At 45.6% G+C, this 72,089-nt stretch overlaps 1 protein-coding gene across 1 annotated transcript; it reads right to left on the bottom strand.

The window, feature by feature from the left end:
• Positions 1 to 17,433: 17,433 nt before the first annotated feature.
• On the bottom strand, positions 17,434 to 47,714 carry rtn4r (reticulon 4 receptor). The gene is made up of 2 exons (XM_057033440.1): positions 46,895 to 47,714; positions 17,434 to 19,483 (listed from the first exon to the last, which is right to left on the bottom strand). The coding sequence occupies exons 1-2, from the start codon at positions 46,914 to 46,916 to the stop codon at positions 18,102 to 18,104; spliced, it is 1,404 nt and encodes a 467-aa protein (XP_056889420.1). The 5' UTR covers positions 46,917 to 47,714; the 3' UTR covers positions 17,434 to 18,101.
• Positions 47,715 to 72,089: the final 24,375 nt, after the last annotated feature.

The following is a 72,089-nucleotide window of genomic DNA, read 5'->3' as shown; positions in this document are numbered from 1 at the left end:
TCTGAAGATGAATAGATAAAAAGAGATAGTTTGATGTTTAGAATTACGTTGGATCAGCTGCTGATGTTTATTTTATCAACATGAAATTAAGAGTTAGGAATGCATATTTTTCAGTGTTGTTTATTGGAATTAATATCAAGTACTAGAACGCTTCCGGAGCTCAGACCTCAGTAGCATAACAGGTTGCTTTATGATCAGAGTCTCCTTGGCATTTGATCTTGGGTTATCTTTGGATGAGATACAGTAGGTGGTTAAGAATATCACCAAAATGTATTCTTTTCTTCTCTGGCCCATTATCAACAGTTCCTGAACTTTTTGAGTTATTTTATTCCCAGACAGATAAACGCCAGCCGCCACGACCTCCTCCACGGAGGTAATCATGCTCCATGAAAGAAATATTCAAGCAAATGAGATTTCTTCAGTATTTGGAAATGGATTTGATTTTCTTCCCTATGTTTTTGTCATTGTGGAGATCAAAATACAGCAACGTTGCATGTCTTGGCTCAGGGTGACTCCTCTTAGACTCCTCTAAGCCGTGGTGTAGCTATGGGGTAGCAAAGTTTTGCACGAGTTTCAGATTAGCTCTCTCGCCAATGAGCTAAGAAGCTTATCTGCTTTGCAATTAAAGGGATTTTCTTTTTCATGGTCACAATATTTTAGGGAGTTAATAAGCAAAGTTGGAGTACCATTAGATGAGTAATTTGGGTGAATGGACATTGATAAATTGGCAATATGGACAACATTGTAGATGTCAGACTTTTTAATATTTCAGGAATTTCTTTTGTTTAAATCATCTCGCAGCAACCATCCTAAATCAATATTGCTCTCATTCAACAAGTGAAGCCCTTGTAAAGGGATTTCTGGGTAACGAAACTGGTAACTCCTGACAGTTCCGCCAGCGCGTTGCTGTGCCGTATAATGAAGCCTGGAGATCCAACAGAAGGCCAAGGTATTTACCCTATAGCTGCGAGCAGGCTGCCATCCTGTAAGCCACTTTTGCGCCACGGTGAAGCCTCCGTAATGAGCTGACAGGTGCGATGTTTACGCTCGGATTGCCACTCAAGTCTGAGGGGCTGCTTCCTTTGACGTTAACGATGGCAGCCAAAGTGGCTTACAGTCCCAGTGATTGTCACAAATTCTTGAGAAGGATCTCAATGCTGCCATTGGCCTTATCGTTGATGGATGCAAAAATCCCATTTTTTAGTGTTTGCAGGAAGCTTTCTAAAGGTCAGGGATGCATTGTTTATTCTTCTGGCCATAACTCCCGTCAGGGCCAAGACCAAAAGACAAGCCCGAATGATAAAACAACAGGTCTGACTTTGCCAGGAATCTCTCAGGAACACGAGTGTCTGCGGAGCCGGAAAATAATCTCTGAAAAATTCCTGCAAACGAGGACTGAATTTGTTTTTTCATCAAACACTTTGTGCTTCTGGCCCCCCCTCTTCGCCATCCTTATTGTGCACGCCGTTGTCAGATGTGGGCCTGTTAAAGTGTGGAAAAATCCCCCTGTGACTATTAAAAGCATGCTCCCCAGGAAGTGTGCATCATGGATAAGGGGTCTATAGGCAGCGCATGTATTAGCCTGCACCCATTGACTGTTTTAAATCCTCTCTCTCTTCCATGTTGCTGCCGCTATGAGGTCAACGAGAATATGGTTAACCCACAGAAAGTACCAGACAGTCACTTCCTGAAGGCCCTTTTGCTGCCGGCTTCCACTCCCCTGGATGCCACAAAATGGTTCCAAGTTCCTCTGCGGCTGGTGAGAGGTCTAATTCTCCTCATTAGAAAGGCCACCTTTCCGGAAATTGCCGTTGTGCTCTCCTCACCACCCTCTGATTAGCTCCATTACCGCGGCTGGAATCAAATCCTCTGGCCCTCCAAAGGAGTCGGGGAAAATGCATTTTCCTGAAGCTTTCCTTGATGGGACGACCACGAGGAGATTAATAATGGACTGGAAATCAAGACGGTGGCAGCGTTCTAAGACGAACTCGAAACACAAATTCAGGACTGACGCACGTCTATTTTATGTGCAACTTGCATTTCTCACGAAGAACCTGCTGCTGTTAAGCGACACTATCTACAACTGAGCAGAAATAAATTAAGTAAATATCTCCAGGAATCCAGCAGCACAGTTTATCTCGAGCCGAGCCACACGGACTCGCCATGTTACCCCCCCAACATGACTTTTATCTCAGCAAAATCCAGGGGAAGAAAACCTCTAATATCCTTCTGAGCGTCTTCAGTGTAGACAAACGGAATTGTTTTTTGAGTTATTTCAATAAATCATTTCTGACATTTCATTTGCCACGTCAAACCATCCAGAAAATACCCCCCAGCCCCCCCCCACCCCACCACCAAAATAAAAATTAATAAATAAACTCGGCACTGCAACGTGGAATTAAAATACGATTTAATAAGACGATCTCTTACTTGTCAGAAAGTCACGTTTTTGTCATTGTTGGATAAATCAGTGGCCGATCAAGGCCGCGCTGGCGTGCTGAGAGATGTCGGCCTTCCCTCGGTGGCACTCCTCCATGTGTTCTTCTCCAAAAGAGGTTGTGTGACGCGACTGCCTGGATGACCTCCCTCAGGAACACAACTACGCAACAAATACTGAAAAGTTATTTATTGATACATTTGACGGAAGCCTTATTTATTGTGGTTCCCTATATTGTGGGATGGAGAGCTGGGACAATGAAGTGACCTTCCTCAAGTGGAGTAACAGCCTGATGCTCGCGGGGCCACGGCCAGGTGCACCGCGGGCGCCTTCACATAATAAGAACTTTGATTTGTAGATAACTGCATAGCTTTGAACTTACATTTATATATATAATTCTTTAAATAGCCTTGTTGAGCATTTAATTTTTTTTAAACATATATAATTTAGCTCTGAATTCGTTTTACTTCTGTGACGAGAGATGGATAAATGCTCCCAGGAGGAAGCTGCTTATGTCTCAACATGTACCAATAGAGTCCTATAGAGATATATAGCATATAACGGGCGTAGGAGGCTGTGACAAGTGCAGTTTGAGCTATTGTTAGAAGCTGCAGACTGAAAAGAGCAAAATGATGGTTCCAGGAGACACGCATCAACTGGAAATGTTGGAAAAGTTATTCAAGACTGCAGTTAATAACGGACAGTTCAGGCCTACTCCGTTAACCGCAGAATGTTTCAGTGTGATGCTGCGACCATCCTTAGCATCGCTCGCCCAGGCTTTGATGGTGTGGGTCAGCGGTGGGCCAGTGGCCCAACAGGACTGGTCGCAGCATCCTTTGTTTTACTGCTGTAATCAGCTAATTAGTAGTTAGTCTAATAATACGTATGTGCTAAATTAGAGGTGGAAGCTGGGGGATAAAAACTTGATTTGGGACTATTCCTCAGCAATTATAACCCGGTAACCTTCGCCTGTAGTCTACGGGGAGTTTGCCTGGTCTCTCCGTATATGTGGCCTTTCTCCCAGTGCTCCAGTTTCCTCCCGTAGTCTAAAAACCTGCACTGACTGAAGAAACTGTAAATAATGTTTGTCATGCAGCGCTGCCCGAGCACTTTATTAGAAATGTTTCTCACTTCAGCAAAGAGAATCTACTGATCTCGCTGTGTTTTCCTGCCAAACAGTTGTGATCGGAGTCTGGCTTATTTTCCCCCAGCTGTCTGTGAGTAATAGCTCTGACTCAAACCGGAGTAATATATGCATGCTTCTGAAACAATCAGTCTTGTTTATCCAGAGCCCCTTGAACCTCCAGGATCAGAAAGTTTCTGCAATGAATTCTGATTTGCTAAATCCCCGTCCAATTTATTTCCTCAATTCTCAGCAAACATCAAAACAAACTCTCCCTTTTTGTGCCACGAGCTGTTAGATTTGGGCGAGGGTGTGCGAGGCAGGGGTTGAAGGGTGCAGGCACCGAGCATCCGCAATTTGTTTGTTAATGTCTCTTTCCTCCTCAGCCCCTTTCTCCCCTCCCCCTCAATTCCTCATTCCTAAAAAGATTCTCCCTTCTAATCTCTGCATCTGCACGCCAACGCTCGCTAACCAGTAAATGTTTGATCAAGACCTTGAATCCCGTCTGGGAAGGAAGACGCATTTGAAAGTTTCCACGCTTGAGACTCTGGTGCTCCGGATAAATTTAGTCTTAGAGCAAACAAAGTTTGCTTCCCGACTGTCTATTAATTTATTGCAGTGTTGTGAACACGGCCGCGCCTGAAGGCGCTCGTTACACCGAGGTTTATTCATTTCGGCTCAACTTTGTTTCACCTACCATCAAGGCTGTCTCTAGGTGCTCCACACAATCCCAAAGCCCCACAACGGCTGCAAGGAAAACCTCTCTTAGAGGAAGAAACCTTGACCGGGGCCCAAGCGTCGTCCGGGTGATGGACAGGCAGGAATCGGGCCGACTGGGCAGAAAGGAGAGGAAGAGAAACGTACAAACACATCAGATCTGCGGAACAACTGCAGTTCATGGAGCATCTCTTCAGATATTCTCCTGAAACTCAAGTTTTACCTTTGCTGCTTAAAGCCACATCCGTTGTCTGCTCGTATTCTATAATTAAGGCCATAAATAATTAGTGAATGCAAATGCATTGTTTTGCTGGATGATTGGCCAGGTTATAATCTCGATATGTTAAAGAACCTTTCTGATAGTGATTATTAATCATTTTTTCAACCTGTTGATTTATTTTTTTAATGATCTGGCACACAGGAGGGAACAAGCTGGAGGGCCCTGAGTCAGACTCCACATGTTTAAGTGCCAGTGGTTTTCCTAAATGCTCCCTCGGAGACTGCCAGAGTGATGCCGTGCAGCCGCCGTGCTTTTCCGCAATCACTATCATACTTTAGCATAAAAACAAACATGGAAAAAACCCCTAACAATGTTCTTCTGGGAAGGGTTTGAAAAATGTCACCTATGAGCAGGCGTTCACTATTAGACTGGTGCGTTTTTCAGTAAATAATGACTACATTTGGGGATTTTAGGGATCTCAAAAGCCTTTTTCCTTCGTAAAAAGGATAAACTGGTAAAACCTTTTTTTAAACAAGTGCCATACTCAACCATTCCTAAACAAATTTGCTGTGTTTATAGCGATATAATGCATTCTCCAGCCCCATTTTCCAAGCTTACCCTTACCACCAAGGCTTAACCTCTAAACAGCTCATTGAAACTATGAGGAAATGTTCCCTAATCCCTTAAATGTCCTTATGCATGTTCTGATCCTCACCATGTTGCACGTCAGAACACACGGATACAGAAAGATTCCCGAGGGTTTTTAGAAGATTTGGTACCAAAGGTGATGAGTTCAGCTGGAAATCAGCCTCTATTTATCTGCCGCACGGCCATTTCAACCATGTCTCTGTCTCGCCTGGGCGATATCAAATCACCTCTTTGACCTGCAAACAGACAAAATAGATTTTTTTCCACAGCGGGTCAGAGAGGTGAGTCGTCCTGTGGAAATCTGCACAACCAACCAACACGTTAAATGCTCACTGAAAGAAAGTCCTGAATGAAGGTTTTTATGCAAATAACCATGTGAAGTGGAGGCAATGTTTGCACCTATCAGACCCACAGGAAGATGTTGGGCCTTAATCAGCTCTTTCTGCTGTGAGTCTGCTCCTGTCAACTTGAATTAAGATTTCACCCCAGTGTAATTCCATGTCGCTTATCTCTGACCCGGCGTACTGCCGGTGGCTTCACTTTCCTTCCCGCAAAGCCTCTGACCATTAGACGGTCACAGATCTATGGACAGGAAAATGAATACTCCGTGCAGGCAGGAGGAACGCGCTAAGCGTGATACCAGTCACTGTTAATTAGATCAGCTCCTCTCGTGTGATACAAGATGCAGCGACCTGTTGTTGCTTTACTTCTCCCAATCAAGAGATAATCTCCAGTTTCTGAATGCCTGAATTGTGTACAGTCACGAACCGTATATGGGACTGTTAAATGCTACCACGCTCACAGAGCTGCACCATTCTGCTGAAAAGTTAGCTAGCAATTTTAACAAAAGTGTCCGGCTGTTTTTTATATATATAAATAACACCGCCGAGAGGAGGAGCTCTGGCTGTCAAGTGATATGCTGTATATTATTCCATATAACACCCTCAGATTACACTTTTTAATCCCAAATCCACACCAGCTGCCGTGCATGTCATTGCTGACGAAGCATTCCATTAGGACATCCAGCGTGTGTGCGTGTGTGTGTGTGTAATATTCTGCTAAATTTCCTGTTTTTTGTCCACAATCTGGTTCTGCTGCTGAGTTGATCATACCAGATTGAGTGTAGATGAACCGCCAGATGTTTGTAATCTCACACGAAGAAGCTTGTGACCGGGATTGCAATCAGATGAGAGGGGACAGGAAGGGATTATAAACGGTGACAGTGGCAACATTATAGATCCCACCGTAATTGCTGATAAATGTCCTCTTTTGCCCCCGCTCCTTCAGTGTAGTTGCCACTTTGAATCCCTTCCTTCATAATGGTGTTGTTGTATTTGTGAGTTCAGACTGGAGGCTCATTCCTTATTGCTAGTTTGTAAAGCCCCATTGAGGATGCACGCTTGTGTGGGCAGGTTAATGATAGCAGCTCTAGAGCAGTTTTTAATCAGGAACAGAGTTATGAGACACACCAGCAATAAGCAGCATCACCGGCCCCTTCATCCGTTTCCCACTTCCTCTGTTTTCTCTCCACTTTCTTCCACATCTAAATCGATTAACGAGGGGATTCGGAGCGAAGCGCTTTTGCTGATTCCAAAGTGAGTTGTGAGAACAGGATTGGAGAGAAGGGACCGATTCAAGGATGGTGAGAATCTTTTAGCAGTTGAGAAATACAACTGGAAGCCAGGGATGTTTGAAAGACTGGAGATTTGGAACTGAATCAAAAATGTATGTTATTCATTTAAAAGTATGCAGGGGCTCAATGGGCTCCATATTTTACTGCCAAGCATGTTTATAAGTTTACTTTTTTTTTTTTAAATGGGCAAATAAAGTTTATTCTTTTTCTCAGTAAAACAGGACATGTCCACTTTTAGAACCGTTACCCCCTAAAAATAATGACAACGTTATCTCGTAGATAAAAAAAACACCCAGTTGCATCGATGTAGTGGTTGCTAAGATAGCGGTGGACTCGGTCAGTTAGCATTTCGCTGGGAATATTGCATATAGCAAGTACCGAATATTACAGAATAACATACACGTAACCTTTAATAACAAATGTGTTTGGACATTTTCTCTGACCCTGGAAGGAAGCCAAGGGAAGGTTGATGAAGGGGAGCTGTCCAGCTTCCTTCCTTTCAGCAGTTCATCTCAGCAGCTCGTTCCTGACGCAGAGCCTCATTAATTTTGATGAGTTTCTTGACAGCTTCTAGCATATCTGTAGCTACTAGCGATGACATCTCGGGAAAGCCACCGAGGGGGCCGGATCCCCCCCGAATTTCGCAGTGTTGCACCTTCCTATCGGCTAAGTAGGCTGTTGCTGAATTCACGATGTATTGAAGCGCCCTCAATTATTAGCTTTGAGTGCTTTTTCTGTAGTCTTCAGAGAATCTTCGCCGACGATGAGCATATTCTTGACATCTGAACGGAAAAGGCATCCCCTCCCTTCCCTTTTCTCCAGTGCCCCCCTGAATTTTCCACCCCTGATTGTTATTTATTCATAGAATTATTAAAAGTGAATCAAAGAAGAAAATAAATCCATTTATGTTTTGCGACTCTGAAGCTCTGCGGTGCTGTAAGGAATAAAAACAAGGCCTCAGAACGTAAACATGTTTCACTCCATTAGAGAGTGGAAATTAGAGGCCTGGTGGTGTAAAGAATTGGACAACAGGCCCCCAGACATGTTAACCCTAAGAAGCTGACCACATTAACGCACACATTGCTCCACATCAGCCCATACCGCACACTTCATGCTGTTCCTGGTGTTTTTACTGCTTAGCTGGTCCGTTCTGGTCTGTAGCTTTAAATTAATCATGCTGGATGGATGGATGGATGGATGGATGGATGGATGGATGGATGGATGGATGGACGGACGGACGGACGGACGGACGGACGACGACGGACGGACGGACGGACGGACGGACGGACGGACGGACGGACGGACGGACGGACGGGCGGGCGGACGGATGGATGGATGGAGTCTTCGGTTAGGCCAAAGTCATCTGTGCCATAACATACTGGCCGCCTCTAGGGGCCAATTCTGGCTTCTCCCTGCGTATCTGCTCCACTCATTCTTTCATCTTCAGGGGTCCTTTTTGGACCGGCGGCCGCTGCAGGTGCTGACCTATCTGCTGTTTGTGTCGTCCCGTGATGAAAAGGACGGACCAGGCTTTGTTTAACAGCTTCTGCGGTTTGGAAATGATTGCAGGGAAGGTTTCAGGGAGGATGCAAGGCTCCATCGCCTCGATTACAGTCATCTCTGACCGTCGTCATGGTTGCTCAAACTGTCTAAACGTGACGGACGGTTTCAACGTTGCTTGCTTTGAGTGCATGCTCCTTTAGCTTCTGGGTGAGATGCGAGGAGCAGTTATGAAACTGAAATTTGAAGAGCGGAGAGTAAAAGCTGACTGTCCATAAGGAAACAGGAGCTAGCTATTACTACATTGTTCCCCGATATTCTCTGATATTTACTCTGCAACACCTGCAATATGAATCGAGGGCTAGCAGTTGGGCATCGCCCAACCTTGGCGCCCTGATTCCCAGACTTCTAGCATGTGCAAATAATTGTTTAAGCTTGCAAATTTATAGAGGAAGTAAATGCCAGGGTCAGTTTCATCTCTCGCTCTTGTGTCAGTGCAGCTGAATAATCAAAACAAACCCCAAAAAGATCATTTTCTTGCTTTTTTTCCAGGGATTGATTAAAGTGCACAGATGTTTCTGTGCACTATCTAGCCACTTACACATGCCCCTCTCTCGCTCTCTCTCGCTCTCTCTCTGTTGTCGCAGCCTGCATCTGTTACCATGAGCTGGTCTGTCTCTAGGGTGTTTTTGCTATTTGCATTCTGTCTGTTGTGGAGCATCTCTGCCTTTACAACATCTGGCGACCGTTCTTGTTCCGGACACACTTTCTTCCTTGTTGTCCATCAGACGGGATTCACCATCCACGTCTTCATTTCAGAATCCTCCATCCCTCCTCCCCATTAATCTCTGTCCTCAGATGCCTCTGATACAGTATTGGAAGTACTGCGTTGGAATTTGCTTTTTCGCTAAACGACCATGTTTGCCTGTTACGTCACAGCGGATTAGCCGGTGCAGCGGCTGCGGGGTGTGTTTCAGTAGGAGGTGCGAGTCCTTCTGCCGGATTGTGGACATTTGGTTCGGCTGAGATTATGAGACATGTTGTTGGCTTTGTGAGGATAACCACATATCAGGGCAAATTGCCGCACAAACCACCATGGAACTGGGTAACGTTAAAGGCCCTGGGTAAAACGGTGCACCAGTGTGCGTGTCCATGAGAGACCCAGCATCAGACCAGGAGAGGGGGAGCATGGGCAGCTTTATTCTCTTTTAATCATATTAGGTTGGACCCAGTTTTGCGGCGCTTTCATAAGGTGTACAGAACCAAATCCTATTGGATATCAGCCTAATCTACAGCAAACACCCTGCTGTCGGCACTCTCAGCCCTGCTGGGGGCTCCTGGAAATGCATCAGCATTAATTTGGCAAAATTGGGATTGAGAACAAATTGCCACTCTATATAACCAGATCCAGGCTTGATGGGGAAGTAATGAGCAGCTCAGCCTACGTAAATGGTTGAGAAAGATTATCTCTCTGAAATAAACAGCTCACCCCTTTTCACAGCCAGAAAGTCCGACAGTGTTACGACACACAGACCTCTTCCCGAAAGATGGCGGTGAAAGATTTGTTTTTTTCGCATCCGATGGGTCACATTTTGTCAAATCCCAAACGTGACAATGATGCAATGGCAGCCGTGACTTTGACCTGCTCCGCTCAGTCGTGTCAACAATGTTAAGAGATAATCCACTCAGCAGCATTTAATACTATGATAGTGCCAGGGGGCAAAAATAGAATCATGATCCTCATCATTTCAAAGAGGATCAGGATGTTGGTCCCGCTGCTATGACCTTTGACTCACCCCTGGGGGACAAAAAGTCAGTGTTGGCTCAAGGGACCGTCCCCAAACCCCCAAATAAAACAGCAGGCCTGAAATTCCTGGATGTTCCCTTTAACCTGTAAATAGTTTAAACTCGGGCTCCGTACTTGTGAGATGGTGAATTAACTGATGGTAATTTATCCAACTAAATTTTACAATGTGATGGAAAATGACGTCGACATTTTTTGCTTCTTGAAAGATCAGACATGATTCTATGTACTGGTTAATCATAGCAGGTCAAATTAAACCATTTTCCATCTTCACTGAAAGAGAAAGTAATAGACAAAGGTGAATTATTTCAAATTGAAACACCATGGCCTCAACTGCCTTTTTGAAATATTTTTTTCTTTTTTTTTGCTGTATCCCTTTCAGGGTCATTGGGAGGATGCTGGAGCCTATCCCAGGGCCATAAGGGCGAAGGCAGGGTACACCCCTGAATGATTCGCCAGCTCATCCAGGGCCCAACGTGAGCAGTTGGGGGTTTGGTTCCTTGCTCAACAGTATCTCAGCAGTGCTGGAATCTCCTCCTACAAGTTCTGTCCACCCCTGGGATTGCACTGACAACCCTTGGTTCCTCAGCCCAGTCCCCTACAGACTGAGCTCAGTAACAATAACAGTTAAATAATTAGTTAATTAAGAGAATCCAAACTACTGAGATTTTAATTGTTTGAGCATCATTGTGTGACACATGTGAGGTGGAATTAGCAACACTTCACAACCTGATCTTTGTTGTCACTCTGCTTGAAGACATTTCCATTAAAATGACTTGAAAAGCAGACAATCGGAGCAGGAGGTGCAAGTTAAGTGTAAACAGTGAAGCAGCCTGACGATATCGCAGTGTGGAAGAAGTCTAAATGTCATTTTAATGTGTTTTCCTCTCTTGGAATAAAATGCTGGCTGACGAATGTTCTTTGCTTTTCTGCAGACTTGAATCCTTCAAACTCAGACTTCTCTCATCATTTAAACGTAATAAGCCAAACTGTTAAGCGTGCGCTGTGCAGCTGCCGCACCCGCGCATTTGGATTCAGACTTTAGAGGGTTTCATTTTTCGCACCACACAATTTGACCAGCGCTTGCTCAAAGCCTTTATATGTTAATGCCGTCCCTTCTCTGTTTGGACCTCTTCGAATTCGATTTGCATACTGTGTTTACGATCTCCAAAAGCTGAACAGTCCCCAAAACACATCAAACACTTGATCCAGCGACTGATCCCAGAAGATATGATTCAAAGAGACTGTCTGAGCGCGACTAAAAAGTGTGTGTGTGCTGCAAAAGAACAGTGAGGAAGAGATGAGTGATGGAAATAAAGAGATGGGGAGGGAATAGCTGGGAGACTTGATGTGATCAGAACCTATGATATGCGGAGAGGAAGGCAAACGTTTTTAGCCCTCGTGCTGCAGTCTGGCAGCTCTTCACTCAGTGGTCTCAAATTTTTGTCCTCGACTAAGCCTTTGCCTGAAGCCACTCAAATCTTTCTTAAATATGGTGACAGTGGAACATCCTTGTTTTATATAACCAAAGGTTGGTGTTTTCTGATGCAGACACTGATCATCTTGATCAAGTTGCACTCCTCCGGACCTAATTTCTAAATTATCATGCATGCATAAATAAATAACATCAAATGACACCAAAATCACCTCCCCCAGAAAATGTTGGTATGGGATTTTGAAGCAAACCCCTTGTCCATTCAGTTGCAAAGCCCTCTGGCAGGAGTGAAGCGTAAAGGAATTCCAGCAAGGTTTGCTGTGAGGTCCTCATAATGAGGAGCCCAGGGAGTTGAACAGAACAAGGAACTAAAAGTGTTGTTTGGTTCCCACCTTTTTCTGCCACTCAAGCCTTGTCATAAGGACCAACTTGCATCCTTTTAACCAACAGTAAGCTGTCTTACCTTGGGTAAGTGCATATTTCTCATCCTCAGCTCCATAGAAACAAATAAACGCAGCAATTTGCTATGCTGAGAATTTCCCACTGGCCTACAGTTATTTTCAATTCTTGCCCAGGCATTAATACTTTTTCAATCTAGACCCTCGCTGCAGATGGAGAACCCTGTAATTAGCTCCATTTCTTTTCATCAGTGCCAGCGGAGGGCGAAGCTGTCACCGTGACATGAAATCGCACACGCTCACTGAGGGGTGTGTTTCGGTTTTTACACCGTTTGACGAGAAAGTTTCTGACACCAGGGACGGGCCGGCGGGCTCAGGTCATCATATTTGGAGGCGATGTTAAATAGAGCCTTGACCCCTGTGTGGCACTGCTGTCAGACTTCACAGCCTCGGTTGACATCTCGGGGGGCTCGTGTGCAATGATTGTAAATCAGACTCACGGTGCCAAAAAAAAAAAGAGTTTAAATGACCAACTGTTGTTTGTTTCAGTGCATACAGCTCATTTTAGTAGCTAAATAAGACCTCAAATCCGATTTATAACCCTAAAATCGATCCTAAAACTTTAGTTATTTAACTGATAATTGAAGATTAAGTAATCAGTAATTGATCAGCGACCTTTAAAGAAGTTTTTTATATTATTTGGCAGTAAGTTATAAGCTGCTTTGTCCATTATTTGTGCTGTTCAGAATTGAAGTATGTGAGTTTTAACAATTTTGAGTGTAAGAAAAGTGAGTGAGAACAGTCCAAATAACCAGCATTATGGATTTGCTGCATGATGAAAAATAAATAATAAAAAAATCCCCAAAATCTCCTTTAGCAAAAGGAAAACCCATTATACTGCACATTCTTTCTGACTCTGATATCTCTTATACGCTCGTGTGTAGGAATTACCGGTATGTACCAAGGCTCAGCCTTTCAGCCATTTAACAGATCCAGATTTTTATTTTTGGACCATTATCATCAGGACACTTGAAAGACATTGTGGCAAAAAGAAACCGCAGGCTGTGAAAGATTGAAATTATATTTGATTAAAAGGGAAAATGTATGCTTAAAGTGCAAAAGAAATGTGGAGTATTCATCTTTTTCTGTCTTGTCAAATGTGATTCAAGCCAAGGACAAAGTCTCAAAGACCACATGAGGCGGTATTAAGACACAGATGCTAATTCCAGGGTTATCATTTGATGTTGGTAAAATGTCTCTTTAATAACATTTAAATCTAAAGAACACAAGGGGTTCTTCTTGTCACATGCTTTCAAAATCAAATTCATTTTTACTAGGAGGGTAATTATGAAATGTCTCCCTTCTCTCCTCACAGCTCCCTGTTCTCCAGTCATAGTTTCTCCCATCTCCTCCTGCTTTTACACTGTTTTTGCTCACCTGAGCTCCATTTGACTCGACTTGATTTTGCTATTGGACATACTTTACTGCAAATAGCATTGAACATTGCTGACTTTACAGGAAACAACTGCATCCCGCACGGTTTCATCCGGGGTGAGGTTGTTTGCTGCTGTCAGGAGGCTCTATTTTTTTGAAGAGTAGCCAAGAATTCCATTTGGTGGTGAGTGAAAATACACTCTGAAGGTATAAAATATTGTTACAGTGGGAATTTCAGATAAAATTTGATAAGTCACTGTTGCTTGGCCACTGGCAATAGATGCCCATCCGAGAAGTTGGCCTAATCCAGCAATTATTGTACTGGATGGTTGTGAGTATATAATTACACATCCTTAGTGTTACCTCAGCTTGAAACCCCAAACATGGGGTATGAAACTATCAGTGTAAAACATAATGCAATATCATACACTATAGAACAGAGGTCATCATCATGTCACCTACCTTTCAGCCATCTTTGCCAGCCCCCTGTAGCACGTCTGGGAGCCTCTGAAGGGACCTTCATATCAAAGGGTTCCATCAACAAGATGAGATTTGTCTCCACTCCTCCCTCACCCCCCCACATTGCTGTCATCCTTGTCCACAGCCTTGTCACTTGAACTACTGTAACTCCTTTTCAGCCTCTCTCACAAATCCCTCCATAAGAGTCAACTGGTCCAGAATTCAGCTGCCTGTATCATTGCTCGCACCCCCTCCATCCGCCACATCACTCCTGTACTCCGACAGCTCCACCTGCCCCCAGCTCAGGTCCATAGTCAATTCAAAGACCTCTTGTTAACACTCATGGCCATCAAGAACCCTGTCCCCAATACCTGTCTGACTTCCAGCCTATTCCCGCTCCCTCACATGCTCTTCCTCCATCCACCTGTCTGCCCCCTCTGCCCCTCTCATTCCCACGGAGAGCTGAGCTTTCATCCGCTCTGCTTCCCATCTCTGGAATTCAAAAGCACCCCAACTGGACCCATCCCCCCCCTTTTCAATACATCACAACACCTCCAACAGTTAGCAGAAGGGTCGTGACCCTGCACACCTTTGTACTCAGAAGAGAAAGTGCTTCTTAAACAGAACTGAAACATCATCGATGGCAGATAACCTGCATGCACCTAAAGGCGGTTAGCTGTGCTCATGCATGTGGTCTGGGCAGCCGACCTCTAAGTGAATCTCTCAGCTCTTACATGTACTGTAAGAGCTTAAACTGTAGGTTTCTGGGAAAGGAAGAACAATTCCTGCTGTAAAGTGCATCACTGTGAGGCAACAGCAGACTTTAACCAGCAAAAAGCTGAACCACCGTCTTGGATGAAGTTGGTAAACAGCATAGCTGGGTTCAGTTTTCAAAAAGCAAAGAAAAGTGTTTCTGCGTATTATCATCATCTACACTGAAGGGGAACTACAATGGGCAGGTTCATCTCTGCCCCCAAATGTAGAGTGCATGAGAACTGACTTTTAGGTTTTAAGAACACCAAAACCACTAAAAATAAATGATGGACAGAAAGGGGGTGTGGCCATCTTCTCCTACAGTACTCTAAGGCTGTGAGAGCCGAGCACAGCCCAAAAGGCACTCTGTAGACAACAGTTCAGCTTGAGTCTCCCTCCAGACCACCACCGCATATTAGTGGCAATGAACTCATCACCTGGCTGCCCAAATTGGAGCAATTAGCTTATCTTTAAAGTACATTCTGTGACAAATTGTTCTTACCTTATGTAGGATTGGATGTAGGTCTTAAATATTCCCTTTTAGCACCAGGAAGCTCCTTTGTCCTGTGATACAGCAGATTTTTCTTCTCTGAGCTCTGCTGTATTCTTACTGTCAGACATTTCATTTTGAGAAGAGAAGCTATGAAGCAAAAGTGTGAGAATCATCACTGATGAGCTATCTCTGACACATAGTGGTCAGAGAAGAGACGGTAACCGTGAGGAAGCTAGATTGAGGTGAACTCTTCTCCTGGCCAGCATCACTTTCCTGTAAATCCATCAAAGGGAGGAAATCTGGTGTAAGATCAGAAAATTGTATCTCAATCTCTATCAGATGCAACTGTTCCGCACGTGTAATAATTCCTTTTGCAGCCTCCATCTCATGATGGCAGAATAGGCCCAGTTTCATTGGAAGGGCTGTAGTAGAGTATTCCAAGTTATCTGCAGCATGGAATACTCGGCTGGGCCAGTGGAAGCTGCGTGTGTAGGGAGATAGATGTAAATAGATGCTGCTGTTACACCAACACTAACTACTAACTACTACACTAACTGTAATGCTTTACCAGAAAGGTCACACGTGGGGGTTTCACCACAAAATCAACTCCTGCCTGAAGGCAGCTTGCAGCTGGGGAGATAAAAGGTAGGAGGTGGCAGCTATAGACCCAAGCAGCCTCTTCATAATTCCATCCGAACCAGGAACCCTGGGCACATCAAGGCTGGCACTGTGTCGCTGAGAGGGATTATTATGCTCTAGAGATGTCCACAGTTCAATAAAAGGGCATTTTAGCGGCGTCATGTGTGTACGCAGTCATCCCATTGTTGCTTTCCTCTCCAAGCCTGCTGAAATAAGCCCATCGCTGTTGCCATTTCATCAAAAGAAAGATTCCAGGACTGCTTATCAGCGGTCTCTGTGTGGTCCTGGCCAAGATATTCAAAGCAATATTCAAGGAGGAATCCCCAGAAGGATACGGGGGTGTTCAAATCTTCCAAGCAATCTTGCTGAACGCTGAAGAAAGAAGTTCCGGCGGCAGTTCTGACAGCCTTTGTTACACATACGCTTGTAATTGACTAGTTACCACTAGTGTATGTTCACGGGAGAGTAGCTCCCACATAGAAACAGCAAGAGAATGTAAGAAATGGACCCAAGAAAATAAATTTAGTGCATGTGTAGCAGTGTGTGAATGTCAGAAAGATCTTTAGATGACATTTTATTCCAAATAACCTTGTATAGTGCAATTGATTTACAGCTCACGGCATATAAATGAGCATTCATGTCAAAAAAGGAAAAATGGAATTTAAAGAAGAAACCCAGAATAAATGATGAGGTCCTTCCGATTTTCTCTGTAAATGTATGCAGATTTATTTATTTTTCATAAATATGATAAAACGGCTCCAGACAGCTGCAGTGAATGATGCTTCAAATATTTGAAGATCACAAAGTACAGAGCCTCAGCTGGGAGCCACTTGTGTGCCAGCAGATGGTTACTGGCCTCCGGTAGAAAAGGTGGTTGATGATGTTCCCCCGCTGGTTTCAGATCCCAGATCAATATTTTCTCAGGTCCCCTTCAGTTTTTTCGGGGTTATTCTGCGTCAGTGAAAAGCACCGGGGATTTGTGGAAACCCTGCCTTCTAATCCTTTCACCTTTTGAGATAAACAGACAGCATCACACAAGGTCCTGGCTGAATTTGACGGAGATTGAGCCGTCGTCTTTCTGTTATCCTGGACTGTCAACATGCACACACGCAGCTGTCACCCTGATTGATCTCACTCACTTCTGACATCTTGGAGATTAGATTATTGCATTTAAATGTCTCGCGGTGCCTTCAAGGCAACCCTGTATATTCCTCATTATCCTGCCTTCTCAGTCCAGGCTGTGACCTCTAAAGTAACTTTAGAATATGTCGCATAATTGTATCATAATAATCAATTCAAAAGATGAACACTTGTAGGTAATCTGCAAAACCAGGTGTGATTACATGCTGAATTTTGATGAGCTGCCTCTGGAAATCAGCATAATACATATGAACCGCTGATTTCAAACATAAATGTTGTGTTTGGACTGTTTATGTAGGATGTTTGATCTTTCATGAAGCCTCAGGAGCTTATAGGAGAAGGAAGAAAGAGGGGACATATAATCTCCATGTTATTTTTAGCTGGTATTCAATATAAAATAAAGTATAAAATGATTGAAGCTGTTATGTGAGATGAAAAGTTGAAAACCCACATCTTTAATAGAATAAGTTATCTATTTTTCCCCATTGAACTACTATGTAGTTATTGCTAAGATCAATGAAGTCAAAACAAGCATTTGGGTGTTACAATTGTGCCATTGTGTTATTTCATATCGGAAAAATACCACACCATATCCAAACATCTACGAAATAGGAATTTTATTCATAATATATTCATACTTGTACACAATTAAAATAAAATGCATATCTATGGTTCCATTGCAATCTCCATTGACAAATAAGACAGCATTTTCTTTTTTTTTGGTAAATGCAACCCAAATACCCTTTCTGTCATGAAAACAGAACTGAAAACCAGGAGAGGTAAAACATCTGTTTTTTTAACATAAAAATAAAATAACATTACCCAACAAATGCATCACTTTGAATAAATAATGGGGGTATTGGTTATTTTCAATGAACAGACTGGACATTCTTTCTGAGTGCTGTCTCTGGTTCCGCTTACCTTTCATTTTTGTTTTTTCCCTTCCCTAAAATCCCTCCGATGGTGGTACGTCTAAGCAGAAAAAAAGCTTTTGAGAGGGAAAATGGGCTCTCCAAAATGTAGCTTTGACACAGTACAGTTAGGTACATAGAGAACAAACAATTTGGGCACCAATTCATTATATACATTAGATCTGTAGTGTCTGTAAAGGCATCCTTTTTGTTAAATGTACTCAGCGTTTCTCCTCACCCACACCGGGTTGATAAAACTTTTCCGTCCTTTCCGTTGTAGATGTCACTGCATCTTGTGGAATCATTGTCAGGAGCATCAACAATCTTAAGTTCTGCGATCAGAGTGAAAGTAAAGTTCTAAGACATGGCTAGAGATATCCAGATCATGGGAATGAAGAGAAAGTGCAGCGCTTGCAAAGTGGAACCCTGACCTTTGATGCACTGGGTGTCAGATTTGGGCTTTTTGGAACACTTCTTTTTCTTTTTGTTGGATGCTGTAGATGATTCCAGGTTGTTAATCAGGTCAGGGTCGAGGTTTTCCAAAGTCTTTTCCAAAGTGTTGGACAAGGTTCCAAGCGGTCCATCATTTTGCTTGTTCTGAGTCTCATTTTTTGTTCTTTCCTGCTCCTTGTGTTTAGTCTTTGATATGTTCTCCTTTTCCTTTTGGGGATTGTTGGTAATTTGGCGGCTCTTGCCTGACAGAATAGAGGACTTGTCATTATCTCCGAGGCAACACCTGGGAATGTTGTCCCCCAGAGGAGTTTCAGTGGATGCAAATTTCCCCGACTGTGTTTTGGAGCTGAAGAGGTTGGTCTGGATTTGAGGCATCTCCACACATCCCTCCAAGTCTTCACTTTTCAGCCGTTTCAGGTCCTTTCCTGTTAGGAACTCGGGTACGCTGCACTCCAACTCGGAGCTGGAACCCTTGAAGCGTTTGAACCAGTCCCACAAGGTCCTGGCCCGGCAGTCACAGATCCACTGGTTCCCATTTAAACGCAAATACTGGAGCGACACCAAGGGGTCCATGGTCTCCCCTGTCAGGACGGTGAGATTATTGAAGAACAGGAACAGGGATTTCAACTTGCCAAGGTCACTGAAAGCTCTGGGTTGGACATAGATGACTCGGTTTTGGTGCAGCAGCAGCCGGTCCAGGCTGATTAGGCCTCGAAACATGTTGTCTGTTACGATCTTGATTTTGTTATTGTGCAAGTAAAGGTAGGTGAGGTTGGCAAGGTCTAGGAAAGTGTCGTCCTGTAGGGTGAGAATGTTATTGTCCTGCAGGTAAAGGTACTGTAGCGAGAACATTCCTCGGAAAACCCCAACAGGGAGCTCGGACAACCCGCACCTGTGCAGGTGCAGAGTGTGCAGTTTAGTTAATCCCCGCAAGGCTGTAGGGCTGATGGTGCGGAGGTTGCTATTGTCTCCAATGTCCAGCTCCTCCAGTTTCTCCAAGCCATAGAAGGCCCCTGCCTCGATGTAGCTGATGTTGTTGGAGTAGAGCCAGAGGACGGTGAGATTGTGGCAGGAGCTGAAGCTCGTGGACCTCACCACCGTCAGCTTATTGCTCTGCAGAAATATCCGCTGGCTCCGCACGGGGATCTCGGTAGGGATGGAAAACAGTCCTTGTTGTTGGCAGGCCACGGTGGGCCTCGGCTCACTGTAGCACACACACTTGGCAGGGCAGCTGTCAGTTTGAGGCACGAGGTTCAGCCACATCGCCACCAACAGGAGTCGCCCCCCTACAAAGACAAGAGGGGAAAAAATGATTAATAGAGACGCAACACAAAATGCAAGTTCAGGCTAATTAGTGCACACCGTTAAATGTAACCAATCACGCCTCAAACATCGAAAAAGACCTGGCGGCTATGTGAAATTAACTCTCTCTAACAGGACTCATGGAAATGATGGCGTTTCTCTGATCCCGAGGTTGACATTTAGCTCGACTCTGGGAGATAAACTTTCACACGAGGGTAAGAGATTGATGCCCGAGGCAAGAGGCGGGGTGCCGCATGAGGCCGAGCAGAAGAGTCCTCTGCACAGCCGTGAACGAAGCGTCGCTTCCTGAGTGCAGCATGACGATGAACTGCAGATTCCTAGAGGTGTGTTAGCGCTCCGGCTGAGCATGTGCGCTTGCTTTTTGCCCTGGAGGCATCCATGTTTAAAACCAGACACATTCTGCATTTGCTCACATTAATTATTTCTGCTTGTTGCCTCCATTGCTTCAGATCAGCTCATTACTACCATGACTAATACAACTAGTCGTCAGCTCTGAAGCCACTGGACTGCATGTTCAACTTGGTTAATACAAAAAAAACAGTCCATTTAAGGCAGCGCTCGTGTGCTGTCCGAGCTGAGTATTTCCAGTCTTTGCTCCTGTGCACATGTGAGGGATCCCAGGCTCACCGCCATGACAGGTAGTGAGACTAAAAAAACCCACTCCCCTTCCTTGCTCTCTTCCATTTCTTATTTTCCTGTAATGTGTTGTGGTGCAGCTCATCTCTGGACCTTGTTAAACGCAGCTCTGGTGTGGCCTGACAGCAGCCTTCTGCTGCACTTTCCCTCCAATCTCCCCGTTCAGCCGTCAGACTGCCACCGGAACGCTGTCAAGCCTTTCTATTCTTTCTGCATGGCAGCACTTTTCCCTCAGCACTGCCAATATTTGTGCATCTCTTCCAACAGTCCTTTTTTTATCATCCTCTCCTCTGTCTGTTCATTAACAGGCTATTTCCAACTGCGCATCGCATGTCAAATCTCGGCTTCCTGGGCTCCTGCTGTAATAAGTTTTGTCTTTGTTAGCGGCTGATGAATGACAGCACAATCCCCACGAGTTCATCAACACCTTCTCAATTACTTTCTGCTCACAGAAGGTGTCTTCGCCACTGCCTCGCTCTGATATCGTCGCCATGAATGTCAGGTCAAGGCTTGCTGACATGCTGGTCAAATTTGATCATTTTTCTCCATTTTTCTCATTAATTTCACTTCTCAGTTGTAACAGATTACTCAATAAGTGTTTGGAGGTACTAGCAGCCCTCCAAGGAAGAAGAAAAAAATCAATATCTTATCATATTTTGCCAGCTTTTGTTTCAACACTTAATCTTCCCTTATCTGATGTGTCAAAACAAACTCCTTGCACTGTCTTTTAGCTTTAGCCTTCTTTTCTAAGAGCAGCATTGCTGTTTGGTAACAATCATTTCTCCGTTTAGTTGCAGACAATCATCTTTGACTGACATCGGTGCTCCTTCAGCTTTCGGAGGACTTCCTCAGTTTACCCGCTTCTTCTTCTCCGACCCTCTTGTGTTGACAGCGTGGCCCTCAAAGCGCACCACACTGAAGCCGAGCGAGTGACTCCTTTCATCTTGAACGCCCTCTTTGTTTGCCTTATTAAACTGCCTGTCGAATGTTCCATAGAGTACTCTGTAGCTTAGCATTTTAAACTCATGTTTGTCTTTAATCACCATTGCCATGCTTTTATTCTTAGGTTTATTGTGTGCTGTTTACTGCAGGGGTAGACAACATTGACTAAAGGGACTAGAACCAAAGAAACTGATTAATCAAAGGGCCTCTAAATATGACTGGATTTTACTGCATATAGATATTAAAAGCATGAAATTTCAGGCTTTGTTCCATGAGACTGGAGATTACAGTGACAGTTGACCTTCTGGGATTTTCTCCCTTATGCATTCAGCCCGAGTGACCATTGGTGGTTCTTGGTCACCTCCCCAGAGACTATTTTTCCCAGATGTCTCAGTTCGAGTGGAAAGTAAGCTCTGGGAAGAGTCCTGGTTGTTTCAAGTATTGTCCATGTCAGAATGATGGAGGCAGCTGTGCTCTTGGGAACCTTCACAGAGGCATCTGTGGAGCTCATAGCTTGGTTTTCACGCCCAGTGAAATGAATTTACCACGGGTGGACCCCAATCAGGTTGAAGAAGCATCTCAAGAATGATCAAGTTTAAATGATCAAGAGCAATGGAAGACCTGATAACTCATGTTCATAATAATCGGTTTTCATGTATTACTTAGTCTGTCTAAAAGGGACTTTAAAGTGCATGGAGTCATTGGAAATAAAGCTTCAAAAGTGGAGCTAACACCACCAGAAACTGCCACTGAAAGTGGATCTTCTGCAGGTCTAGAGCCCGGAGTGGAAGTGTACCGCTAGGGTTCTGCACCAAATCCTTAACCAGAAGTGGAAAGAGTACCGTATGTAAAAAGATGAAGAGAGCAGCTATTTTTTATATTATGATAAAGTGATTCATTCCATGCTGTCTCTGTTGCTAACTTACTAGCTTGCTCTTGACTATTATTTGCGGTCGTTGAGGTCAAAGGTCAGCACCTGTTCACAACTCCACATGTAAAGATTTTTTTTTTCTTGTAATATGATGCAGATGTCATCACATGGACATGGTCTAAAACTGTATTTTCTGTCATTAAAAGCACAACTGAAGGTATTTTATGTGAAATAGTTTTGTGTCTGGTTGGAAGGAAAGTTGTTAAAAGTAAGTTAAAAACTAGACATTGGGCCAGAGGGATAATATTCAGTCGTGGAAGTACATGTATAAACCAGTGGTGATACTCAGCAAGTGAAAGATTCTTTATTCAGGAGCTAAACACTGGAGTGGTGAGTGGGAGCAGACAGATTTGTTTACTGTGGAGTGCATCACTTAGTCAGACTCCTGGCTGATTTGCATGTGTCCCGGGCGTGTTTATAGCACCACAAACACATTCAGAACACTCTTTTAGCTTATGAAAATACAGCAGGCTTAAACTGTACAGCTCACCTCATCCTCAGAAACCTGCAATGTACAGAGAGGGCACGTTGGGACAGGGCGCTGAGAGGGCCTCCAATTCATCACGGTGGCTTTGCTCTGAAGGGCCGGGGATTGGGAGCGGACGGCTAACATGACAGTCTCATCCCTATGGCTCGGAATGAAAGTGATGTCTATGTCAGAGATGAATCACGGTAGTTATCCAAAGGGACCCCCTGGCCTGTTTCTGAAATCATACATTATTTTGTTGCTCACAGGCAGCCCTGCATTTAATATAGTCATGATCTCTCCTGCTCGGGTCATGTGTCTTGTGTGAATCCAGCCATGCATACAAAAATTGTTTTTATATCTTGTCCACACGCTATAGAATGTGACAGTCGCATGAAGCCCAATTTCAGCTCCGTCCCTGACAGCTATAAATGGCTCCAAGAGCCGAGAGTAAGAAGCAATAAATAACTCGGCGCGGCACAGACTGTTACAAAACACAAAGTTCTTATGAGTTGTGACACTGAGAAAAATGGAGGGCTGTGTTCCTGCACTAAAAGAAAAGTTTTTCTTTAGAGAGACTATTTTTATGTTTAAGAAGCCCGTGTGATCAGGCGTCTGTGCTTTGAGATAAAATCTACAATGATGAAACAAATGTTGCCATATCCAGTCCAAAAAGATTATGAAATCATTTTGCATATCCACCACTGAAACTACACTTTAGCTGCGTGTTCTACAACTGTCTGTAGGATCTTTTTTCTATGCCAGGAAGGCAAATATCAGTCTGCATTTTATTGCGGGTAATTAATTCAAATGAAGAACCTCCCTGGGTTCTCTATCATCACAAAAAGGATGAAAACCTGAACAGCTGTAATCAAAAACTGTAAAACGACTCACTGAGAAACAAGTTCAATAAGGAGGAACCCATGAGCGGTGCACTCGTTCCTAAAGTGCTGATAGGCGGAGACGTACACCGTGGCTTACAGTTTCATAGCTGCAGCTTCATTTAAGACCGCTGTGATGTGACAACATACTCTTCACGTTCCAGAGGGTCATTAAGAGGTGACAAGGATATTGTCACGCAGGAAAAGGCTCCTATCAAGGTTACAGTGGTCCAGGAGTGGCACCAGTGTTTCCCTCACTGACACCTTTACCTTTCAGATCCATCCTCACCACCTCATTGTCAATTGGATTTAATTTCAGCTCGATATTTCTCAGTTTAGAAGTCCAACAAGGTCTGGGTTTTGCTTGGTGTTCCAACATTGATGAGCCAGATGCTCTGACCTTAAATAACAGATTAAACTGCCGGTTGAGGACACGTCGGACTGCGAAGTCGGAGCTGTTGTCCCCTCAGCGTGGGTTTTGTCTAAATTGTGTAGAAGAAGACACAATAAAAAGTTGAACAGTGGGGACAGACGAGGTCCTATTTGACACACATCTGACACAGCAGTAGCCCAAGCAGATGGTTCATGAATAACTGAGGGAACCGGAGCTCAGCAGGCAGAAGGCAAGGCAGCACTGCAGAGAATGTGTTCTGGGGGGGGGGTCCCCAAAGCACTTTACTCTGCATTCTCTGCGAGTGCATGTGCAAATACACAAGGAGTCTCTTCCTGTTTGTGAAGGGGGGAAATCAATAGCAATGCTCACTTAGTTAAAACTTCTGGCATAATTGGAGGAGGCAGGCTCGACATAGCCGAGTAGTGACAGCGGCTAACAACAGGCAGCCAGTCGGCAATATCCTGCCAGCCAACCAAGGCGCTTTGCAATCATAGGGCTGTCGGATCGAATCCCTGCTCGACTTGCCACCAGATGGATGATAAAGTGGAGGTGAACAGTTCCTGCAACTGTAGACTCTTGACTGATGCATTGACCTCCCATTAGTCCGAACCGGCTCCCAACAGCGAAAGGGTCTGCATCCCTGAGTTCGAACGTTTGTGATCGTTTCACGTTCAAAAACACTTAAACTTCAGCTTATGGTGAACGTGCAAACTTGTAAAAGTACTGCATATGATTTTCAGCCCCCAAATTAAGGGTATATCCTCCCCAATGACCATTTAAACACTGTAAATTGGGTTGAGCATCCCATTAAGTAGAAAATTAGGTCTTATTCTATCACAATGCGTATATATTGGCAGAACCCTTTGTACACTAAGTCACTTTAGAAGCTTTTAGAGATGCCTGAAGAAGAGTTAGGTTTGCTTTAAGGCCATTAAAGTGGATTAATTATGATGTGATGGCAGAGAGCCACTGCACTGGGGCAAAAAACTGGCACTTTCCTCATAACTCTGTAGCATAGTTGGCAGGAACCCAGCCCGCTCGCTCTGAGACATTCCAAGAAAAGCGTCGGGATTCGAGTCGCCCCGTGAGGTTTGGCAGGGTGGCTCAAATCCAGTTTTTTTTTTTTTTTTTGGTTTGTTTTTTTTTACCCGCCTCTGCATGTCTCAGACATGGGGGCTTTTCACACATGGAGCCATGCTAAATGCATAATTCAAGTCCTGTAAGCTTAAAATTATGCAGCTTCCGGCAGGTACACATTACGCGGGGGTTTCCAGATGCACCCTTCAAGCCACAGAAGAGTAGTGACATTTGGAGTGTCCTACTTTGGTTTTTGTGGACACACTGGTGCTGCTGGATGTGAACAGGGCAGGCAACTGTTGTTTCCCTTTCCTCCCTCTATTTTTCCTCCTGTTATTTTGCTTAGCAGAGCACATAGAGCTAATCTTATCTCCACACGGCTGAAGAGGAAATAAATACAAGTGGCTGATGCTGTGCATGACAAATAGGTCCTCCTGCCGCTGAAATCTCTGCCACAGGTGTTAACGTCTCGGTAGGCGTGCCCTTCTGTGGGAACACATGTCAACCTCGGCAGTGTAAACGCAATGACACCACATCTGCTGAGATGGAGGATGGAGGGAGATGTCACATGCCGGGCCTCCACGCTGCCATAAAATATGTGTGATGGGAGCTAATTCATTCTCTTGTCTTGTTTCAAATTAAAAATTCAACTTCTGTCACCGAGATCTGGCTTTGCCGCCAAGCACGCCAAAATTGTGACGCGTATGTGCAGCCAGGAGCCGTTGCCACGTTGGTTTTATTCCACCTACAATCATATTTGATTGTGTTTTGGTCATTTGAACACTGTTTTTATTGTTTGCAGCCATATTCAGTCTCTGTCGCTCCTCATATCAATGATCTTCAGGCTGAGGTCAACTCTAGACAGGGCTTCCTTCACACACTCTATACTCTTGGGAAGATGGTCACCCTCCCCAAGCTTTAGATGTCATCTATAAAATGGCCTTAAAACGTGTTCTGAACAGGGTTGACCTTCTCCATCCCTCAGCTATCTGTGTTGCTACCAGCGAGCCTGTCTCCACCCATCGTTGTGACCTTTATGAACCGGTGGGTCGGCACATCAGGCGCCGTTTTCACCGGATTTTATCGACCTATAAGACTTTACCAGGGAAGACAAAGAAGATTATTTCACATAGTTCAGCAGGAATTCCAGAGGGTCTCTTGCCAGGTCATCGTTACTCTTTTTCTGTGTGTTTGGTCCAAAAAGTGATGAAAAGTCTTAATGAAATGCTCCGGAAACATTGAAATTTCCGTAGTCCAGGCATTTTTTGTCATTTTTTGACACCGGAGCCTCTCTGTTAAGCTTACGGAACAATTTGGCTCCGATAAAACAATGACATGATGAACTTCCAGGTCATGAGGCGGTAACGTGATTTCTCATTCTCGTGGAAAAACCAATTAGTGATAGAGTGACAATGGCTGCCTGTGGAGAGAGGTGATGAACAATCCCACAACTGCTTCAGCAAAGAAAAAATAGAAGAAACTGATATAAATACACTGTAAATTGACGCCAGTTTGAGGCCCTCATGTGTCATCTAACCTTCCGCTGTCTTCTCCAGTTCCGCAGCGCTGCACTAGCTGACTGAGCAAGGTGTCTGGAAATGTATCATCCTCCATCACCTCAGACAGATCAGGTCACAACCGCCCCAAAAATATATATAACCAGAAGAGTTGGCATCGAAAAACTGCAACCGTCACCGAACTCACCTTTGCTGAGAAGCCAAAGAAAAACGATGATTTAAACTTAACGCTAAAAAAGATGCTCATAATAAAGGAACTGTATTTAATAAAAAAGGGACTTGGTAGAATAGGTACGCTTCTGGCGCATAAATCATCCCTCGCTCAGTGGGATCAGGATGGAATGACCTGGATCACCGTGAGGTCCCTGGTCATTGGCTGTCTGCACTCTCAACATACAACATATGGGAGGTAAGGCATGAAAGGAGGAAGCTCAAGGGATGAATGATCTGCGCTTTCCGGGAGGCCGAGGCATTTTAACGACGTGTGAATGGAGGACAGCTACTCGATTGATGCCTGAGGGAAGGCGATGAGACCTCAAGAGGATGAATAAAGCAGGCAACTGGAATGAAACGGGCAGATGGTGCCCAGTTTGCAGCCAACCGACGGGCTCTGCGGTTGGTCTCGGCAGGATCTGTCCCATCGAATCAGAATATATGCACACTTAAATCTCTTCAGCCGTATATGCATTCTGTCTCCGATGACACGCAGTCTAATGCACCATTTTGTAAGGTAGCCATTAGTTATCCATTATCTGAAATGGCTACTGTTTAATTCAGTTTTGCTCCCCGCCGATGCATGACTCATCAGACGCGCGGCTGAAGGAACGCACAATATGGCCTGGAGCATCACTAAGTAATGGCCAGAGGAGGAGAGAAATCCTGGGACTGGCAGGAAATGAAAGAAATGTAATGTTAGTTCAGTGTATAATTGCGTGCCTGTTAACTGGCTCTTGGCAGTTTCCTTGTAGATCTGTTTTGGATAGGCGGGCGGCCCTGGAGGTATGTTGACCTAAAAAGACGAGCGTCTCCCGTGCTTTTATCTTTGGACCGGGCTCCTGCTCGCAAATGTATCAGGGCCAATAACACAAGGCCCAACTTCTTCTCCTCTCCCCTAAAAAGTCTGCTCTAGGAGCCCTTTGCTCTCATCACGCCGGATTTCTTTCTTTCTTTCCCGTCTTTCCAAAATAGCACTGTCAAAGGGATGTGGTTGGATTTGTTGCAGGGCACAGAGAAATAAATATTTGTGGAGGTTGTGCTACTCTTTGTGAGCACGTGTAGGTGGATTTTTTGACATTAGTGAGATATAGGATCTTGTCTCTTCCCCTGCCTACACACACATCTGATTCATCCTCTGCCCAGGACCTTCCACTTACACCTAAAACATGTTAACTTTGAAACAAGATGGAATTGGCTCGGCAATCCGCCGTTTCTAAGATGTCCGCTTTGTGGTGATGTTAAGACCCAATTTGAGGACATAACCTTTTTAAAAAAAATATTTTTAGAGCCAACTGGATCAGCACAAAGATAAAATTAAGGGGGGGCTAACTCGTGCTGATAGGCAGAAGCCAAACAAAACACTGGCATGTCGAGGTAGATGGTGTCAAAGATGGTGAGCAGGCTTTTCAAACAAGACGTTCATGAAAAGCATTCCAAACTCTTCCTGGTTTCCTTTTTTCTGTCGTGACCAAGCAGAATCTTTTGGGTTTTTCTGTTGTTTTTTTCCCCAAATTCTGTCTGTCAGCAGAGATTCAAACAAAACCTGGCTGTGGATCTGTGCAGAGCCCGGCAGGAAATACGCACATAATCCCGTTGGAATCCCTCCGTTTCGATTTTCCTCTTCTACTAGAACATTATGGATGTTCTTTTAGCATTTTCCCTGCATGAGAAGGAGGAGAAGCAGTTGGGTCAGTTTAACTGGTTGACACACAGAGTGGGCCCTGTGGTGAAGTTCCCTTCTTTGCGAGAATACTTGTGAGCACTTGTGCATTATTTACCACGGATCCCAAACACTTTCCAGCACCCGCAGACAAAGCACAATGGATTTTTCTGTGCAGGAGTTAAGATGAGAACGACAGGGGGCACCTGGACAGAAAAAGAAGGCAGGTAGTCAGGAAGACATTAAGAACACGCCCAGAAGGCCGAGCAGAGGAACAGTTCATTTTCTTCACTGGAGCCCATCTGCTATCTCCTCCTCCTCCTCGTCCTCCTGATAAGGGCAGGTCTTTACATCACAGGCCTCCACAGATCAGTCACCTTTTGTACTCAAAAGGTCAAGCGTCAGGCTAAAGCTCGGCTCCAGCTGAGGAGCTATAATTCTGGCTCTTTATCTTCAGCGTGTGTTATGACCCAAGGTGGGGTGACACATTGGTCTGTCACCTGGAAGCCCTCCCGACCCCATTAGAGTTTCCTTCCCAGACCAAATGTAGACGGTGGGCTCACGACAGGCTGCAGAGCGGCCATCAGATTAGACCTGATTCCGGATCTGTCGTCCAGCCAAAGGCGGGTCTGAACCATGTGCCGGTTAGATTATCTCCTCAGTCCAGAACGATGGAACCCTCAGGTGACTGGGACACGACTGTGGGAATACAGCCAACCTCACATGCTTCTCCTTTTAAAATTCCAGAGCAGGTGGGTTACTGTGAAGCTCTCTGCTGTTGACACTGTTCCAGAACAACAGCAACGCCGGTGCAATTTCAGTTTCAGTGTGCTGTGCAGGATGGGATCACACAGCTGACAAGAGTTCTTGCACTGCTGCCTGCGTAATGAGTCATTCCAGCCCTGGAGAGAAAAACAATCTGGTATTTTTAAACTGCGTCTTTCAGCTGTTCCTTTCTCCCTGGAGGTCCATCTTGTAAACTTTTGGCGGCTTGTAGTACGAATGCCATTTCTAGTGCTAATGGATGTGATATTTATGAATAATACAAAGTGCAGCGCTGCACTAAAGTGATTAGGACGTCTGCACAATGCAACAGAATACTGTAAATGAGGGAGCTCATCATTGACACTGCACCGCTGTTTCCAGCCTCTTCACTGAACCACAACGGATTTGGAATCAAATATAGACTGTGACTTGAGCATGAAATGTCACCTTTATTTTAATGGGTTTCTCAAAAACATGGCATTCACCCGGTTGGAATTATAGTATTTTATTCAGAGCACATCGATGTTCTGGGGAAAGTGACAGCAGAGGACAGAATCCCTCTTGATCCACGCCTGTATGAAAACCTTTGCCTTCTGGGGAGGGGTATCAACACGCAAGCAGGCCTCACCTGACCAGAATTTCGATCACTGTGCCAAGCTTTTAACCCCATTGTTCCACCGCCTCCTAACGGAGACACCCACCGCTGCTATGCTAATATAACGGACACCGGTGTTAGCCTTCTGGCGTATCTGTATAGAGCAGTAGCAGCATGCAGGAGTCACATTGTTCAGGAATCGAAACTGTGTTCCAAAGAGGAACAAAACAGGAACCCGGAGAGCAGCTTCACCGGCATTTTAGTGCAACTTCTACGGGGAATCTTAAATATCAGTTTTCCAACTAAAGAGGTTAACAATACTTATGTTGTGTTTGCTCATCCTCCTGCCACCCCATTGCCTCCAGTGGAGAAGAGCAAACAAGAAGTGGGTCTGAGTCTTTTCGTGCCAGTGTGTGCTCCTGCGGATGATCATTACTTTATAAAAAGAGAGAAAGGCAAGAAGCTCGTGAGACAAGAAACCCAACACAGATTTGGTCCTGGAGAAGATGTTAAAACTCACATTACGTTTGTATTAGCTCTCTGCAGTGACTAATGATCTGCTAGTTAAGTAACAAAAATAAAAATGTCTGCCGGCTTTAAAGAACGTGCTTGGGATTTCAACAAAACAAGGGATGTTCAAAGCTCAGTGGGAGCTTATTGAGCTTTTATACGTTCTCACAAACACGAGATGACATCTACGATTAATGGCGTAACTGGTCGGACTTCAATAACAAAGCAGTTAGCGGTGCAGATAAGGACCTTGACTCTAGTTCCTATGAATAATCCCATGGCTTTTGTCACGATTAGCATGGGCAGGGTTTTAATCCCAGCTTCCCGGTGGTGGGCAGGGGCCCAAACACATTCATTAGCAGCTAAACACGCACTTCTGCTGTGAGTGGCACATTTTCGCTGCTGCGTAGATGTTTATCCCTGTCTTCTAATCTATCATTGGGGCACTTTGGCAATATCAGAAGCAGGAAATTAAATGAAGTCCTTGGAGTGAAATGAATTCACATTGTTAATATTTTAGCAAGGAGACCCTCTCGAGAGTTTTATTCGGCGCTCGCCCACTCGTCCTCAGGGCCAGGCGTGCGCGTTTTAATGGCACATCTGTCAAAAGGAGAGAAATGAAGGTACAAAACCTGATGTGTGCATGTGTGTAGATGTGTGTAAACACACATGTGCAAAGTACATAAGCTCTGTCTTTCTAATCTGCAGTAAAACACGTCCGACATGATGCTGCACTTTGTAACACTTGCACTTTACAGGGGGAAATGTGGCACGCCATCTGTTCGTCGATTCCCTGCGACAAAACAACCGAGGGGCTCGTGCAGTCGACAGACCAGCAGAGGCAGGCGGCCACGACTCCCGCACCAGCAAAGAACTGTCGACCTGGGAGGTAGCTACACAGACGGGGGGCAGCTATCACAGGTAGCTGCAGGGTGAAAGCAGCTGTTGGGATTCGATCAGCTGACGGCGAGGAATGATGGGACTTGAGGTGGACGCTGCGAAGGAGCTGCCGTGCAGTGAGGAGAGTGTGTGAATGTGTGTTTGCGTGTGGGTGTGTGCATGTGTATGTGCATGGGCTGCAGAGAAGAAAGATTCTTGCAATCCATTTTTAATCTAAGACGCCTGTTCACACATCCTGCCTCAATCTGAATTGTAAATAGCCCGCCCGGTGATATTTTCAGATTAAAACATATGTGTTTGGTTCACCGCACGCAAGCCGACATTCGAAAAGGAAACAACAAAAACAGAGAGATATCCACAACCCTTTAAGGAAGTGTTAAAGGATGTGAGAGAATATAGGAGGCCTAATTACGTAAACATGCGTGGACATGACAGAGGGTTAAGGTTGCCCCCTAGTGGCCACATCCACCCCAGATGGAAATAACGGACTAAGATATAAAAATATAAAGCATTTGGCAAGAAAGCAATGATGCATAGATAGACTGAAGTGTACTACATTTGACTTCAGGTTTGGTTTCTATTTATTGTTACAGCTGTGGCGATCACATATAGTTTGCTTATATGTTGTACAGACATCAAGCACTCTGCATCCATGCTGTCCATCTCACCTGTGTTGGCATTTTCCCATCTGGGCTGAACACATGTGTGTGTGTGTGTGTGTGGTGTGTGTGTGTGTGGTGTGTGTGTGTGTGTGTGTGTGTGGTGTGTGTGTGTGTGTGTGTGTGTGTGTGTGTGTGGTGTGTGTGTGTGTGTGTGTGTGTGTGTGCGTGCGTGCGTGCGCGTGCGTGCGTGCGTGTGTGTGTGAATAGGTGCATTTATAATTGATGTTAGGCATGTTATTCCCACCATGGAGCAGAGAGATAATCTAAAAATGTGTTCTTCTCTCAGATCTCTTTGTTTCCAGCCAAATGTTGCAGTTTGACAGTTCAATTCCCAGCAGCCAGTTGCATAAGCGACAAACGGCGGCGTGACGTTTGTCGCCATCAGCTCGTAGTGGTTATCAACGCATCCTTTTTAAAAATATCACTAGAGGAGTGTCAGTAGCCCTAATGAAAGTGTTCCTGTTGTCCCATCATCACCTCCTCAAAGAACATTTGTTCTCAGTGTGGGCAGAAAATGACAAAACTATGATCAATTGTCCATTTTGTAAACCACAGTTTTGCATAAACTTGGAACCCACACGGTAACATCGATTTGATTTATTTTCCAACTGTTTTCTGGCATGAAGGTACTCTAAAATGTTCAAACTTGAAGGGGAAAAAATCACAGAAGTTGTGTTTTGACTGAACTAAAGAAGTAACAATAATAATAATAATAATAATAATAATAATAATAATAATAATAATAATAATAATAATGACAGACAGACAACTAGATAGATAGATAGATAGATAGATAGATAGATAGATAGATAGATAGATAGATAGATAGATAGATAGATAGATAGATAGATACCAGCTAAAAATAAGACCAGCAGATCAGCACAGAATCATAACGGGGATATAAATGGTGATGCTTTCATCCAAAGTGCTTCACAATTTTGCTGTCATGCACGTGCACACGCACACGCACGGCAAGCTTTCAAGGCTCTCAACCCTCTTCAGTCTTTTTGCCCAAGGACAGCTGACTTAAATTCATGAGTCAATGAAAAAAGAAGAGTCAACAACAAATCTTCCACAAATTATTCAGATATGTTCAGACGTATTGTAATTGCTTAAAAATGCCTTGAAGTGTTTTTATTTTAAATATCAGAATCATTTCCTGATGAAAAATGCCATTTTTCATACCCAGAAGAGTAAGAGTTCAGGATCTGATATATAACTAAAAAATAATTGAAAACAGAAATCTGGCTGCTCAAATTTGTATCATAAAGTTGCTTTTTGGCAAGAGTGTGGAGCCCAATAACAGCAGAGTGCGAGGGGCAGGAGACCGCTAATAGATCATGGTCAGGCAGGACTCAAGGTTCCAACAATCGCAAACACAGCAGCAAATAAAGGGAGGCGATGTGCTGACTGGACTAAAGTTACAGAAAGGCTGCGCGAATCCGGTGTTTGTATCAAAGAAGATGGATCCAGATTCAGACCATCAATCGGCTGGCTGAAGCATCAATAGTTGAACAAACAAGCTCACACACACAGAACACGGTGATAAAAACAGGTAAAACTGTGGCTGAGAAGAAGACGGCCTGCTTCTTCCAGTCTCGAGGACCAGTGTCACACAGGGAGAAAAGATGAGCACGGTTAGATGAAGCAGATAAAACTGAAGGACACGACTGACTAATTCCTAATTAAAAGTTGCAATCTGACTCCTAACTGGCCTCTGTTGGGCCTTGTTTGCCGTCTCCCCCGCCTTCCCGTTCTGATGTAACAAAGCATGGAAGACTGGTGCAGGCCTTGTGATACTTAGACCTCTTATCTAAGCATTTCTGCTTCCTTCGCCGGAACAAATGTGCTGTCTTACCCGCAACTGCTTTACACAGCGCACGATACAAAAGGCGAAAGGGCCGCGGAAGGAAAGTACAAAGAAAAAAGTGCTTCTTATTCAATGGATTTCTCCCACAATGTTTCATCTGATCTTTACGGTAGCGCCGTGCGAAACTGGACACGGAGGGTACAATCTGATGTTTCCAAACCAGAGCAAAGGTCCGTGCACGGCCCAGATAAGCGCCTGTTCTTCCCAACGATTACATGGGGTCATACCGTCTCCTGTGTGGACGCTGCCCTCAGATAGAGCTGGGCAGAGCTTAGGACCCCAAATGCAAAGCTGTCTTCTTAGTGCAGGGGAAGAGCCTTTGTGGATTACTCTCCTTTTTAAATATATATTTCCTCCTAGCGCGGCACAAAGCAGGGATAAGCAAACAAGAGCCGGAAATCTGCTTGTATCTATCGGCTCTGTTGCACTTTCCCTGTTTGCATCTCCAACCTCTTGCGGAGGTCAGCTCTGGTAACCCCCCCACCCCCGCCGTAGTGATGCTTTGCTCTAGTCTGTCATTTGTTAGAGATGAACCTATTCCCACGTATTCCAGCAGATATCATCTTGCCCCCATGGAAAGCTGCCGCTGCCGGCTGATGTTTCCTGGCAAAGAAATACACCGTCCGAAAGAGGCGCAGACAGCTAGACATGGACGACTGGAAAAGATCATTATGTATTAGGTGTTTTCACTTCGCTCCCCTGTCGATGGAATCGGGCAGCGAACTCTACAAATGTCCTCCGAACAACAGGTTATCTGATGAAACGTACGCTCCTCGGCAGCTGGCTTCGTAGATTAGAAGGGTCACCGTGTTGAATTTCTATCTACTTTAACTTCCCCCTAAGAGGCGACGGCAGACACGGTTCATAGACCCAAGCCGATAAAGTATCGCCTCATCGGGACAGCGTGACAGCCTGAGTGATGTGACCGCATCCATCATGCAGGCCTCCAACAGCTGCCATAGAATAGAGAGCAGAGAGCTGCTGCTCCTTAAATAGACACCAGGAGGCCACTGGAGACCTCCTGCATCCCTCTTATGTGGAGCCAGGGCAGAAAATCTGTCTGCCCTGGAAAGGTTTTGGGTCACTGCTGTCCTCAATGCGTGGGGACGGGTTTAAGCACCCATAAATGTTTTCATTCCTGAATGATCTAAGAATCCACCACCTCATTTTTCCCCCAGCCTCCTGTTTGTCTTGTCGAATTCTGGCTGTCACAAATGCTGCAGAGATGCTAGACTGGGATTTGTGACAAAGCCAAAGCAGCTCTGGCAGCAGGCTGCTGGTGGGACTGAAGAGCAGGTGAGACACGCAGCAGCAGCTGCAGTGGCAGCTGTAGCGGCTGCAGTAGCAGCTGTGGCGGCTGCAGTGGCAGCAGCAGCTGTAGCAGTGGCAGCTGTAGCGGCTGCAGTGGCAGCAGCAGCTGTAGCAGTGGCAGCTGTAGCGGCTGCAGTGGCAGCAGCGGCTGTAGCAGTGGCAGCTGTAGCGGCTGCAGTGGCAGCAGCTGCTTTTAGTAATTACTCATATTTTCTGTCTCGGAATGTCCTGTCTCTTTTTATTGATGAACCAATGAACAAATGTCTCCTCTCCTCTCCTCTCCTCTCCTCTCCTCTCCTCCTCTCCTCTCCTCTCCTCTCCTCTCCTCCTCTCCTCTCCTCTCCTCTCCTCCTCTCCTCTCCTTTTACCCATCTAACCAGCCTGTTCCAGCTGGAGGTTTCTTCCTGTTAAGAGGGGGTTTTTGCTGCCAATTGTGCCTGTTTGCGTGTCAGACGCTGGGTTTCTGTAAAGCTCCTTGAAACAATCTTGGTTGTGACAGATGCTGTATAAAATAAAGCTGGATTGAATCCTCAACCCTCAAAAACACTTATTTCAGACCCTCTTCACTTGTTATTCTTTTGAGCCTGATCCCCTCATCCAGCCATTCCTGAGCATCTCTACTAACAGTCTAACACAGACGTCTTGCAAAATAAAACGGTAAAAAAAAGCAATTTGATTTCAGCAAAGTATCAAACGCAAGCTGTCAAGGTGGGCGTCAAAGCAAAAGCGTGCACAAGCCAGTCAGGAGGACGGGTGCACGTATACGCTAATAAAACTTCTGAGGTTTCCTGTTTGACCGGTTGACCTATCAAATGTTGGATTTAATCTAGTAGATTCCATCACATCGCCTCACGCTCGCTGTGGTCAGGTAATGGACACATTCTATGAATTACCTTCTATCTTATCATCCTCATATCTGTTTCCAGACGGTACAGGAAGTTGCCTGTGTGCAGCGCAGACGGCTGCACGGGGTTCAGAGAATAGGAGAATTATGAGCCACACCGAGCCGAGGAGGTTCATATAGGAGCCAGGTTATATGGAGGAGAAGGAACGCCGCGTGTTCGCTGAGACATCATTATGTTTGAATAGCAAATGTGAACGTTGACGGCCCTGATGGAGAGAACCCGAAGAGAGAGACAAGGATCCATAGGTCGGCATTAGTATGCAAGCGCCGCCTCTCCTCCTCTGCCGATCTGCATTTCCCAGCGTTCCCAAACGCGCCAGTCTGATCATTTACCATCAGCAGCCAACCCCAGCTACAACATCCCGCATAAATCCCCACTTCCTGTTTCATCCTAACCACTCCGTGTCGCTGATGGCGCCGTCACACGGGGGAACAGGCGGCGGGAATCATCTTTTGAGAAGCGCAGAGTCGCGCAGGCTCTGACACGACCAGCTGGCAGCTGGGACCACCAGAGATGGATGGAAGATGGTGCGTGCTCCTGCTGGGGGGGGGGGGCAGTTCAAATTTACAGGAAGTATTGTGATACAAACACGAGGGCCGACGGCACTTTCAAAGAAACACGAGGATGATGAAACATGGATGGCGTCGGGGCGACAGAGAACAAAGGAAAAAATTGTTGTTGTACGCTGATCTGGAGGGTTTATCGGGAGCACTCCCCCCCCCCCCCCCTTCCCGTGCTGCCTTTCTTCAAAAATGTATGTTTTCATTCCATGCTGCCATAAAATCCAATTTTAAATCCCCCAAAAGAGGTTGGAAAATGAGAACAGAGCCTTGTGTTCCTAGTTAATGTCTAATCTTAGTGGTGTAATTTCATTACTGTATGTTAATACATCTGTTATTACATTATTAAAAGTAAATTTTCAGTAATTAATGGAGATGCCTCTGAGCCTGCTCCTCTTTAATACCCAGATGATTGGAATATTATGACCTGCATGGATTAGCAAAGGAAATGGGAGCAGAGATGCTGCAAATTTCTGCCTATCAAGTAATTTGCCAACCTGAGAAATTCTATTTTTGGACTTCCTTCGCTCCCTCCATGACGCCCCTGATATTTAAGGTTCATTTCAGTCACACTGCATTTTAATTTGGGCTGGCATCCTTGAAATTAGCGGAAGATAAAAGGGGAACGGGCTCTATGTTAATATCTCTTTGAAGATGGAGTCAATCTGGCAACTGAATGCCTAGTCCTATTTTCTCTTCCCGTTCCCATCTTCCTGTATTCAGCACAGTGGATGAGAGATAACTGCAGACTCAGCGTAGCAACCGCTTACCTCGGGTGGAGAAACTCTGCAAGCCCCCCCACCCTGCTTTCATCCTGCCCCTGGTGGCAGAAACCCGCCTTTGTTTGGTCCTTTCAACCTCTGTAACGTCGCCTGTTGCAACATTAGTACAGGCAGAGATTTAGAGAAAGGGTCCCGAAACATTCCAGAAATACATAAACCTTCAAGCTAAGAAATAACCAAAATAAAAATAAAAAATCAACACCAACACCAGTATTTTACGTTCAGATAAGCTCTGTAAATCTGTGACACCTAGATGAGTGGACTCGAGCATGAAACACAGAAACATAAGTGAGTAGACAGAGAGGAGGGGAGATTTTAGTATATAGATTCGAAAATGTCTGCAGGGAGTCGACACCAGCGGGAGGAGGCTGCAGGCTGTTGTCAACTCCTAAATAATAGCTGCACGGTCCAAGTAACTCACGCCTTCAGCCTGCATAATCTGCCATGAGAATTGCATGGAAATAAATGCGTTATGACTTGGAGACAACTTAGTCAACTGTGTTACAAAATTCCCCACGTCGCCCGACTCTTTTATGTAAATTCCGATGACATAACCCAGTGTTTCTGCACAGGATTTGCTCTTTAATGTTCCTCCAGAGCAACGCTGTGGCGCCATAAAGGAAACATCCAATGCTGCCAGAGCACCCCCCCCCCCCCCACCACCTCCTGAGTGTATCATCTAGCGCCAGGGTCCTCCAATCAAACCAGCACAGGTGCGAGCTGCGTGAGGATGCTGATGTTTTATTTCTATTAAAAGATTTGCAACGCTTCCCGCACGTCCCCCCTGCGTAAGCGACACCCTCCTCTATAGTCTTCAAGCTGTTGGGTAGCTGTTCTGGATTCTGTCCTGGCTTCCACCACATTCACATCAGACCATCCACGCAGGCCACGAGCCTTGTCAAATAGCTGGTGAACACGTTACGCCGCCACTTTAATACCGAGTTAATTATGCTCATCTTGACCTGTGAGCAAAGCGAGACTGACTGCCGCCCATGTCTCCGTTATCTGTGCAAAAATGCATTAGCATGTGCTCCTTTTAATGACTTTAATTAGTCATAAACTCAGCTGATTCTCTCGCTAAACGGATAAGGAGTCGATAATGTTACACTGGTATCTCGCCGCTGCACAGGGAGGGGGGGCGGTGGCAGCGGGCAGACTCCAGAGCCATATCAGCCGGTGCTCACCCCGCGTACTGATATAAAATAGGCGTAATTAGAGCGCGGCTGTACTGACACAGGAATCCTTACAGAGGAGTTTGCTCAATGTCAGGAACGCAACGTCGAGAAAGTCTTTCACCTGAGCAGACAAAACGCCGGCAGGGCCTGCTGGCGCGGCGTGGAGCAGCTTTTATTTTGACAAGATCCCTTCACAATAAGATAAACAGGTTTTTTAAGGAGCTACAGAGACATGGCTGTTTTCAATTTGGCAACGTGTTCTCAGGAAAACATTAATCCCAAACATGACATCACACTTGAATGAAGACGACAACTGGATGGAGGTTTAGAGCTCGTACAGCAAAATGATTCATTCATGAAAACACCTCAAGTGCGTTTAAATGATTACTGGATACTAGCTCGGCTTTTGTAGCCTTCCTCGCAGATTTTGTGCTGCTAAGATTAGAACATTGACGATATCATTGACGTACTACTAGCTAAAGCTACAGGCTAATTATATTTTGAAATTCTGCCAGTTCTTAAAAATACAGGTAGAGATCAATTATATTTACCAATATGTTACATCGCCACAATCAGAATACTGATCAATAACTCCTAAACATACATCTAAAATTGGGTTTGTAAAAAGTCCCCAAAATCATCTTATTTTCTACTTATTTTGCACATTATCTGCTTGTCAAACTAAATTTTTCACAGCTCTTCACAAATGATGGGTTTGGGCTTTATTTCCAATTTATTTATGATGGAGATGATGACTGAGCCAGAGAAAGGAGGCCCATAAAGTCTGTGCTGGTAAACAATCTCCCCTTTCACCCACTAAAGTTCCCATTCAACAGCGCCTCCATTTGCTGACTAATGCCTCGCCCAGGACTCGGACAGCCGTGATGAGACTCGATGCTCTGAAGCCACATGAACTCTTTACTGGCTCCTAATGCACGATGCTAAACTCTGTAGGCCAAAAGGAATCATTGGGGGGGGGGGGGGGGGGGGATTTTTCCTTTTCTAACTCTTGAATTTGAAGGAAAAACCATTAAAGCAGATAAGAATAATAATTTACGCATCAGGAAATGTGAAGAACGCTTTTATAAATCAAGAATTTCCACTGAATTCTGGTGTATTTTGTCCAGCAACGTGGGTGTGGCGACTGAGTAAACATGGCTACGTAGCTACGTAGATTCTCCAGAGGTAACCACAGTCACGGAAATGGGCCACGTCTCCAAGAAAATGTGGCCCGCCTCTCTAACTTTGTGCGGCAGTCAGCAAAGCAACGGGGGGGCTCCATCAGTCGGCGTCCGTATGTGCACGCATGTCAAGCTCATCTCGCCGGAGTGCGTTCAAGCTTGGCAAAAGTGTGTGCGCTCACTCGCCTTTCTCGTATTTCTCGGGCGTATAATGTGCCGACGTTCATGCATTTCCCGAAAAAATAAAAAACCTCTGGTGAAAATCACTTCACAGCCCAGCGCGGAACTCAATATGCTAACGTCCTTCACGGGAGCGGCGGAGGGGGGGCAAACATAACCTGTCAATTACCCGCAGCAAAACCACTGAAAGATGGATTGAAAACCACCAGGAGTCTCTGCAAAACAGAAGAGCCTGCACATACCTGAGATCAAATTAAACTGGGACCTCAGACTATACATGAAATGTGAAATTAGCTTCCTGTTAATGGAATCCGGGGGGGGTGAGAAAGCACACGGTAAAGCCCGTCTGGAGGGTTCAGCTGCAGCAGCCACCTTCCGTTGTCCCAGGAGCCTCAGCTGGCTGAGGACCCACAGTGGGACCGTCAGAATTGGACCCAGATTATTTTGTTTCTCATGCAGACATCATCAGGTCCCCTCAGCATAATTTGTTTACAGCTCGAGATGGAGTGTTGGCAGCGCTTATCTCCCTCGCCGGAATAATTGCTGTGATGACGGCTTTGCTGGGAGCACGGACGGCCATGTAAAACCAGGCGCATTTCTGATTGGAGGCTTTGGAAACTCAGCCAAACTGATGAGCGCGAGACAGTGACAGCGGAATATCCCCCGTACGATCTTTTCCCTCATCAAGTCCATTTCCTCCGCACTCTGTGATCCTGAATGTCAAAAGGGATTCTGCTGGAGTTTGGGAAATTTTTGTTGTCTTTTTTTTACAGGTCTCCTGCGTGCACAAATCTATTTTCATGTCAGAGTCCAGCACAGAACCATCCATGTTCATTTTAGCCGCTGACTGGAAACAGGAGTCGCGTGTTCTGAAATTCTGGAGGCAATATTTGCTGGAATATGGACAAAACCCAGGTAATTATGGCAAGCACCAGATCTATAGCTGAACAGCCCATCAAACACACATGAAGCTGCTTTAAAAGCAATAACTCAAGGATTAAGGTGTCAAACCAGCACTTATGGAGCATAAAGATAACCAGGCGGAAGGCTCGAAGGACTTGATAAAGTTTGACCTACACTACAGGATTGTCATTAAATAGGCCTCAGCATGTGATGTTGACTGCTTATTGGGCTTTTGATGAGGCGCTGCGGTGCATAAAACCACCACACAAACACGTCATGTTGGTGTTTCCCTGAGGGTGAAACACCAGCTTCGTCGCTGGTCCTCCTCCGTCATCATCACCATCCCTCCATCTCCCCACCCCCTCCTGCTGTCTCTCCTGAGCCCGGCAGATTACAGATATCATTAGAATGGATGCTCTGGCAAGCGAGCTGCGGTCACATTTAATTTGCCACGGCCTGATGTCTACACAAGATAATCAGCATCTACACCTGAGAGTCAAGGAAGGGAGATGAGGGATGGGGGTGGGGGAGTGGGAGAAAGGGTAATGGGGTCAGGAGTGAGGGGGTGACAAAAAAATGGAGGTATGTGACGGCGAGGCAGGTCGAAGTGAAGAATCAGAAAAAGCTCCAACATAACAGACAAGCCCACGTGTTGATTAGGCCAGACTGGTATTTGATTCCTCCTCAGACGTCTCTGTCCTGCTGCACGAGGATAAACTGTAGTCTCGTCTTGTTGCTCCAGAATGATGGTTCTAAGGTTGTAAGGGAGGGGCGGGAACGCCACCGCTGCATAATTTACTTCCTGCTCCACAAATCGTACCAAAGTCAGATCCACCGGGTGCCGAAATGTTGCCGTTCTCCAGTGGAAAAGGTCCCGAACGGCGCGTGTTACATACGATTAGGGCCTCAGGAATGAGCTTTTGCATCTAACGGATCAGTTTCCGCCAAGTTGCTGAGTGAAGACCCGTTTGCTTTGAGGGGGGCTCGTCATACATATTTGAGCTGTGAATAACCTACTGTGCTCGCAGGGAGCCGTATTGCTGTTGTGAATGCACTGGAGCGTAAATAAATAAAAGCACATTCTGTCACAGAGTTTAAAAAATGGTTTGGGTCTGTTCAGCTGCGCTGGATGTGATGTTGCCATGCAATTTAATGTCTGTCTTCTGTTTCGGGTTTCTATTTTCTTTATTTGATGACTGAGTCCCATTCCAAGGACATTAAACGGCCGCTGATCTGTTGGGTTATGCTATAAAAGACCGTCAGAACTGAACATCCAAGGTTATTATTTGGCCCAGTTTTATGTCCAATTATGTATAAAACATTTGCATTTAGGAACCACTTTGTCGCTAACGTCAGAGTGTGATTTGAGCAGATACAATTTCTTTATAGCGCCACAGAAACACAGAAATCTTTGGCACTGAGACGTGTAATCCAACAAATTTCATCTCGTAACTGTTCGCTCTGTTTCACATCATGCCAGAGCTTTAGCGGTTTATCGCACATCCTGCTGCTGCTTCGCACTGACGTTGTTCAGCTGGCAGATCGCTTTTTATGGGGCCGGCTTTGTTTCTGTAAAACAGTTAGAGGAAACACTGTAACGCCGTCACCTGCAGTATAAACAGCCAGCAGAACTCAGACATGAAAACGTCTGTCTGGGAACCTTAGAAAGTCTGGAAAAAGGAAACATTTTCAGCATGTTTTATAGAACAACACTCTAAAATCATCTTAAAGCAGCATGAGATTTTCCAAAAAGGGGGCCAAATCCATTCAGTGTGCACGGGTTGCCACGGAAGAGTGTCTCTCTGCAGCAGGAAACGGTGAAGAGTCCCTGTCGATGCTTTGTCTAAGGCGCCGTCTTCAGTATTACTTAGACTCCTTTGTCTCACATCTCAAGGTGCTTCTTCCAGCTTTGGATGCAGCCAAACTTTGAACGCTCACTAAGATATGCAGCCCTCGGACTTCAGCTTCCTGTATGTGTCCTTCACAACAACAACAAACAACAACAAAAAACCCTCAGCATATACTTGGATTTTCTAGGCCCGTCTGAAGTGTTCCTATAGACACCAGCTAGAATAAATACAACGAACAAAAAAGTGACTCCCTACTTTAGGATGACCTCAGGTGCCTCTAAAACCAACAGACTAACTAGAGCAGATGGTAAAACCATCACAGCGTTGCTGTATTCATTTAACCTCCCAGCCTAAATCAACACAGCTAAAATAAAGAGCAGGGGAAATTGAAGCGTCGTCCTATTAGACGTCAGATCAGGTCCCGTGTCAGCAAAACCTGTCCAATCATGTCAAAATGCCGCGAGCCAAGTATCAACGGATCAGATACACGTGTAAACGTGTTAAGTGTCTTAACTGTTCATACAGAGACGACAATGTGCTTATCGCGACTTGTCGGCATGTAAATGCTATAAACACGTGCATCTGCACTTTCTGGCTGGGTGCTAACCTCCTGGCACTGTGATGGGTGTCGGTGTGCACGCCCTTGGCCACGTCTCAAGCAGCCACTTTCTCTATCGTGATGGTGCGGCAGCCTGCGAGAAAAGTAGCCGAGCAGAGTTGAGTTATACGGCCGACAGTGGCTCCAGCCGTGCGTCTAATTTAGGAGCGGCTTCTGCTCTGTCTAATTAACAATTTACTAGGCCATCAGTCAGCCTCCCATTGTGGTATAATCAGCGGCGGCGATGTTCAGCCAACTCAATGCGCACGTTTGGATGTGAGGCGGGATTAGAGCAAGCGAGCCTCTTTGACAGATACATGAGAATAAAAGGGAGAAATATCAAGTTCCAAAGATTTGGCGCGAACAATGTGATTGAAACCTGACGCTGACGCGGCTGAGTGACATGAGAAAGGCAAATTAGCTGCTTTTCTTTGTGCGTGACGGGAGCTGCCGCCCAACGCGTTTGGGAAACGTGTGCAGTGCTCTTGCTTGTGTACAACGCACAACAAAATTGCAGCCCCTCTTTATCCAAAATCTGCTTATCTTTTATGCATAGGCACCTTTTTAAGGCATTAATAATGCCACGGTTGATTTTTCTGAAAAAGGTCATCAATAAATCATCCCATCGAGGCCTCGCATTCCTCACCGGCCCACAGTTGCATGACTAACCAGTCTGTCCTCCCTCTTTTAGCAGACTGGCTTACAAGTACTTGAATCATATTTGCTGTTTATATTTGTTTATACTTTGCAAAAAAAAATAGAGAGAGAAATTCATGCTGAAAATGTGGTGGGGCAGGAGACCCTGATTAAGAGTAGATCAAGGGCCTAAATTGGGAAAATGCTGTTTTTAAATTATTATTAATGCGTGTATTTTTGTCCTTCTAGCTGCCTCCTTGGAAACAAATACCACGTTTCAACCCGCTTATCCACTCAGTTCTTCTGGAGAGGTGAATGTCTGGGACACTGGGATGTCCTCCAGCAGATAGTTCCAAGGATAATCTGTGGCCAGCATGTACACGCGTGCATCACTGGGGAAGCTGCGCGTGTGTGGCTCAGTGCACGAGTCCCTATATTGTACAAATAAATGCAGCTGCTACATGGAGGGCGGGGCCAATTAAAAGAAAGCCCTGAAGGAGTGCGCTCATCAGGATGCAGGGAGCATAACAGATCTGCCTGCTGCAGTCTGTCACGTGCACGAGCGGCTGCGTTGATGCCGCCGAGGCTACGCTGCGCAAAACATCAGCAGCTTCATTCTTCTGCTGTCACTGTCAAAGAAGGATAAACTGGCTCAGGAGTCTGACCGACATCGCTGATTCTGTTTTGGACATAATGACGGCCAGCACATCGCAGTGACGCGATACCAGCCGCCTCGGCTCGTGATCGTCCCACGCATGTCACCACCAATTAAATAACCAGTTCAGTGACAATTATAAGCCTCTAGTGGTGATCAGAGGGAATGGCAGTTGCTCTGATTTTCTTTTTATCTCCTCTACAGGTTCAGGTTAATGAGGCATCAAGCCTTCACAGCTGAAGGATCTTGCTGGTGGCACCATCTTCACTTGTTTAAGACTTCAGAAGAAGGGGATAAATGAGACCAGAGAGGCAGCAGGACTCTGTAAAATCAGGTTAAAGAGAAAAAGAAGCTTGAAATGTAATCTAGAAATCTCAGCACCTGGTGGAGGAATCAATACTTCAGTTGTATTGATCACCAGTATACTCGACTGTGGCTATATTATGGTCCCTTGTACATCGGGGAGCTGGAGGAAGAGGAGAGAGAGAGAGAGAGAGAGAGCATGGGCTTCTCTTTAGGTCTCTTCCCTGACCCTGACCAATTAGGTACAAAAGTGCAGAAAACACAGCCTCTTCATGCGGCGCGGGCAGTGAACATGTGGTACATGAGGAGAGACGCTCTGATACCACAGCCCTGAGTGGTTAACGGCTTCCTAATTGTATTACGCTCCGAATCGGCCATTTCACGCACAATCCTTGCTCCCTCCCAGCCATCACTCCTCTCCAGTCCTCTCCATTATCTCCCACACACGCAGTCCATCCTCACCCCCCACCCACCCACCCACCACCACCACCCCCCTCCCTGCGTGCAATCAAAAAGTTGGATCAATTTCACATTCTCTTTCAGGCTCCGGAGGATGCTATGTCTAGTTGTCATTATATAACAATTGTTTGATCCCACCTAGAGCACTTATGCAAATCAGCTGTTGTTATTTATTCATTTAGTTTTTTGGCATCACCCCCCCCCCCACCACCACCACCACCACCACCATCACCACCCCCCACTTAAAAGGGCTTGTGTTCTTTACATTATCTTGCCTCCTCAGACGGTGCATCTTGTGCCCTGTTTTTGCAAAAGTAGGGCACTTTATTTGGCACCAAACACAACAAAGTTAACTAATTGAAAAGAAAAAAGAAGGTGGCCTCAATTGTGCGTGTTTTAAAAAGAAAGCCTTTCAGTTCCACCATAATGGTTTTATCCATTCATTTAGACTTTATTGGCTTTGCTTGGCAGCAGAGGGGGAGAAGCTGCACCCCCAAGCAAAAGCTTTCCCACCGAGCCATTTGATCATTCGCCAACTGGGTGAAAGAGTGCAAATTAAAGTCTCCCTTCACCCTCCACCTTCAACACCAGACCCGACAGGCCATATTTTCTCCCCTAAATCAGGAGCCTGAAAATGGAATACTGGTTATAATTTTAGCAGGGGAAAAGAAAAACCCTCAGACACATAGCTCGATAATAAATTACAGCAAGCCAGGAGATGAAAACCTGCCTGAAGCATCGAGGGGACACAGAGCCACTGCGTGCGTTCCAATCTGCATCCGCCTGTGCCGTATCAAAGGGAATGCACGAGCAAGATGCGAAATTACTCTGTAGGCCCCCGTAATCTGTGGCTTTCTTAGCATAATCTGGCAGTTTTAGCCAAGTAATGAACATCGTGATGAAGGGGGAGGGCCTTCTGAATGTTGCATAAGCACTTTATGTGTGAGTGTGCGTCCTGTGAGTGCTTAGGCAGTGCGTGTGGGGTGGGGCAGAGTGGGTGGAGATGAGGCTTTTCCACAAGCTCCTGATGAAATAAGTTGGCTCATGCTCTGCACTTATCTCATCACGCACGGTAATAACCCCCCATACACACACACACACAAGTATAATTCCTCTGTGCTGGACACGTTTATTTAAAACAGCAACAAACATGCACTGACGTGCCAGGTGCTTCCTTCTCACTCCGCCCATCGGTGGGCGCGCACACGCATCCATACTGTTTTTTTTTATTTATTATTTTTAAACATGTGACAGAATGAAATGCTCTGAACGCAACGCGGACCCGCTTGTCGCCACTTTGAGCTGCACCTTGAACGGGACGTTGCCACAAACGCATCAATTAAGCCGGGCGGTGACGCGGCACCAGCGAGCCGCCAAGCGGACCATCTGCACATTTCACCCACAATCCTGCCCACCGGGGTCCAGGCGGGCAGGTGGGACGCGCAGGTTAAGGTGCGGTATTATGCAGAACGCAGTGAGCAGCCCATCGCAACGCACAGCCCCGCTCGCGTCCACACGCGCACAAAGAAACACGGACACACATAAAGACGCGCCAAATCCGCTCCGAATCATGACTCAATTAGGAGCCACTGAGTCAAGGTCGTTTGTATCCGCAGTATCCAGAACTGATATCGAATACAGATGAAGTCAAATGTCGCTGCCGCAGAGACTAAATTTCTGTTTTTACGCGTCAGTCAATGTTAAACCAAACCTCGGAGAAGCCAGAAGAGTAAATTCCAATTAGGACATCCGATTTAGCCTCGGATGTGTCTGTTCCCGTATCATTGCGCAGTAACTCAGCAGGGAGTCATCCATCTCAAAAAACTTTACAAAGGTGCTCGAATGCTTACTCACCATCAAAAATCAAGGTCCTCATGATTTAGGTCTGGGTAATAACCAGAGGCTGGATAAATCCAAGTCAGATGAATCCCTGCGTGAGCGCAGACAGGCAGGATATCCACTGTTTTTGTTTTTTGTAATTTAAGGGTATCTTTGCAAATCCACAGCACGGTGGGAGACGGAGAGCCTGGAGCACCGCTGCACACTTCAAACTTTAGCCCTATGTCTGCCCAAGGGGGGAGCCACGTCGCTGGCTGCTCCCGAACTCAGTCATTTGGGCGGCTGGCTCAAAAACACTCAGACATCCGAGATGAGACCAGTAGTCTCGACTTCCCCCACCAAAAAAATAATACAAATATAAAAAATATATATCTGGGACGCGCTTACAGAGAGAAAGTGTTACGGCGGGGCCGAAGAATCAGCGGCCGGAGAATAGTATCGGATCCATTTTTGCAGCTCCAGCCCAGACCGAACACTTCTCCCGACGTGTGTTTTCCGCAAGTGCGCGTAAAAAGTGAGGCGGGTGCGCACGGATGTCTGCCGTGCTGGCGAGCGACAGTGAGTTTACCAGGGAGAGGCTGGGGGAGGGAGAGGCTGGGGGGGGGGAGGTGTTCGGCGGAAAGAGGGAGAGAGAGATAATCCAGAGATGAGTCCTTATTCTGATGGAAACCTTTCCAGCCTCGACGGCCTCGGAGAGGACTCAAACACGGGCAGATCTACGCGCTGGAATAAAGATAATAATGATGATTAAAAAACAACAGTAAAGATAAATAAGTTCTTTTAAGACTAATGCCAAAGACTTCTCCCGTCTCTCGCAGTGCGGAGCTGCGCTCTGATGAATGTTTTATGGGAAGGCGGCGGTGGTTCGGCTTGGCAGGGAGGGGAGGTGACGTGAAGCGAATCTATCTGGATCGGACACGGCCAGGCACGCACATGCATACGAAAATAACCCCCAGAAGAATCCTGCTGGGGGGACTAGCGCCTCCCTCTCCCCAAAGCAGAGGGAATATAAAGACGACTTGGTCAGAAAGGACAGGATGAGGTAGTGATATTGCCTTTTATTGCCCGTGAATAATTTAGCCTCTGTAGGTATTAATTAAAATATAGAACCCGGTCTATGTAAATGTAGTCCGCCATCACATCTTCCTGTAGTGACTCCACTAATAGAAAACGACTTTATGCTATGATAACTGCAGCTTTCACAAAGTGATTGCACTATGAAGCAGCACACACACCACTGCACACAGACACACACTGGAATTCTCATTACAGCACATCTCGTCTGCGGCTTTGCTTGGTTTGCTGACACCCGGTAGGATTAGATCCACCAGCGGCAGCACTATAGTTGGGTGCCAAGCGCCCCCTACCGGAGGGTACAAAACATAGACGTTAGAAACAAAGATGTGTGTGTGTGTGTGTGTGTGTGTGTGTGCGTGTGTGTTGGGGGGGGTCTCATGAATGGAAGAAGACGCTCTGTTGCCATCAGAGAGAGCAAGTAAGCATGTTCTGCTGGTAGCACAGCTAAATTGTATAATGCCTTATATTTCGGATAAGAAAGTGTTGATGGAAACAGAAAAATCCTTTGAGACAAGATGAAATGGCACCAGGATCCGCGGCCAGGTTGGCTGTGTCGCTGGGAGCAATGGCGATATGTGTGGTGGGCAAATCCCGAGCTTACAACGGGTGCCGACACCGAATCACCATTAGAATACATCAGCGTGCCACTTGCCTGGTATTTACTCACAGTGAAGGTCCGCAGGGCCAGATGGCCAGTGGAGACGGAGTCCAAAGCCGCCGCAGCGGCCCGCTGAGAACGAGGTCACCGCGAATGAGACAAGGAAATGTCATTTTTCACAAACACGCTCCCTCCCACCTCCTTTCTTCCCCGCTTACATGCGTGCAGGCAAACACGTGTGTGAAACCCTGTGATGCATGGCTACACTGTCAGTGTGCGCCCTTGGGTGCCCTGCATGAGGGCATTGCTTCTGCTGAATTTCACAAGAGTTTACACAAGGAGAAAGGAAAAGAAACGGTACTCGGGCGACTTAATACACGAGTACGCTTCGTTCACATATCCCTGCACGTGCTAAGTAATCCATACATGAATTAGACGCACCCAACGTTTCCACGCGACTTTCCTCCATAACTCTGCCTAATTACCTTCTTTTATTCAGCTCTTTGTGTTATAATGTAGTCTTCTGGCAGGTATAATGTAACTGTTTGATATTCCTCCCTCACCTAATTATACAAGATGCCCCCCCACACAAACACACACACACACACACACAGACATACACACATACAATGATCCACTCCAGCAAATGAGACACCGGTATGTTGTCATGGGAGCGTTAAGGTTGGAGTCCTGCCACAAGGAGCCATTGTAAATGAACAAAGAGGAGAACTTCGGCACGTCGTAGAAGGTGATTGTGGATCTTTAATTCATGCTAATGGTGAATTGGGTCAAGTGGGTCTCCAACGTGATGGATCTCTGCAGGCTCGGGCTCTGCTATCCTTTCATCACGCGTCTGATGGATCAAACGCTGAATGAGCGCCTGAATTAGGTTCTATGGGGAGAGTTACAGGGAAAATACCAGTGGCTGCAGGATGAGCAGGATCCATCGATGTACCGTACATCAATGGAAGCTCAAGGAGTGTTCAGGATCATACGTCTGCTATCGCATCAAACACGAGTGACTCACAAAAAATAGTTACAAAGTGGAGTAACAAAAATCAGCTAATTCCTTTTAAAGCGCCTCCTTTCTTTATTTGTTTGCTAATCAGTCAAAACTGAGCAGCAATTGGTTTGTCTCATGGTAGACTAACTAAAACTGCATTGGAAATGTTGTTTTCTATAAGAACAAACGCAGCCAAGGCCGTCCGCGCGCCTGTCAAACAGCAATATTTGGTCACAAATAGATTTATTCATGCACAAGTGGCAACAGAGAGGGATGCTGAAATCATGTAAACTAAATGTCCTGTAGTTTCAAGGTTTAAAAAGTCCAGAATGTCTATTACTGCAGACACACGTCAGTGCGGTGGGTAATTTCCAGACCTCACCTCCAGTCTGCTTGGGGATGATGCCAAAAGCTTTGGATTCGGGATTACGCGGCTATTCTTCTCTGCAGCTCCTCCGAAGCAAAGTGGGGTTGGATGGGGACTGTTGGACGGTCATTTCGGGTTTAAGTCAGAGTTCTGATTCAATGACATTGTTTAGACGACTGTGTGCTGAGAGTCGCTGCTATGGCGGAAGGTAAATCTTAACAGTCTGAGGTCCGAACCCTTCGAATTGATGCATGAAAGTTCCATCTTGGTTTAGTCCAAGCAATCTGTCCAAGCAATCTGTCCAAGCAATCTGTCCTTAATTTACTCTTCTACTGTTGTCTATGACTGAGAAGGGGCTTCTGTCTGGACCTATATTGACCAGGCTGGAGAGCTGCAGGACTCCTGACCTATTGGAACTTTCTCCCATCTACGCAGAAGATTTGTGAACCTTTGATTGGGTTCTTGCTGACATCTCTCACTGAGCCACTTATCCCCAGACCACCCGCTCTGGGAGTCCTGCTTGTTCCCAACTTGCCCCCATTTCAGACTGATGGAAGTCACTTTGCTTTTCAGAACTTTCAGGGCAACAGTTCATACTCTCATATTCACAGGCCAGGCAGTTAAATTTACCCCACAGTTGATATATAACTGCTTGAAACTTTCTTATTAAATTCTCATAAATAAGGAATTTGAAGGTGGTCCTCAGGCACTGGCTTCGGTGGGCTGCGCTAAATGAAATTATTGTACATTCAACCGACTCTCTGAACGGACGCCTTTCACATCCGCCTTGAATGGGGCAGAAGAAACCACATTAATTAATACATTTCTGATTATCAGTCAGATATGCTTGAATGGAGGTGACTCTCGAGCATCCCGACACCGTCGCCATGATAATGAGTGCTGCTGTTGCTGTCCGCACCAGCCATTCTTTCCCTTTCTGAGCCTTTTCACCCTTTTCTTCTTCACAGACCCCCCCCCCAAGCTTTTCCTCATTAGGCCTGGGAGTCCGATTCTAATCCTGCGCTGGGTGAAAACCCTGTTAACATTTAGATGTGGTGACAGCTCATTTTCCTCGGCGGCCTGCATAAGAGCAGCAGTGAAGGAGCCCCCCCCTTCAACCTATAATCTCTTCCATTTATCGAAATAAAGACAACACGCAGTTGTTTACGCTGTAATTATCCTGAATCTCTCCCTCTCTCTCTCACGCTCACTTCCCTCCTTCCATTTGACATTTTTTAATTAGATCACATTTGTATCCAGCGTGGACTCGCTTTTAAATCACAAATTTAAGTGCACTCATTCCTCCACATGGATTTGAATGACCCTTGTGAACAGAGAAGTGAAGGTGAATGTTGATTTGGCCTCATGTAAACATGCTTTACGTATAAATTATCATTAATTGTTCAACTAGCCAGGACATTTATTGACAGATGTGTCAATTATAATGAAATATAAAAAGTAACTGAGCACTTTAACGCAACCAATAAAAAACAGAGCTTATCTTAAACATCAATTCATCATTTTGCTTTAACTTTGTTCCACCTGATTCTCAACAAATTCCCACACTTTGAAACCAAAGTCAATCCGTAAAATGTACAATAAAATCAGATCTGAAACCAGAGACTCTGGAAGGGATTTCAAATCAGGCGGGAAATGGGGTCCGCATGATTTCAGGTTTTTATTAGATCGCGACCGAATGAAGGCTGAACCGTTTCCCTCACAGCTCTGGATGACGTGGTGTCGTGCTTGTTTTCATTTGCTTTTTAAAAACGGACTTAAGGCCTGAGACACAAACAACCTAAAGTCCACCCATGTTCCTGCGCTGGGTGACTGCAGCCAAAAAAGGCGTTAATGATCCTGCAGGGTGGGTTCAAAACATCATAAATGGGGCAACTTGTGTTACAGTAACCATTATGTGGGGGGAGTCAAGTGTCTGACATGGACATGCTAAGATATGAATCAGTCATTGATGGATGCATGAACCAGGAAGAGTACATGTGAGCCACTTCAGCGGCTCTGTGGAGGCACCGAAACACTAAACACTCATTTCAAATCTAGCTAGAACAACATGATCTACAAGTACAAGACAACTCTGAAGGAGGAAAACTTGTTAATGCTTAAAAACCTTCCTTAAATGCCACATCATTTATTTATTAAGGCTAAATTTGAATTCATTGGTTCTTATTTGGAAGCCTGTGTGTTCATTTCATTTTAAAAGCAGCAACCCTCATGCTCCAACACTTTGCTCTTGTAGCCATTTATAGCTGTGCTCTTCTAACAGCCATACACACTAGACACTAAAGTGTCTCACACAACAAAAAAAAACAAGTCATGTCACATTAATGAGACCGAGTTGCTCGATTGCTGGATTTTTGGTCAGTGCAGGTCAGATTAAAAGTGTTCAGGGTGAACCGACAGCAAAGCTCAGCCGGAGCTGTCTCCCTTCCCCATTTCTTAAATCCTTCTCATTCCAGGGTATTTAGGGCTGTGATACCATCTCCCTGCTAGATAAAGCTGATTACACACTTTCTAAGTGGAATTAGGTAATTTCCCTCACTTCCCTCACTGATCTTTGCTGACAGCCTCGCTGCAACTGCCCTTTCACCTCACTCCATCTCATTTTGTGGCTGTTAAATTTTGAATTTGAGAAGAAATCCATCCGGAATGTGAGGGATTACCTGAAACACTCTAATTCCTGAGTTCCACCTATCAAATTATTCAGGAAGCCTTTGATTTGTCACCAAGTGCCGGGCTATTTTGAGGCTCCTGCTGTTCACCAACCTACACCAAATCTTATTGTAGCTTTGAATCAGACTGGATTATGAGCTTATTCCATCCCCCCCTCCCCCCCATCTCTTATTGTATTAGTCACAGGCAAAGCATCACAAGAAGTGCAATGATGCGCCCCCCCCATCACACAATACGATTCCTGGCTTTTTTCAAGACAATTACTGTCTGCAGCCATTTCTTTTTCAGCAAATGTAACAGGATACACAAGTTCTTTCAGAGAGTTTGATCATTTCATGAGATTTGAATCCTCTTTAGTCCAACACAGGAATCCAAAAGCCGATCCTCATTCACATTTATGGAGGTTCACATTTATGAGGTTGAAATCTCATAATGAGATCTTGTGAGCTTGATTTATCGATATCAGAGCATTACATCAATAATATGTGACATGCGCTGCAGCCTGGTGACGTCTCCTTGTTTGAATTTCAATGTGGGCTGATGTTGAATGTTTCAGAAGCGTGTCGTTCTCTGGACGATACCCAGCCTCTGGACATCAACAGTCAGTCTTGCAGTGACTCTATTCTTTATGCAGTGTGTATTTATTCTCTAAGCCGTGCACAAGTGATGCGCTGCCTGCATGGGGACGGCCTGCCCACCGTGGACCAGGAGAATGAGCAGAGCGGCAAGAATGTCAGATGTGATATTTTGTAGATTATCAGTCATCTGTCAGTTTTTCTTGCATAACTATTCATTTCCTTTAATCTTTTTTCCTTCCTCGGCTCCGAAAGCCTCTTAACAGAAGGCCCAAGGAAGAGGTTCTTTAGCAGCAGCAGCATCTGAACCTGAACCGGGATGCATTGGCTTTGCCAGTTTTGACTGAAATTAAAGGAAATGCAACAACTTCTTTCTTAGACTGTTAAGAAGCAGCACGGAGGTGAGAATCTAAGCTCTTTCTTAAAAACTTGGATACATTACAGAAGCGGAGCAGCGTCTACTAGCGAGATTATATCTGAAAGGCTTGTGCTGTCTTAATGTATTACTTAAAATCCACTCTAAATGATGTGTGAATATTTAACACAAATCTGTCGTCACGTTTCCAATGAAAAATAATCCGGGGTTTTATCTGTCTGGGCCTGTTTACCCACGCAGATGATGGAAGATCAAGCGATTTACTACAGACGAAAGAGTTTCACTACTATTATCATAAGTTCTTTAGGTTTTAAGAGGGACCTCCCCCCTCCAAAATAAATAAATAAAATTGGCAAAATTGACTAAATGAATCCTTTTGTCATAAAAAAAACAATCCACACAAAATTTAATCTAAATCTATAAATTCTTTTTTTTTTTTTTTTACTAAGTTTAAAACCAGGTGGCGAAAGTTGATGATTTAGTCAGTGACAAAGATTTTAAGATTTTAAAAATAAACTAAATAAAGGATCAGAGTGTGGGGAGATTAACATACTTAACCAAACAAACCCTGGGTGCCCTCAAAACTCTGTGATGTGAATGAAGCTGCAGTTCTCACAGAGAACGCGGAGTGTGAATTAATAGATCCGCTGTCAGAGGGTGAGAGAGGGTAAGTCTGATCATAGAGCACACACACACACACACTCACACCTACACACACTCACACACACACACAGGCATGAGCAGGGAGGGAGTCCTCATTTCACAGCGAAACAGTTTTGACTAAAAAATTACAAAGAGTTGGCAGGGCAAGATGACCAGTCAGTGTCAGAATTAATGGGCTGGATCTGAGCAGCACGTATGCGCTAGTGTGGAGACACCAACAATACTACCCACACGAGCAATACGCTTACACATATCACACACACTCTCACGGGATAGGTGATGTAACATTAAACTACAGTATAAAAGCTCGTTGAATGATCAGGACCAGAAATGAACAACATAATGATGGATTCATGAATCCAGGGGTCCTGGCGTTCTCCACCATTTCCCATGTTGTTTCACAATTATTTCTGGAACTAGATTGGATTTGGATTATCGCATCGCCCTGTTGTCGTCCACAGGCAAAACATTCTTCCCAGTCTGGTTCTGTCGACATGACTCTCCAGCTTGCTGGGATTTGATCAAAGCTTTAGTCAAAGTCTTCAATGTCGACCATTTCATTGCCAAAGATGGCAGAAGTATAATCTAGTATTCTATTTAGAGAAAAGAATGAATTGTCCCTGTTTTAGAAAAGAAAAAAGATCAAGTGAGTAGTTGGCTTCATAAAAATGACGTATGTAGTCCCCAGGGCTGGTTTCTTGGTCATCTGTTATTTAACAACAGTTTATTATTCAGAAGTGTGTGAACCAGATAACAAAATCTCTACCAGAGAAACAAAGACAAAACTGGACTAGTATGATCCGGTATTCATCCATCCATCCATCCATTCTCTGCCGCTTATCCGGGGTTGGGTCGCGGGGGCAGCAGCCTAAGGAGAGAATCCCAGACTTCCCTCTCCCCAGCTACTTCCTCTAGCTCATCCGGAGGGATCCCCAGGCGTTCCCAGGCCAGTCGAGAGACATAGTCTCTCCAACGTGTCCTGGGTCTCCCCGGGGGTCTCTTACCGGAGGGACATGCCCTGAACACCTCACCAGGGAGGCGTCCAGGGGGCATCCTGACTAGATGCCCAAGCCACCCCATCTGGCTCCTCTCAACGCGGAGGAGCAGCGACTCTACTCCGAGCTCCTCCCGGATGGCAGAGCTTCTCACCCTATCTCTAAGGGAGAGCCCAGCCACCCTACGGAGGAAGCTCATTTCAGCCGCTTGTACCCGTGATCTTGTTCTTTCGGTCATTACCCAAAGCTCATGACCATAGGTGAGGGTAGGAACGAAGATCGACCGGTAAATCGAGAGCTTCGCCTTTCGGCTCAGCTCTCTCTTCACCACTACGGACCGGTGCAGAGCCCGCATTACTGTGGACGCCGCACCGATCCGCCTGTCGATCTCCCGCTCCATTCTTCCCTCACTCGTGAACAAGACCCCGAGGTACTTAAACTCCTCCACTTGGGGCAGGATCTCCTCCTTTACCCGGAGAAGGCACTCCACCTTTTTCCGGTTGAGAACCATGGCCTCGGATTTGGAGGTGCTGATTCTCATCCCAGCCGCTTCACAGGCGGCGGCGAACCGATCCAGTGATAGTTGGAGGTCACGGGCCGATGAAGCCAACAGGACCACATCATCCGCAAAAAGCAGAGACGCGATCCTGAGGTCACCAAACCGGATCCCCTCAACACCATGACTGCACCTAGAAATTCTGTCCATAAAAATTATGAACAGAATCGGTGACAAAGGGCAGCCCTGGCGGAGGCCAACCCTCACCGGAAACGAGTTCGACTTACTGCCAGCAATTCGGACCAAACTCTGGCACCGATCGTACAGGGAGCGGACAGCCCGTATCAGCGGGCCCGACACCCCATACTCTCGGAGGACCCCCCACAGGACCCCCCGGGGGACACGGTCGAATGCTTTCTCCAAGTCCACAAAACACATGTGGACTGGTTGGGCAAACTCCCATGTACCCTCGAAGACCCTGCTGAGGGTGTAGAGCTGGTCCACTGTTCCACGCCCAGGACGAAAACCACATTGCTCCTCCTGAATCCGAGGTTCGACTATCCGGCGGACCCTCCTCTCCAGTACCCCTGAATAGACCTTGCCAGGGAGGCTGAGGAGTGTGATCCCCCTATAGTTGGAACACACCCTCCGGTCCCCCTTCTTAAAAAGAGGGACTACCACCCCGGTCTGCCAATCCAGCGGCACTGCCCCCGATGTCCACGCGATGTTGCAGAGTCGAGTCAACCACGACAGCCCTACAACATCCAGAGCCTTAAGGGACTCTGGGCGGATCTTATCCACCCCCGGGGCCTTGCCACCGAGGAGTTTTTTAACTACCTCGGCAACTTCAGCCCCAGAGATACGAGAGCCCATCTCCAGGTCCCCGGGCCCTACTTCCTCACTGGAAGGCGTGTTGGTGGGATTGAGGAGGTCCTCGAAGTATTCCTTCCACCGATCCACAACATCCCGAGTTGAGGTCAGCAGCACACCATCACCACTATACACAGTGTTGACAGTGCACTGCTTCCCCCTCCTCAGACGCCGGATGGTGGTCCAGAACCTTTTCGAGGCCGTCCGAAAGTCGTTCTCCATGGCCTCACCGAACTCTTCCCATGCCCGAGTCTTTGCCTCGGCAACCGCCGTAGCTGCACTCCGCTTGGCACGCCGGTACCCATCTGCTGCCTCAGGAGTCCCACAGGCCAGTAAGGCCCGATACGACTCCTTCTTCAGCTTGACGGCATCCCTCACCGCTGGTGTCCACCAGCGGGTTCGGGCATTGCCGCCACGACAGGCACCAACCACCTTGCGGCCACAGCACCGGTCAGCTGCCTCGACAATGGAGGCACGGAACATGGTCCACTCGGACTCAATGTCCCCCGCCTCCCCCGGGACATGGTCAAAGCTCTCCCGGAGGCGTGAGTTGAAGCTCCTTCTGACAGGGGACTCTGCCAGGCGTTCCCAGCAGACCCTCACAACACGTTTGGGCCTGCCAGGTCTGTCCGGCATCCTTCCCCACCATCGGAGCCAACTCACCACCAGGTGGTGATCAGTTGACAGCTCCGCCCCTCTCTTCACCCGAGTGTCCAGAACATGCGGCCGCAAATCCGATGACACAACCACAAAGTCGATCATCGATCTGCGGCCTAAGGCGTCCTGGTGCCAAGTGCACATGTGGACGCCTTTATGTCTGAACAAGGTGTTCGTTATGGACAATCTGAGACGAGCACAGAAGTCCAATAACAAAACACCACTCGGGTTCAGATCAGGGGGGCCGTTCTTCCCAATCACACCTCTCCAGGTCACACTGTCATTGCCAACGTGAGCATTGAAGTCACCCAGGAGGACAGGGAGCCCCCAGAAGGGGCACTCTCCAGCACTCCCTCTAAGGACTCCAAAAAGGGTGGATACGCTGAACTGCTGTTTGGACCATAGGCACAAACAACAGTCAGGATCCGTCCCCCCACCCGAAGGCGAAGGGAGGCTACCCTCTCATCCACCGGGGTAAACTCCAATACACAGGCACTGAGCCGGGGAGCAACCAGAATTGCCACCCCTGCTCGTCGCCTCTCACCATCGGCAACTCCAGAGTGGTAGAGAGTCCAACCCCTCTCAAGAAGACTGGTTCCAGAGCCCTTGCCGTGCGTCGAGGTGAGGCCAACTATATCTAGTCGGAACTTCTCAACCTCGCGCACCAACTCAGGCTCCTTTCCCACCAGAGAGGTGACATTCCATGTCCCTAGAGCCAGTTTGTGCAGCCGGGAATCAGACCGCCAAGGTCCCTGCCTCCGGCTGCTACCCAAAACACAATGCACCCGACCCCCTTGGCCCCTCCTGCAGGTGGTGAGCCCACGGGAAGGGGGTCCCATGTTGCCTCTTCGGGCTGCGCCCGGCCGGACTCCATAGGCAGAGGTCCGGCCACCAGGCGCTCGCCAATGTGCCCCACCCCCAGGCCTGGCTCCAGGAGGGGGCCCCGGTGACCCGCATCCGGGCAAGGGAAACTTGAGACCAATGTATTTATCTTCATTAGGGGGTCCTGGGCTACGCTTTGTCTGGTCCCTCACCTAGGACCTGTTTGCCATGGGTGGCCTACCAGGGGCATATAGCCCCAGACAACGGAGCTCCTGGGATCATTGGGACACGCAAACCCCTCCACCACGATAAGGTGGCAGCCCAGGGAGGGGATGATCCGGTATTCATTTGTCTCAACTACAACTATATCAGCCAGCTGCTGCTTTGATCCAGAGTTCCTCTGCTATCTGTTCATTACCTTTTTTTGACGAAATAGGAGCTGAGGCGATCGGGGGTGAGAGCTGCTCTGGGTGCGGAGAAGCACATGTTGCTTTTATGCCGAAACACAAGTTCTACAAGGGCTCCAACACCTGTTTACAACTTCCCTGCTGTCTGGCTTGCTTTTGCCTTCAATTAAGCAGTGTTCAACATGAAAACCTATTAGTTTTGACAGCATCGGTGCGTGAATCTCTCCGTTTGTTTTCTTAAATGAGCAAAATATTTGCCTGACTTCCATACAATTAGTTAAGATAGCATGATTAAATGTACCCAGAATAGTAGTGTGTGAGGTGACATTAGACAGACTAATGAGCTGTGAGATGAAACTCTATCCCTGTTGTAGTAACAGGCCACCATCTCCACTCGGTCCCGTGACTAACAACCTTCACTCTGTCTCTCTGCAGGCATCTTGCCCTGGGCTACCAGCTCTCTCCTCCAAAGGTCAGAAAGAACTCTCTGGTCTCATAAAGACAGGCCAATTAACACGACCGCACTTGAAAACCCCACATTATTTATTCAGGATCCCTCCTTGGGAAGAGATTGGAGGAGGAGCGAGAGACCGGGAGGATGTAGGAAGAGATAAAGGAGATCAATGGAAACGTGGAGTTTAATTACCGGTAGCTCTGTAAGGCATCTTCACAGGGCTAAATCCTTGTCAGGGGCTGGTGGAAGAAGATCGACAGCATCTACAGACAGTGTATCTGTGTTTCTGACAAATGTTGCTGCTTGGCGCTGTTGTGTTTAACAGCACTTATGTAGAGCTTTGACAAGGCTGACGTGCTTTATGATGAATAATGGACACGTTTTCATCAAATTCCTAATTGGTGTGAAGAAGAAAAGATGCTTGTGTGCAGGAAAGAAATCTCCCATCTCGTCTGAGAACGGCCTTTGTGAACATCTCTGCTGTCACTCCAGAGCACTTACAGCACCTAGAAACAAGCGCGTGAGCTCGGCTCGAGGATAAACATTTAGTTTCACGCCGTGTGAAGGAAATGCGATTAAGTCTCAACATCTACCATCAAGCAGTAAACACCATTAAGTGGAAACCACCTTCGCTAATTTGTTATGATGTGCACGTGATGTCATGAAAGGGGAGAAATAACACTTTCATTATTCACCTTGAGTTGTTGACCACAATTAGACTTTGAGCAGGAGGCAGGTTATTCCTGTTCACCCGTCAGGAATCACGCAGAAACCCGGCACGAGCGTTGACGACCATAAACGGCAGCAAGCTGGGAGGTCTCAGGGACAAAACCAATAACATACGCAGCACAACAACAAGGCACAGGAAGTCGTGTTTGCTGCCCTGTTATTGTGAGCACGATTTATGTTGACTGATGCATGCGCTCTATATTGATATGAGGTGTTTTAATCCCCTAACATGGCAATATATCTCATCTCTGAGGATATTATGGAAAGGGGAGATTTATCCAAGGCCAATTTTTCCAATTTAAAGATTTTGTCCCTATATAAATCTGATCTTTAGTGTGGGAAAAGTTCCACCCTTTTTTGACAAAGGCACTAAACACCAGGAGCTGCACATGGGACCGGCTTTAGAGGGGGCACTTCAATAATGTAGCAGCTGCCACTGGGATTAAATGGACTGGAACTTTCAGATTTACATTACAGAATATGTGATCCAGCATTTCCCACCTACAGCAAATGTATCACACTGAAGTGAAATGTGTCAACTTGGACAGTCAAACTTCAGCACCATCAGCAGAACGGTGACGAAACTCCTCCCTGGGCCCTAGCTCATGCTCCACAACTACACATTTTCCAGAGAAGGAACAAAAAATAAAACGCATTTGAGTATGTAGGCAGCTTTTCTCACCTCTGACCACTTCCTTCGGTGTATTGACCACCGGTAACAGAGCCCAGTCGATACACTCAGACCCAATTAAATGATCCTCTCTGAACTGTATGTTTTTGTCATCCATGTACTGCTGTTACGCTGCGACAGGAAGGACACCAGGGACAACCTGTTCCAGGGGAAAAAAAGAAGTGTGCGCAGACTCGGTGGCGATAGATTAACCTTATTTCTCGGCTAATGTTGGCTGGTCGGTTTAAAAGACATTTCCAGGACATTGGTAAAAGCATGCAGTGGTAAAATAAAAACAATAAAAGTTCGGCTTATTCACACAAGTCACTCGTACGCCGGTGATGTCACCCAATCATCAATGTCCATATGGAGAGGAACCAGACGTATGAGGCAAACCACCGCGCCACCGTGCACTATTCACGTCCCTCACAACTGACATATGTACCATTAAATGCTGTATAGAGCATATTTACCCACTCCATTCAGGTTGCAACTGTGCAATTTAGCCTTGAAGAAGTGGGTGTGTGTTATTAGTCACTGTTGAGGGTGCTGTTATTTTTTCCCCTGTGTGGGCTGGGATGTATAATATGAGATTACTGCACCAATTTTATAATTAAAAATTTGCTGTATTAATGACAGCAGAAGTGTTCGGTCCTCTGAGTGTGAACAGTGTTCTGTCATGCTCACACCCCCTTTCAGAGGGCGGGAAGAGGAAGTGAGGGCCAATGTTAAATCCTCTGTGTTAACGAAGGTGATGCGCGGCTCTCAATTCCCCACCTACACTGTCAGCCGGAGGACAAGGTCCACCTGAGGGTTTCGGCCTTCTGAAGGCTTTTCCAAGCTTTGAGTTAAGGCTTCTGCCGTGACAGTAGCAGAATGAACCAGGAACCTTTTTTTTTTGTGGTCAACTGTATTTTTTTTAACTGCTCAACAGATCAGGTAAAAAAAAATGGCTGGAAAAACCCCATGAAGAAGCAACATCAGGTGTTTGCAGTAATCCAGGAATTCAATTCAGTCCTGAAACCCATGAAAACCAGGAGAAATATATGAGTGTGAAATGTAAAGAAATAAAGAATAAGGATGTTAAAACAATAAAAATGCACAATGCTTAAAATATACAATGGCTCTGTAATAAAATAAATGAAGCTAAATCATACACACATCAACAGCAATTGCAATAATCATAAATCCAATATAAACACATTGTTTGCTCTTTTACTTCTGAAGCAGTATATACACGTATCTCCCGTGTTGTCTGTATTCTGCTCCATCCCCTCTTGTTCCTGTATTCTAATGCCTCATTTGTCCACCATCCTTGTCTCCTCTGCTCCAGTCTTGTCAGTGAAAGGTCACTCTGGCCCTCCAAGCTGAGAGCACGCTTTCTCCAGGGAAATTAATGGTTTGAGCCTTCAATTGCTGTCTCTTTCTTTGTAATTTGCCAGCATTGACTCAGAAGATGCCTTCGTACATGGCTAAGGGTGGGTTTAACTTTTGAGGCACTTTAACAGGACTGGGAAACCAAAAGGTTGCGTTTCTTTTTTCTTTTATCCATTTCCAAACAGCTGGACAGCAGAAGGACCAGGTAGGGCCGGTAAGGCTTTTATCAGAGCCTCTTTCCCTGTATTTAAATGTTTTTGTCTATGTGAGAGAGAATGTGCAGCGTTAGTGCCACTCTGAATCCCATTGATTGGATTTAGCTCCGCTGCATCTGATGAGCCTGTGGGAGGTTTGGGTAGCTGTAGCGACAGCCACCCACTCCTGTTACCAGCGATGATGCACTCGTCTTCACAGACAGTCACCAAGGATACGTAGACAAATGATGGAAACACGTATTCGGCTCTGTGTCAGCAAGGTCTTTGGCCAGCACATGTTCAGAAGGCTGTTGCCACCGCTTACCCTATAAAGAAAAGCTGCAGATATAATGATGCTCCACATCTTTGTTTCCAGCGCGAAGCAGAAGGATTGTAGCATAGATGGATTGCAGCAAGTAGAATGAAGCATTTGCATCCGTGCATTTCAGGTTCATTCCCTACTATTTAGGGAACGATTGACCAAACAATGCGGCAATCATATGAAATCAGGCCAATGGAGGAACCCTGCTGCAGGAAACAGGAAGTAAAGGTTCCAACATGACGTTCTGGGGTAGCTACAACATCGCTTCTGATACATTAGAGTCTCAACTCACTTCAATATTTAGTCTTAGGAGTGAATGGGAAATAATATCCTTTGAAAAATGACCAAGACTGCTAAATAAAGAAGCATCATGATTATTACATTTTCGAGGTGAAAACTAAAAATTTCAGCTACGTATAACCCTGATGATGCAGGGATTGCGGTGTTCCGTGTACATTTTACGAACAGAGTACATTTATGCATCAAAAGCTAAATTACCAACTCGAAAATGGACACAAACCCATTAAATATTCTGCTTCCAAGTGCTTTTTGATTGGTTCACACTGCCTGTGCATGTTCGCGGTGGAAGTCAGATATGATAGATTGGCGCTGTCAAAGTTCTCCCATGTGCCTGGAGCATCCACGGTTCAAAGTCTACCATGCCAAGAAATCTGAAACAGACAGAAACACAGAGTTACCTAACATGTCTGAAAGAATCCGACGGGACACGACGTTGGGAAGATGGGAGGAAATGGGAGGTTTGAGATAAGGACAGGAAAGCAGATGAAGTCATCGACATCAGACTGTCAGAGGACTTTGGAGTGCCTTCCATCTTGTCGTCAGGCTTTAACAGAGTTGTCCAACAGACATTGTTTTCACACAACATGGGCAGCAGCACACTTGAGAGAACGCAGAGCCTGCGGGATTAGAGTCTGCTGCAGGGTGATTATATGGTGGAGAACTCTGCTAAAGTGTCCCATTTCTGGGGTAAGGGATTAGGGATTTGTAGATGAGAACGAGAGAAGCCTGTTGGTCAGATGTGAAACACCGGGCTTCCGTAGCGCGCCATGTGCCTTAACACATTGCCCTGCTGTTGATCTGCCCCTGAGGGGGATTTAATGCATGTACCTTGCTGCTACCATTCTGCCACTTTGCACACTGGTGCTTGCACACATGAAAAGGTTAATGCAGGCAGCCTGTGATGTTCCACACAGCTTTAACCCTGTTCCCTTGCTGCCATTCTCAGTTTCCCTGGAAAGCTGTGTTATGATCATTGTTACTTTAATGTGCTTCTGTATGGTGACATATTTTTTCTCTGTAATTTATTGGATCCATATGTAGCGTGGAGCTCTCTCCCACACATATCACCCTTAAACACGGTGTCTGTATCATGTCGGTGTTCACATTCCGTGCCGACTGCGAGTCACTAAGCTTATAATCTAACTTGCAGCTGCAAATCCTATTGTTATCGTGGCATTGTAGGAGACACATGTGAATATGCAATAACAAGCGACCTCTGTGTACTCAGTTTGGGGAGTCATGGGACAGCGGCGATCAATAGGACGCCAGTTGCTGTGAGCCAAGCGCCTGTTCTTGTTATTGACTGTGTCATGGAAAAAAAGACTAGACAAAAAAAAAATACATGCTGCTCTTGACCTCATTTTGGCACCTGATGGAATATTTTTATAGCTGTTGTTAGGGGTGAGAGTTTATATTTAGAATATTGAGCAAGGGATCCTACTGGAGATGGTGTTTTCTTCCCCGCCACACCCCTGAAACACTTACAAGCACATGCTTGTATCAGCAAATTCTTTTCTGTATATTGTTTGGGACAAGGGTACAGCAAACAGCATTTATCACTGAGGTGTCACTGGGGTATAACAGACCATGCTGGATGAAAATCCCCGTCCATGAATCCCGATTTTGCTTTAAAGCCGTTCCACCCTTGTCACCTTCAAAATAATAACTTTAATCTCTGTGAATGACACGACACGTCCCAATAACGTGACACACGCAGAGAAAAGTTGCCGGGGCTTTGTTCTTTTCACCTTTGCTGAGGCTGGCTGAAGAGCGGGTCACCCGAAGTGCGCCGGCATTTGTGGTCCTTTTTTAGCAATATACAGTAAGTTAGTTGAAAAGAGAAGGAGCACGAGCGATCAATATCAGGTCAGCCAATGATGGATGGAGGCACGATTGCTAATTTCAGTGCGAGACAAATAACCTCGCTCGGTCCTCAGGGCTGAAAAATAGACAGAGGAAAACGTCGGACCGAGGGACATGTCTCCCCGGTCTTGGTTCCCTATTCACGTGGCCATTCGTCTCCATTGCTCCGGCGCTCCCCAGTTTGACCCTCGCTCGCGGAAGCATAATGGCTGCTGGCGTAACCACGTGCTGGAAACCTGCATGGCAGACGCTGATGAGTTTGGCCTGACTCGCACAGCTTCAGCTTTAGCAGGAATCGGGTCAGCTCGATAGCATTTGATCTACTTGTTATTGATGCATAATAGCGCCAGCTGTTTAACAATGAGGTTGCTGCAATTGTCACAGCCATCGACGTATCGGCATCCAATCGCCTGCTGCGGAGCTATTAAAGGGTTTGAAAGCAAAAATGTTATCTTGCTAAAAAAAAATAAAAAAAAAAGCTGGCATTTTCACGTAAGAAATCATTTTAATTTGCCATCAAACCGGATCAATGATCCAGAAAAATATGTAGTGTGGGACAGATCAGAGAAAAAGGGGGCGATGGGATGTGTCCAACTTTCCAGGTCTCTCAACGCTCGAATGAACTCATTAGAAGTTAATTAATCACGCGTATCGATCCATTGTCACTCTTCACCACGAAAGGCCCTGCTAGATTCCAGGGCTCGGGTTCTGCTGAAACGACGAGCCCTCGCATCTGCCTGCCTTCCTCACCGGGCTCTAATGTCCATCGTGGCGCCATGCTGCATGCGAGTGTGTAGTCTGAGACGGCTGGTGCACGTTCAGGAGTGCGGGTGAGGTCTGTTCAGGGAGAGAGGTTGAGTGAGTGTTAATGCAGTATAGATTTCGGAGTATCACATTATTCCCCGCAAATGTCACCCAATGAGGATCGACGGCTTTTTTATGAAAACAAAACACTCTGCTCACCGCAGTGGACGCCCTTATGTTGTCGGACACGTTATTTTGGTCACAGGACACTCAAAAACTGATACTTGTGTTGTGATTTGGACTGAAAACAATCCGGGGGGGTCGCAAAATGAGCTGCTCTGTAAATAATTCACAACATAACGGAGATAAATGAATCATTAGCGGACATTTGCGTGAGGCCCAAAACTCGACCAATGATGATGCGGCTGTTTAAAAGTGTCTAAAAAGGCATGAATCGCATGCATAATCTAGCAATTTGTATACATCTTGAATGGCCTTTGCACAGAATCCTTCTGATTTGGTGAATTACTACAGCCAGAAAATGAGGAGGAAATAACTGCCTCCGTGGATGGGAGGTGTTACCAGGTTTGACTAGTTAAAAAGCCAGTTTTAGCATCATTGACAGGTTTCTGCTTTCCACAGGGGAATGTTCATTGTGATTCACCACTATGAATATTTGGATTACAGAACCTCTGGAGACCCAACGGTTGTTAGCTGACAGAGCCAGGACCTTCAGAGGACCCGGAAACCAGCTGAGCCTGAAATTAGGCTGAAACTAATGGTCTGTTCCACTGGCTTTGGTCAAAACAAGTTGCCAGTATTTTGTGAACCTGAGTAAACAGTTGTGACCTGACTTGATGCTGCTAAATCATTTAGGTAGGTCTTGATATTTTATTTAAATTAAATGTTTGAAAAGATTGAATCCTGGAAGATACGACTGCCCCGGACATACATATTCTCCTTGATCCGGATTAAATGAAGATAATGGAGAACGGAAATATTCATATTTGGTCAACAGAAGCATTTCTCACTCAAAAGGCCTTTTTCTGTGTATTGGCTCTGCTGGGACACACACACACACACACACACACACACACACACACACACACACACACACACAGACATAAGACAAGAAGATTTCAGAGGCTTTATGACAAAATAATGAAGTAGAGACTTTGTGAATGAAAAACCTCAGTTCAGGCGGGGAAAGATTTAAGAGGCTGAAGCACCTGAAATCTGGATCTACACAGACACAGTTAAGATTGGGATTAAGCTTGCTGGGAACTGGGGGGGCGTGGAGTCGTCAGTGGGGTGGTGAGGATCTGAGCTGGAAACAAATGTTATAAAAAAAAAGGATTCCATGGTGGAACAAGAAAAGAATCAGTGGGATAATCTGAAAGCAGAAACCTCAAGAGCGGATGTCCACTACGGTAGTAGGTGATGGTGAGAGGAGGAGCAGGCTGTTGTCACGAGTAACACAGAAAGGGGTGGACAGTCGAGCCAGGTGCAGATGAGGTGAAGTTTCTGCAGTGATGAATCACAAAGACACACTTGAGAGAAGAGAGAGAAAAACAGCAGGGAAGGACATAGTGGAAAATCAAATTAAGGCTTGGCCAGAGCAGACCTGTCCTTCTGCCAGCCCCATCTTCAGACTTGATTGAAATGACAATCCTGACCATGGGAAGGAGACTTCACACACACTTTGCTGAACTGAATAAATGCTTTTACAATGTGCTGTCTTTCATTACTTTCCTTTTTTAGTTACACTGCTTTTACTGAAACTATTTCTGACAATACTGAGCTAAATAGGAGGTCACAATGATGGAGTAGTGTGCAAAGAGGCCTCTGTATAACTTCATAGTACTTAGATAATATGTAACAAGCCTTTAATTGCATGGCAATAAAAGGCTTGTTGTTCCGCCACATTTCAGTATGCGGTGGAAAAGACTGAAATAGCTCAATGGGGCAATACAGGCATAATGTGTGGCCTTACAACCCATGGTTTTCTCATGCTTGAGGAATGTACGTGTGCACAGATGGAAGTTGGGGGTGTTGAGAAGAGGAAATTGCTTTTGTCAGCAGCTTGACCTGTGCGTGATTCAAATTGCCTCCGAGATTTGTCATCTTCATACTGAGTGCAAATAGTTTTGGGGGTTGCATTAAACCCCATTGAACCCAAGAATACACTTATTGTGCTCGCTCTCTCCCTCCCCTCTCTCTCTCTCTTTCTCTCTATCTCCATCTCACTCCCTCTTTCTCTCTCTGGCTCTCTCACACACACACATACAGTATAACTAGCTTGTCTTGCGAGGCCACAGGAGAAGGCAGTGAGGGTCACTGCTGTTAATTGTATTCGAATTGTACAGAAACAATGTCTGAATCGCTGCCGTAGCCACTTAATTGTTTTGCCCGGGTGCATTCTGACAACACTCAATACTCCAGGATGACAAACTGAAAAGTGAATTGTGGAACTTTTCTTTTGCAAATTCAATAGAAAAGAAACTAAAATATCGACATGAGTATCCCGACCCTCAATTACAGCCTCCACTCTTTTCCAGGAATTGTGACATTCCAAACTTGTCCTCTGCTTGGATGGGAACTGTTGATGGGCAGATCCAGGATGAGCCTGCAATGCTCAAGAGTTGTCTCCAAGACACTCTCATAAATAACTTGTGGTCATTGCTGAACCATCATCACAGTCTGAGGTCTGGATCTGCTCTGGATCACATTTTTATCAAACATGTGTGTAGCCTTGACCAGGCTCCCTGATCCAGCTGAAAACATCCTCACTGCCTGATGCTGACAGCACCATCCAGGGCGAGAGATGAGCAGTGGGGCTAGAGGTGAGCCTGGTTTCCTCCAAATGGGACTCGTCCGTGGAATAAAAGACTCAGGATCTCTGGAGCTCCGCCCCATCAGACTGGTAACCCTCTGGTGTGCATCGGCAGCCACGAGACCTCAGGTGTGAGTCTACCTCAAACCTGCTGTCTCTGCACCCTCAGGTCAAGACCAGCACCCACTATAACCTCTTTAATGTCCCTTCTAATAATTCACAGAATAAAACATGAATCTATTAGTTGCGTTGGTGTATTTAGTTGTAAAATGTTAATATTAGACTAAAACAGCCAACAGATGGGTTTCATCATAAGCAGTTAAAATAGTGAGTCCAACATCATTTTTATACCACTCGCTATATGATAGGTGTAAAGCTATTACACTATTCATCTTGAAATAGGGAATTAACAGTGAGCAAAGGTCCTGTTCAAGATGACCTCTGCTTTTGTTGTAGAGACTCATCGTGATGATCACATCTACAGCAGCTCTTTGGGCCCCGAGCAAGGTCTTCAAGACACGTTTCTACTACATGGAGATCTGCTGAAATCTTTTTATAACCCCAGAGAAGATGAGTAACTCTCAGGAGCGAGCATGGAGTGTGAGGGAGGAGAGAGGAAGCCTGCATGAGGTGGATGACACATCCATCTTCCCTGAATACAGGGGGGGAAAGAATAGAGCATTTTACTGTATATATTGAAAGATCCAACTATCCATCCATTACAAGCACCTAGTCGGAATCTCCTTAGTCTGGGCTTCTGTCTTCAGACAAAAGACAAACATCCTCATAACCTATTTACATTTAAATTAAATCTAAATCTAGATTAACGCCTGTTTTGGGTCACCAGATAACGACAGCGGTGCACATGCCAGATTATATTTAAGATATGTTAATTGAAGTAAGCCAGGCATTGCCATGGCAGGTACACATGGAGCAATATCATCACAAGAGTTAATAAATCATAGATTTGGAGATAAAGGAGAGGAGCTTATTTTTGCCTTTCACTGCTCTCTTGTACTTTCTTGCATTCATGGCTTATGGAATCCTCCAGCGTAGCCTTATCCAATGACTGGCCTTTCTGTGTTATTCTTAAATTATATGTGTGGCTATAGGTTTTAAGACCCTGAAGAGGGACTTGATTTAAGGGTGCATTAAGCAGCTATCACGAGGGTCAGTTTTATTACGTTCCTGTATATCTTTAGGATGCTGGAAATACATTAGCCAGCCTACCTCTTGCCCCCGAACCACTTTACCCCCACCACTCTCTCATTGCCGGGCTGTTTATAACCCATTCCCAACCATTTTCCTCATGTGGTCAGTAAATGTACATCTCTCATGTTACACGGATGAAATGTGTTGTTTCTTCTGAACACCCTCGTTTCTTTACATTTTGCACAACTTCATTAAAGCTTTATACCCTTTTACATGGGTCATTAGATCCGTGCTCTAACCTTCGGAGGTACGAGTCTTCAAACCCATTACCTCCATGTCTACTTGCACTTGACTGATTAATCCTCGTCTGGACCCACTCGCGAATGGACGCTTATTCCCAGGTATCCAGGGGTGACTGGCCTTGAGGCGGTGCCATTTCGCTGGGTCTAAACAGCCAATTAGACCAGACCTTGGAAACCACAATACAAGGCAACCATTATTAATTAGCCATTGACATTTTGGCTGCTACAGTAACAAAATGGTGGCCTGACAGGCAGACGTAATAGGCCTTTTATTGAATTTCTAGGGAAAGTAGAAAAGTTATGGGTGGTGTTTTATGGCCCTGGAAACAAAAATATAACAAAGTACTAGCTCATTTTTGTGCATAAAACTTCCCAAAAAAAACCTTGGGCATACATTAGAAGCTGTGCTGGGAGCAGGAGATGTGCATGAACGCCATCAGAACACCGCCAAGGTACCTTTAAGCAAGGTATTGAATCCCCAACTGCTCAAACGGGGCCGTGGGATGAGCTGGTGTGATGAGAGGTCTGCCCTGACTTCGCCCATATGCAGCTTGGATAGCACCCTCCCCGCGGAGCCGATTGGTCGTCAAGAAAAAAAAAAACCTGCAGCAATATAATCTTGACCAAAACCACTTTATGGGCTGCACGCTATAGATGCACTTGTTATTTACGTGTGATCTCTGGGTGGTACATTCTGTAGATACCGCTCTTTTAAAAAAATAAACATAACCTTGATGGGGGAAAAAAAATGCAACAGTGCAAAAACAACAAAAACAAATCCTTTAAAAATGCCTTTTTCACATTTCAGGAACTCTTCTTTGCTTCCAGTAAGGTCGAGAACTTATTTTACTAATTGTTTTTGAAGCTCTGTATGGTCCAGCCCCTTGTGCCGTCTCTGACCTGCTCACAGAGGACCAACCAGGCAGATCCCTGAGATCATCAAATACAGGTCTGCTCAATATTCCAAGAATTCATTCAAAATCAGCTCACGGGGCTTTCCAGTCATTCTGTTCCAACTCTTTGGAACTTTGGAACTGCCTCCCACACGACCTCAGGTTGGTTTTAAAAGGAGCCATTTCTTTTCTTGCAAGCTTTTAGTTTTTTAATTGGTTTTAGTTGCAAAATGACCTCCTTTTTGTCTTTTTGTGCTATCGTGTGTATTTGATGGGTATTGCTTATGTAATGTTGTGCTTTGTTTTGTTTGTTGTGAAGCACTGTTTGGACTTGTCGTCTAAAATGTGCTATAAAAATGTGTTGAATTTACCAAATCCAAAAAACACTCCACTTTAATCAAACAAGCAGACGCGCTGGACGAGATACGTGTGAATTAAGGAGAGAGAGTCAATCATGACGCTCTATTAACCTCACTGAGAAGGTGCACAGTGTTTTATGAAGGTCCTCAGGTTCCTGTAGCACTCTGCATATTTTGCAGCCGAAGCCAGCGCTGCAGGTATGAAATAAAGATGAGGAATTTAATGTTAATGGCTGCAGCTGAAGCTGAGAGCAGCCCCGTGTTTGTCCTCACAGACAGAATAATTAAATTTCTCACTTTAACTCTGAACCCAACATCCCGACTGCGATGGGCCGACCAGTGTGTTAATCTACCTTTCAGGCTGCCTCTGACCTACATTCTCTGATGACAATAAACAGCAGAAAGAATATTGCAGAATTAAGCGGTGCAGGGTTTTTTTTTTTTTTTTTTTATAAATTCCAGGATGCGCTGGTAATGTGTGCGCTCACTGTTCACGGTAATCTCCCTGGAAAATCATTCGTATTACCGGAGGCTGAGGAGGAATTGTGTCGGGCATTTCCTGTTGCAGTAACACAGCTATTGTTATTTCTGCTATTCTGCGGAAGACAGAGGTTTAGCGGTGCAGTAAAAAAAAAGAAGAAGAAGAAATTCAAGGCTTTCAAAATCTATTTTTCATGAGCTGCGTGGCCTTCAGAGAAAATTGCCATGGAGTGACTCGTTTTAGCGAGACATGCAGAATTTCTTTTTGAAAGCTTCAGGGTAAAACCTACACAGCACAAAGGCAAGAAATATAAATGATAACAGATAAAGTGACTACAGTGCTGCTATTACTGAGTCAAAGTCAGAGAAGGGGGGCAAACATCCCTCAAACAAAGTGCATCCAAATCCCTGCTTGGTGTAGAATAGAATAATATAAAGAAGGTGATTGAATTCATTTCAGCTTTATTTATACGGCGTCTGCTTCAATCAAGATTGTCAGTAGGTGCTCGACAGAAACCCAGAGTCTGACCCTGCCAGATGGGAAACATCAGGCTGAGTAGCCAACTGGTCTCTACTGATTTTTTGCCGGTTTCCTTTATAAAAGGCATACTATTATGGTGTCAACCCCATGAAGAGCGTGAGTCTGCAGGCACGGCCTCTGTTTTTCATTGTTTAATATAACCTGGACTCCACCAGACAAGGTTCTGCTCAGTTCTCTGGGTGAGACTGCGTAAAGAATGAGTAATCAAGAAGAGGAGGATGAAGTGTAGGAGGTGCATTGAAAATGCCAACAGCTACAGTCTCATCTGTAAAACAGCCTGTTGGCATTTACCTGACAGCAGGGCAGGTAAAATAGACAAAAATAGAGCCCTCACCTTGCTTGGAATCTCCGCTGCTCATGTTTGCCCTGTCCTCTCTGCTTTTTCATTTCAGTCCACCTCCTC

Source organism: Takifugu flavidus, chromosome 5 (assembly GCF_003711565.1).
Source record: "Takifugu flavidus isolate HTHZ2018 chromosome 5, ASM371156v2, whole genome shotgun sequence".
Lineage (NCBI taxonomy): Eukaryota > Metazoa > Chordata > Actinopteri > Tetraodontiformes > Tetraodontidae > Takifugu > Takifugu flavidus.
Note: the sequence above shows the minus strand (reverse complement) of the source record. Positions and strands in the feature narration are given on the sequence as shown.

What these genes read in the sequence shown, in the direction of transcription:
- rtn4r (XM_057033440.1), bottom strand. Translation starts at nt 46,916, where the DNA reads ATGAGGACCTTGATTTTTGATG. An exon ending in GAGGACCTTGATTTTTGATG is followed by an intron (nt 19,484 to 46,894) that starts GTGAGTAAGCAT and finishes TTGTCTTTGTAG; the next exon opens with GGGGGCGACTCCTGTTGGTG.